This window comes from Lotus japonicus, chromosome 1, assembly GCF_012489685.1.
Source record: "Lotus japonicus ecotype B-129 chromosome 1, LjGifu_v1.2".
Classification (NCBI taxonomy): Eukaryota; Viridiplantae; Streptophyta; class Magnoliopsida; order Fabales; family Fabaceae; genus Lotus; species Lotus japonicus.
The window spans coordinates 123,951,774-124,021,987 of NC_080041.1; the positions used below are offsets into that span (position 1 = coordinate 123,951,774).

The 70,214-nt window shown below is 36.2% G+C and overlaps 8 protein-coding genes, 1 long non-coding RNA gene, 2 other non-coding genes and 1 pseudogene across 21 annotated transcripts; 7 read left to right on the plus strand and 5 right to left on the minus strand.

The window, feature by feature from the left end:
- The first annotated feature begins 7,931 nt into the window (after positions 1–7,931).
- On the plus strand, positions 7,932–9,215 carry LOC130732591 (NAC domain-containing protein 90-like). The gene is made up of 3 exons (XM_057584604.1): positions 7,932–8,253; positions 8,371–8,642; positions 8,727–9,215. The coding sequence occupies exons 1-3, from the start codon at positions 8,100–8,102 to the stop codon at positions 9,057–9,059; spliced, it is 759 nt and encodes a 252-aa protein (XP_057440587.1). The 5' UTR covers positions 7,932–8,099; the 3' UTR covers positions 9,060–9,215.
- Positions 9,216–10,702: 1,487 nt separating this feature from the next.
- Positions 10,703–14,555, minus strand: LOC130730178 (vacuolar protein sorting-associated protein 55 homolog). 2 transcript variants are annotated; one of them, XM_057582121.1, is made up of 5 exons: positions 14,400–14,555; positions 13,814–13,865; positions 11,460–11,499; positions 11,300–11,384; positions 10,703–11,062 (listed from the first exon to the last, which is right to left on the minus strand). In XM_057582121.1, exons 2-5 carry the CDS (start codon positions 13,844–13,846, stop codon positions 10,879–10,881), a joined length of 342 nt encoding a protein of 113 aa, XP_057438104.1. In that variant the 5' UTR covers positions 13,847–13,865; positions 14,400–14,555; the 3' UTR covers positions 10,703–10,878. The 2 variants fall into 2 exon arrangements, with proteins under 2 accessions (XP_057438104.1, XP_057438103.1); XM_057582120.1 differs by lacking the exon at positions 14,400–14,555 and adding an exon at positions 13,954–14,380.
- A 2,796-nt stretch (positions 14,556–17,351) lies between these two features.
- On the minus strand, positions 17,352–17,972 carry LOC130723795 (uncharacterized). The gene has a single exon (XM_057574929.1). The coding sequence runs from the start codon at positions 17,970–17,972 to the stop codon at positions 17,352–17,354; it is 621 nt and encodes a 206-aa protein (XP_057430912.1).
- Positions 17,973–29,151: 11,179 nt separating this feature from the next.
- LOC130732592 (protein FAR1-RELATED SEQUENCE 5-like) lies at positions 29,152–31,790 on the plus strand. The gene is made up of 4 exons (XM_057584605.1): positions 29,152–29,463; positions 29,850–31,292; positions 31,413–31,463; positions 31,587–31,790. Exon 2 carries the CDS (start codon positions 30,162–30,164, stop codon positions 31,137–31,139), a length of 978 nt encoding a protein of 325 aa, XP_057440588.1. The 5' UTR covers positions 29,152–29,463; positions 29,850–30,161; the 3' UTR covers positions 31,140–31,292; positions 31,413–31,463; positions 31,587–31,790.
- A 359-nt stretch (positions 31,791–32,149) lies between these two features.
- Positions 32,150–37,500, minus strand: LOC130730179 (uncharacterized). Of its 10 annotated transcripts, none has more exons than XR_009016260.1 (10): positions 37,212–37,398; positions 36,955–37,063; positions 36,798–36,832; positions 36,621–36,668; positions 36,402–36,443; positions 35,901–36,036; positions 35,369–35,524; positions 35,215–35,268; positions 34,188–34,588; positions 32,150–32,821 (listed from the first exon to the last, which is right to left on the minus strand). It is a non-coding gene; the product is annotated as an uncharacterized LOC130730179 (long non-coding RNA). The 10 variants fall into 10 exon arrangements; XR_009016255.1 differs by lacking the exon at positions 32,150–32,821 and adding an exon at positions 37,482–37,500 and having other exon boundaries at positions 33,927–34,588; positions 37,212–37,315; XR_009016258.1 differs by lacking the exon at positions 32,150–32,821 and adding an exon at positions 33,927–34,088.
- Positions 37,501–40,202: 2,702 nt separating this feature from the next.
- Positions 40,203–40,282, plus strand: TRNAL-UAG (transfer RNA leucine (anticodon UAG)). Its single transcript has one exon. It is a non-coding gene; the product is annotated as a tRNA-Leu (tRNA).
- Positions 40,283–40,349: 67 nt separating this feature from the next.
- On the plus strand, positions 40,350–43,686 carry LOC130730180 (uncharacterized). The gene is made up of 5 exons (XM_057582122.1): positions 40,350–40,674; positions 40,744–40,979; positions 41,814–41,926; positions 42,945–43,085; positions 43,172–43,686. Exons 1-5 carry the CDS (start codon positions 40,437–40,439, stop codon positions 43,419–43,421), a joined length of 978 nt encoding a protein of 325 aa, XP_057438105.1. The 5' UTR covers positions 40,350–40,436; the 3' UTR covers positions 43,422–43,686.
- Positions 43,687–43,769: 83 nt separating this feature from the next.
- On the minus strand, positions 43,770–44,400 carry LOC130732593 (cell wall / vacuolar inhibitor of fructosidase 1-like). The gene has a single exon (XM_057584606.1). It carries the CDS (start codon positions 44,383–44,385, stop codon positions 43,855–43,857), a length of 531 nt encoding a protein of 176 aa, XP_057440589.1. The 5' UTR covers positions 44,386–44,400; the 3' UTR covers positions 43,770–43,854.
- A 1,221-nt stretch (positions 44,401–45,621) lies between these two features.
- LOC130730181 (ubiquitin-60S ribosomal protein L40) lies at positions 45,622–46,943 on the plus strand. The gene is made up of 4 exons (XM_057582123.1): positions 45,622–45,786; positions 45,879–46,068; positions 46,443–46,509; positions 46,601–46,943. The coding sequence occupies exons 1-4, from the start codon at positions 45,684–45,686 to the stop codon at positions 46,625–46,627; spliced, it is 387 nt and encodes a 128-aa protein (XP_057438106.1). The 5' UTR covers positions 45,622–45,683; the 3' UTR covers positions 46,628–46,943.
- LOC130734931 (small nucleolar RNA snoR99) lies at positions 46,152–46,249 on the plus strand. Its single transcript, XR_009018265.1, has one exon. It is a non-coding gene; the product is annotated as a small nucleolar RNA snoR99 (small nucleolar RNA).
- A 6,239-nt stretch (positions 46,944–53,182) lies between the features above and the next one.
- On the plus strand, positions 53,183–53,715 carry LOC130732595 (cell wall / vacuolar inhibitor of fructosidase 1-like; annotated as a pseudogene).
- A 15,466-nt stretch (positions 53,716–69,181) lies between these two features.
- On the minus strand, positions 69,182–69,856 carry LOC130732596 (cell wall / vacuolar inhibitor of fructosidase 1-like). Its single transcript, XM_057584607.1, has one exon. It carries the CDS (start codon positions 69,819–69,821, stop codon positions 69,291–69,293), a length of 531 nt encoding a protein of 176 aa, XP_057440590.1. The 5' UTR covers positions 69,822–69,856; the 3' UTR covers positions 69,182–69,290.
- Positions 69,857–70,214: the final 358 nt, after the last annotated feature.

Genomic DNA, 70,214 nt, shown 5'->3' on the forward strand with positions numbered 1-70,214 from the left:
ACGAGGAATTAGAGAAGAATAAACATATTTAGTCTATATTTATTAATTATATTGTAAAAAGATCCTGCATGAGTATCAGTTTGCATGAAAATACTTTCAAGTTGAAACTAATAGAAAATAATTTAATACAATTTTAGTAAATTTAATTATGAATATAGGGCTCCCACGGGGATTAGAGAAGAATTAACATATTTAGTCTATATTTATTAATTATATAGTACAAAGTTCCTACATGATGAACATTTTGCATGAAAATACTTTAATTTGAAACTAATAGAAAATATTTTAATAAAATTTTAGTACTTTTTCCATACTTTTAAATAATTTTAAGAGTAGATATACAAAACATTTTTAATTTGATTGTGAAAATATAGATTCCACAGGAAAGAACATTTATATTAAAATATTTTCAAGTTGAAAATAGCAAACAATATAATTTTATAATTTTTTCATAAGTTTAAATGTGTATATATATATAAATATGAAATTTTGACGAAAATTGGAATAAATGATATACAACTTATATTTTGTTATGTTTAGGTTTTTCGATGAGAAAGTAAGATAAATTATTGAGCCGCTAAATTCAAGTTTTCTAAGCATCCAATCAGCATAACAATCTCATTACATAGATTAATTTAGCTTCCAAATGAACAAGTTGTTGGAATAACAAGTTTTTTTATATATTATAGAGGGAGGGAGGGAGGGAGAAAGTCTCTTTCTCTTATAGTCTATAAAAAGGGGGGGGGGGAGAGAGAGAGAGAGAGAGAGAGAGAGAGAGAGAGAGAGAGAGAGAGAGAGAGAGAGAGAGAGAGAGAGAGAGAGAGAGAGAGAGAGAGAGAGAGAGAGAGAGAGAGAGAGAGAGAGAGAGAGAGAGAGAGAGAGAGAGAGAGAGAGAGAGAGAGAGAGAGAGAGAGAGAGAGAGAGAGAGAGCAATGTGTCACACGATGATTGAAAATATATAATCAAAATTTGTTGATGTTTAGGTTACATAAAAAAAGGCTGATACGAATAGGAACATTTAGCATGAAGATACCTTCAAGTCGAAACTCACTATTAGTACTGGAACTTGTTGACTCTAATTCATTTCTATTATGAGGTCAATAAAAAATGATAAAATGGTTTTGATCTGACGAGTCTATCCTCCACCTAACCTCTCAGGCAAGGGAGGGAAAAGTGACTCAACTCACAAATCTGCCCAACCCAAACAAACTGTCATGCCAACAACATGCGGGACAGGCCAATTTGGCAGGTCATCTTCTTCTTTCAGTGGATTTTTATGTTTTTAGGTGTTTTGGATTGTGTTGGTGGGCTAATCTAGTAAAAAAACATTTTATTGTTTTTACAAGACATTATTAACTCGTCAACTTGCCCTTAATCAATAATGTTTTATTCACGGATCATTTCCACTTCCACCTTGGGAGGTAGTGAAGGAATGAGAGAGAAATTAGTGATATGATATGTGATGTGACAGGAAATGCAGAGAGAGATAGGAAGAAAAATAGGTGGAAATGAGATGGAAGAGAAAGTGAGGTGTGTATATATCATCACTCGCCCTTAATCGGTTAGCTGAGTCTCAATCCACTCAAGTTGTCATTGGGTGGACTAATTAACCCACATCACATAGAGCGTGATTCTTTTTCATTTGAAAACACGATATAGAATATTACTCCCTCCGTTTCCTATTATAAGTCACATTTTTTGAAAAAAAATTGTTATAAAATATAAGTCACTTTCTAATATCTAGGAAGCATTAAATAATTTTTTCCAAGTTCACCCTCATATTTAATATGAAAGATATGATAAACTTTAGAAGTATTAACTTGGAGAGAGAAAATCATAGGAAAATAAATAAGGGTAATCTAGGAAAGTAAATCATTTTTTTTACAAATTTATTACTAGTAACTATTTTTCTTAATCTAAGAGAATTAGTTATTTGTGACTTATATATAGAAACGGAGGGAGTAGTTTTTTAAGTCATTTTCCCAATTGAGCAAAATTATTGGATTGACAAAAAAAACACGTTCACATACTTCAGGAAAGTTGAAAGTGAAATAGGGAGATCAGGTATAGGTTGACTGACGTTGCCCGAGGATTTAGGAGTAATAATTCATACACATTAAATTTCTATCTCATACAATTTTTACTCACTTTTTATCTTTGCATTTTTTATATAACATTAATTATGTTATCATCTACATATCACTAATTCACAAGACACACGCAACGCAATCGATGGGTTTTGTTTTCTAATATGGAAGTCCGCGTTGTGAATATAACGACTTATTGACTCTGTTTCTGAACTTGAAAGAAGGGTGGTGGTCAAGCATCTGTTGACTCCCAAGAATTATCTTGATCATTTCCCACGAATTATTCACGTCATTCACGCCATGCAACATTTAAACATATAGTTAAAACAATACTTTTCAAGCTCATGCTACATTATCTTTATTTGGTTTAGATTCATGCATCTCAATACAAAGAGAAGAGAAACGAGTGCCAAAAAAAGTGTTTCTCAAGCTAAGAAAATTTGCCTTTTGTCAATTGACAGCATGTAGTAAACTGAATGGACCATATTATTCTTTTCAAATCCATTTTTCAATCTGTTCCTTTCAGTACACACCCTGCAGGTTGTTTAATTAATTTTTTGAAATTCAACAATATAAAAGTGATCGTATTGCAACTTCAGATGCTAATTGAAGTCATTATCATTTCCATTCCACTTTCACAGTAACATACAAGGTAGTCAGGATCGAGATCCTACGTAGGATCAAGAGGGGATAAAAGATTGAAGATCGGAGGATCGGGATTTGAATCGTAAGATCCTACAAGAAACGCTAATATGTATTTAATAAAATACACATATACAAAAAGTCGCATATAGAATAAAATTATTCATGATTAACCATAAGAAACATAAGTTCTTGTGTTTCTTAAAATATGAGTAAAGACATAATGATATATCCATAAGTTAATTAATAGTATAAGCAAGGTTGTCAGACTCGCGAGTTAACTCGGTGACTCGTGAGTCTACATAGGAAAAACGAGTTGACTCGGTGGTAGACTCTTTTCTGCCCAGACTCGGTCTGACTCGGTCTGACTCGGTTGACTCGCGAGTCAAGACCGAGTCACCGAGTCAAGGGTTTTTTTTTTTTAAGTTAATAAATCCCAAATTTAATAAAAATCCCCAAACTAAACCTAATTTCAAACCTTTCCTGAGTTGAGTTTCCTCTATCGCGTTTCGTTCTCCTTCTCTGCGTTCGTTCTCGTTCTTCCACAGTCTCCCACCGCCGCCGTCTCACGCCTCTGTCTCACGCTGCCGTCTCGCGCCGCCGCCCCGCGCCGCTGCTGCGTCTCGCGTCTCCTTCTTCCTCCATCCCTGTTCGTGGGTAAGCAAGCTCCTCTGCGTTTGTTTTCTTTTTTGCGTTTGCGTTTGCTTCTTCCTTCTTCCTGTGCGTTTGCTTTCATCTCCTCTTTCTTTGTTATTGTTTGTTAATTTGCTGCTCTCAATAATGCTTCTGTTCCTTATTTCTGTTTGTTCACTTACATCTCCTACTGTTCGTGACCTTCTATTTCTGTGACTGTCAGTTCTTTTGTTTTTTTTTTTTCATTTTCATGTTCTTTTTATTCTGAGACAGTGAGTTGTGCCTGTGTGAGTGAGTAATTTGCTTACTTGCTATTTTTGTTTTCTGGGTTAGATCGAACAGTGAGTGAGTGCAATGTCAGGGGCTGAAAATTCACAAAACACTGTTAATGCTGCTACTGATTCTTCTAATGTAAGAGGAAGACCGAACTATCCCGGAAGTTGGATTTTGAGTTTATTTGATTAATTGCATTTTGGATGCTCTTATAATTAGATTATATGTTTGTATTATTCTTCATGTGACAGGGTTATACTTAGTAAATTTTCATTTCTGGTAGACTCGAGTTTCGTCGAGTCTACGAGTCGAGTCTACCTACCCAAAACGAGTCTGCTTAGACTCACGAGTCTGACAACCTTGAGTATAAGACATATCCAAAACATTACTCTTGATTCACCATAAGAAATTAAGAACACAATTTTTTTTTGAAAGTCCCAACTAATACATAGTCAATACTTAAAAGCAAAACCCAAAAACATAAAACAAAAGCCCCAATCCCTTTACACAAGAGATTATGAACCCGCTGCAGACACAAAACTATAGCCCCAAAAGCAATTAGTAGTACTTATGCAGCAAGGAACATAAAACAAACCAACCAAAATATATGTTAACCTCATTAAATGGGACATAACGAACATATAAAGGCCTTATGCAGCAAGGAAATTATGCCCTTGAATCACATAACAAACCACAACGCAGCACTAGAGGAGGCACAGGAAAAATTTAAAACATGTCAGCACCAAGCAAAGACACAAGTTACACCACCAAACAACAATGGGAACATAAACAACACTGTTTCAGTTTCACCGTTTCACTGTTTCTAATTCAAAATAGAACTAGGGTTTGGAATGGGTGGGTAAATGGGTATTGAAAATTTGGTAAATTAGTGGGACAAACCATAACAAAATTTTAAAAAGCTCAATTAAAATCTGATCATTAAAAGTAGGATCGGATCGAGATCCGAAGATCCTACCTCAAAGATCCCGATCCTAATACGATCCACTAGATTTACGATCCTAGTCACAATCCAGATCGAAATTGCTCTTACATATCGTAGGATCTTACGATCCAGATCCCGATCCTGACTACCTTGGTCACATATAACTTATAAGCAATAAATAAACTAATAGGGAAACTTCTTCCCAAGCAACCTCTAACACTAACGGAGCTTATATTGTATAACCCCGGGACCTAACCTAATTTATCAAACACTTTCCGACAATATATAACCTAATCAAATAAATTGTAATTAAATTAACTTGGGAAAATAATCTCTTTACACTCATTTTCACCCAAAACTGCAAAGATAATAAGAAAATAAGAGAAAGAAGTGAAATGTGATAGTTAATAAGATAAAAAATAATGTTTGTTTGTGTGGTACTTTAAGCCAAAATTAAGGTGCGATACCCAAAATGAGTTGATTCAATAATAAAAACTCATGTACTGGTTAAAATTTTGATTTTGTATTATCATAGTAATGCAACATTTCATTCTTAGGGACGTGTGATTTGAGAGTTGTTATTTATGAACTTTGTTCATCCATCAATCATGGTCATTTTACGCGCATCTCCATCACCATCGTTCATTCCCACCCCTCGTCAATTTTTATTAAAAAGTGAATTTCATGAGATAAAGTTAATTGACAAGTAAAATAAAATTTAATGATGTAGTATTTAGTATTTGCCTTGAATAACATGTTAATAATTTATTGAATTTCTTAATGCAGATACCACACCCAAAAAAAGTTTAAGGTGCATGTTTACGGTGATTTTTGGTAAACAAACATTCTCCAACTCGAGTGGAAAAAGTTTAAAATTATGGATTCTTTTGGGAAAATGTCTTGTCAAAGTGTTGTGTGCAAAGGGTATGCTTTTTGACAAACGAAGCAATGGAACAAACTTGCAAGGGAAATCAACGATTTACAAGAACTAAAACTTGAATTGCATTAAACTTAGGCAAAGTGGAGAATACAAAAAGGGAATTGAAAATAAAGATTACACTAAGCAAAGAACTCGACAGGAATTCAAACTAAACTTAAACACAAACAATGCTCAGAAACAGGGTGACAACTTGCAAAGCGTCAAAGGCATGAATCATAAATCGTTGGTTCTGCAATATATTCGTTCATCATCATATTAGGCTCTTGAAGTCTCTTTGATGCGGATGTGTGAGCTTTTTAGTGAATCTTTAGAGTCAAGTTAGAACCTTTTTCTGAATGATTTTTACCTATTTATAGTGCTCTATTGCTTCACACGTCCTTGGCAGTTTATCCTCTGCTGAGTGCAGTGGCGGACCTTCAACCAAAATATTAGAGGGGCCAACATAAATTATAAAAATTAAAAATATTTTTTAGTAACAAAAAAAATTTCATAGAGAATAAAAGTAATATATTAATAAAGTACTTTATATACCAATCTTATATACTAAAATCAAAATTACATAAAATTACAACTGAACATAACTAAATTGCATAATTCACTAATCTAAAATAGGATGATGTACCCTATTGTCTATTGGAGCATTCTGTTTCGTTAAAAATAAAATAAAACACATTTTCAAGAAGCACCAAACCCAAACCTTTTCTGTTTCATTTGAAAACACTAGTTTTACTACTTACTAGAAGCACCACACAAACCACTAAAATACCATACCAGTGGACCACTTCAGTTTTCACTTTTCAAAGTTAATCTTGTAGTATAATAACATTCAAAAATGAAAAATCAATAAAAAATACCAGTGCACCACTAACCGTTTAGCTTTGGACAATTGGTCTTGGAGATTGAAGTTGGATAAAGAAATAAAGAAAAGGATACTTGGAGCAGCTGAGGATCAGGAACGTGTCTCACAAAGGGAGAAAGATGAGGGTTTGAGGGGTAAAGTTAAAAGTAGTATTTTTTTAATTGTATTAGATAAGCTTCTTGAGCAAGTTTCTTCTGCTTTCTTACTTATGTCACACTTTTATGGGAATTGAGTTTGGTGCCCCACCCCTTAGGCTTTGCACCCCACTTTATTAAATACGGAATTTAAAGTTCCGTATCAATACGGAAAATAAAATTCCGTATCTGTTTTAGTATATAATGAGTGGTTGAAAATGTGACACGCATGCTTAAATACAGTACGGAATTTTAAGTTCCGTATTCAATAGGGAGAATACGGAATTTTAAATTCCGTATTTGATAAAGTGGGGTGCCAAGCCCCATAGGTGGGGTGCCAAACCCAACTCCCCACTTTTATGTCACTTTTTGTACTAACTTTATTATATATATATATATATTTTTTATAGGCAAATGTTAGTTGTTAGAAATGTTAGTAAATTAATCCCTCCTCCGGGTTCGAATCCGGGACCCTTCACCAAACCCAACCCTTATGTCCCTAGCTCTTACCACTTGAGCTATCCTTCGGAGACTTTATTATATATACTAGTTTCATACAATATATTATATTCTATGTATATGAAAAAAAAAATTGAGAAAGTCTTTGAGGGAGCCAAGGCTCCCCTCTGTGAACCAATAGTTCCGCCACTGGCTGAGTGGGTTAGTGGGCTTGAGAATCGGTGCTATGCTCCATGATCTCTTGCTTATTCTGAAAGCTTCTTGCATCGTGGGGGAAGGCATGCATTCCTAACTGCTCACTTGCATCGTGGGGAAAGACATGCGCTCTTAACCGCTCTTAACTGCCCACTCTTTCTGTAACTGCTTTATGCGTTTAGCTACAATTCCCTTTTGTGGTCGAATTTCAACGTTATGACTCAATCTGTCATTTTGCTTAGCATTTTTCACAGCTACCTCTTTTGTCAAATTTCGACTGGTATCGATAAACCTTCTTTTGATGAAATGGTGTCGATGAGCCTTCTTTTGATGAAATTTTGAGGTAACAGTACCACATAATATTTAAAAAAATATATGAAATATGATCGAAATTGAGATGAAAAGGAATGTGAGCCTAAATATATTAAAATGAAAAATGTCAGTAACACTCAGTTTATTGTTTTCTTTCCACTACTCTCTCACTAATTGATTGAGTTTCACATGAGGTCCACGAAAATATGAGCTTAACGAGTGTTGAAAATATGATGTTTTTTTTTATGGAAGTTGAAAATATGATGTTAAAGTGAATATATAACATTAGTCATATCAAAATTTGTTATTCAAACGTACGGACAATTAAAAAGTGAAAACGATGCGGGGAGCGCGTGGACTAGAAATTTCCAGGCAAACAAGGGGGATTCGAATAATGTTCTGTAGTACCATTTTTCTCATTTCACTCTGCATTTTGTTGCCTAACTTCATTCATTTCTCACTTCTCAGCAATTCACTGATTCCCCTACCTAGTATTACCCCACGCGTGTACATGTTTCTATATAAACGATCCATCAACCGTGCATGAGAAGTGAATTGAATTATATGCAACAGCAACAAAAAGAGAAGAAACAGCTGCAGTGAGTGAGAAGAAGATCAGAATATGGAAAACATGCCACCAGGTTATCGTTTCTACCCCACAGAACAAGAGATTATTACATTCTATCTTCGCAATAAGCTTGAAGGACAAAAGGAGCACATGAATCGGGTTATACCAGTCCTTAATATATATGATTACAACCCATCACAACTCCCACGTACGTTTATATGAATCTTAATTTTATTACTATAGTAACTTGATCTAGCTACTTATATACAATAAGACATATATCATTGATGAATTAACGTTGCTTTTGTTAATTGAATGGTTTCAGAACTTTCAGGAGAAGCGAGTACGAGAGACACGGAGCAATGGTTCTTTTTCATTCCGAGGCAGGAAAGTGAAGCCAGAGGAGGGAGACCGAAGCGTCTCACAACTAGTGGGTACTGGAAGGCTACGGGGTCTCCTAGTCGCGTTTATTCTTCTGACGGTTCTGCAATCGGCATGAAAAGGACCATGGTGTTCTACAATGGAAGGGCTCCCAGAGGAAAGAAAACCGATTGGAAAATGAATGAGTACAAGGCCCTCCAACAGGGTGGACTAGAAGTAAGCATCTCAAAATAATTAGACTAGACACTTTCAAATGTTTTTGATTATAAGTAATTAAGTTAATTGCATTACTCATTGCAGTTAAGGCAGGAATTCAGTTTGTGCCGAGTGTACAAGAAAACAAAGTGCTTGCGAGCATTTGATAGACGACCGTCACCGCCAATTAGGAGGGACATTATAACAGGTAGCAGCAGCAGCAATCCTAATCAAGATGATGAACCTGCACAATCCCAGAAGGGTTCAGGGTCAACACATGTTCAAGTGATGGAGGAGAGAAGTGTAATTATAACAAGCTCACCAGAGAGCTCTCCCTCACAGGATGGAGGAGAAGGAGAAGCTGCCCAAATGCAGATTGATAACGAGCCTCTGTTGGATTGGGAGCAAGTCGATTGGTTCTTGGGATTGGAACCATGACTCCCTTGATTAACTTGTTCAAGTGCAATGAACTAGCTAGACTCACCTAATTAATTGGTAGATATGTAAGTGATTGTGAAAAGTTTAAGCATCGATCCAATCACACTATTTAATTAGTTAACGAACTCAATGATGATAGGTTTAGTTTGGATATAATGGATCTTATTATCAATTTCTGAAACCCTGAGTTGTGATTTTAATTAGCTGTATTGTTTTTATTGATAGATAAATAAATGAACACGTTATTAGACTCGTGGTAAACTTGAAAATTTAACAACGTGCGAAACGTACCCTTCTTTTTCAAGAGTCAATATATCTTGAGGAAAATGGAACCAATATATCTTGAGGAAAATGGAACACTTTCAGATGAGTTAACGCAACCCAAAAGATAGGATTTGAACCTCGTACATAGAGGTAGCATGAGGAGTTACCAACCATTAGACCAGATTAACATTTCAATAATAATCTTGAACATTTATTATTATAACCCGTAATGCAGAACATATTTCTCTTATATTTTAGAAATATTTCTCACAGACACCAGAAATCTAAAACACACCATAAATTATAAACCGAGTTTTGATTCATACACATTTACTTTCTCTTCCATTATCAGTCTCTCTTTCATACTAATTGAGAAGAATTGGTAATATGATCACTTGCATGGTTCATTCTTGGAAACAATAGAGAAAATGCAATTTAAAACTCGACTACAGTACTGATCTTGGCAGGGCTTGAAAAATTGATAGTTAAGATTGGAATTGACTGCACCAAACAAGGGGTAAGATAAATATTAATGTTTTAACGCGGTGCAACCATCACATTGTTGGACTCATTTGGTGTATGTAGAGTAAAAGACAAATCCATAGGTAGAAATCTAAAGCAGTGTTGGTCGCATTAGTTGCTATATATGCTCAATTTGATATTCCCTTATTTATTTGTAGGATTTAATAAAAGTTTAACTAGTTTTGGTTTTAAATGCATGTGTGCGCGTTGTCATATTTTGGACGGATGTAGAAGTCTTCTTGACTAAATGACGTGATGTTTTGAGTACGTGGGTTAGGCAACTCTTGGTTCTTAAGCTTAAATGAAATTTTTGACTTACAAAAAATCAATTAAAAGCCAACTAGTTTAATCGAGGAATTTATCTTTTTTTGTAGTTCATTTAGTTGAGAAATTTCTGAGTAGCTGCATGTAGGCCTGAAGTATGCAGATATTGTTCACAGTTAACAGCACCAGATCACTACTGGACCATATTTGATGTACAAAACTTTGCCATGTTGAGACAAAAAAAACTGAAATAAACTCTTCCAAGCCTTAATACCTGAATTATGATTAAAGATCAATAAGGTTTGATACAATCCCTGAAAGATAAGAATCAATTTAATCTGAATTAAAAAAAAAACATATAATTTTAATTATCATTCGGGGTACTCGTCTTTTAGGAACTTAAGAACAAATCCATATTTTTCAGAGATTGAGACGACTATTCACTCATGCATAAACGTATGTATATATGGAGTTCTGTGTTATACATGGATGGCGCTACAAACCCTATGGAAGTTATGTGCACCTCATGGATGAAAGTTTTCATACATCTTATTAAAACAAGAACCCAAATTGACTATTCTCAAAAAAAGAAATAAACAAAAATACAAATTGACGAAAATACAATAACTGCAGAGCTTTACAGATGTTAGATCATACACTTCTTTAGTTCTTTTCCCATGATTGTCATACATTTCACAATTAGGTTTCATTTTTTAAGGGTAACTAACCCTAATGACTATAGGATGCAGGAACTTTCTGGAATTTGCTATTACCAATCATCATCAAGGCTCGCTTGATGGAAACACATAACAGTACATACAAATATGAAGAACGATACAAGCTCAATGAGCATTGCTCCAGTCTCAATCATTTGAGCATGCCTAAGGATTATAGGAATGGCTATGCTCCCCATGGCTGATGCTCCAGTCATAAATTTTGCTGCATCCATCCATCTGCAACAATGATACCAGATATTATATATTTATATTTACTCGTCTTGAGAACCAGCAAAATTAGTCACTGCACTCATTAATATTGAATGGAAAATTTCATATATATGAATATAAATAATAAGTGGCCCATGGCATGCAATAGAATAGCAGATAACCCAAAAGCTAACTGCATGAAAAATGTTCTGATATAAAACCAGATAACATTTCTCAGATCTAATTGGCAACAGAGACACTTACCCTCCACCATCACGGCTTATCAGAAATTGAGTGGATCCTCCTCCAAAGAATAAGCAAGGCATAGGTACCAGCACATACATTAGAGCTGCAGGTGCAATGTTCTCACTATTAGAATTTTCCAACTAATGAATAAGACTTCCAGCAGAAAAGACTAAATCACCTGACAACATGGGCCACCAATTGTTGTATAGAGCGCATGCCTGCCATAGCAAATGGATACAGTTGTAAATGTGCATTCTAAAGACCAGATAAAAGTCTATGTGCCGCTATATAAGAATTCTGTATTTAATATTTCAACTAGATCATGTATAAACCATATCATCATAAAAAACAAAATCAAAGAAAGTCCTATTCAGATACATCTTCATCTTTCTTATTTTTTTCTATTCAACCCAAATTTGTGGCATAGAACATGGGCTGGCCCCCCATCCCATGGAATCCCACCCAATCCTCTCCCAATGCATTTTGTGCCTGAAATTATTGCTCCAACTTTGAGTACTCATGCTCAGAGTTCAACAATTATTTCCTCCGCTCTTTCTAATACATATAACCCGCAAATTATGCTGAGCCCAATAACATGCTCTCCTCTTCCTATAAACATGAACATTGTAAAATTCAAGACATAAGCAGAGACGTTACCAGCAGCGGTGGTTAAATTCAATGTGTGATCACAGCCTGAGACTCACACATAAGTCATATGATCATAGCACGAATACTAAGACATTTCATTAAATTTCAATTGAAATTGAAAATAAATCAGAAATTTGCATATAATTCAAAAGTTACAAGTCAAAGTTACAGGCAGTAACTCACTAACTCCTCATTTCAAATACATAAAATTTTGACAACACAAGGTATACTAAATTTCAATTCCATTTTTCTGCACTTTCCCTTCCTCACAGGCACACCTATTGCTTCCATCATTCATGCACATCCTTTATCCATCTCCATACATGATCAAAAGAAACAAAATACCATAAAAACAAAATTTACAACCTATGCACAGTCCATTTCGACCTCAAGACCACCACCAACAGTGCCCCACCCACAACTCAAACCAGAACTCACACCTCACCATGGTCAACTCCCACCAATTTTATCAAAATCGAGATCCTACCTAAGATTCGGAATAGAGGTGAAAGATCATTAAAATGTGTTATCGTAACATGGATCGTAAGATCATACAAAAAAAATGAAATTACATATTTATAAAAAGAATTGCATAATAAATTCGTAAGTGCAAAAACATTACTAGAATTAAAGTAAAATTGTTTAAATATTTATTTTGCAGTAATATCTTTTACCTTAATTTATTATTTGATAATAATTATGTAAGATAATAACATAATGATAATAGAATGGAAAAAAAATAACGATACACCACAAAGGCGTATTTCAAATGAAGCTAAAAAATGAGCACAACTTAGGAGTTTTATGGGGGAAAAGAAAGAAGAGTGAGGACACACACGCAGGTTGAGGAATGAACAGAGCGGGGAACTTGAAACACTTGCACGACACAAGAGTGCTGAGGAAAAGAATTACAGAAAGATGAAAGATGGTAAAGATAGTTATGGAAAACCTTTGAACTTGAGCTTCAGGTGACAAGGAGGGAGTGAGAGTGAATGTTGACTGTAAGAGCTTGAGTTAAGGAGTGGGTCTCTGACAAAGCTGGATGGCAACAGACAGGGGGTCAGGGTGAGTGAGGGAATCGGAAGAGGGTCGACATATGTAGAAGAAGAAAGAATGAGCCGTAGCTAACTCAATTCATTAGAGATGCAGGTTGTCAACTCTTGAATATCAACAATTCCCCAATTTCACGTTCTTCCCCAATAATCCCGCACAGTCCTACCAACACGCAGTCTTTTGTCTGAATAGGGTACCACTACGAAAGGCCTGATTGTCCTACGTGTAACTCTCACAATCTGTTCATCCTATATTCATCAAAGATACATTAAGTTTCAAAACATTACAATCCTTCTCATTCCATTTTGTGCCTCATCAAACATCCAAACAATGGAAAGATTCTTCTCTCTACTTCCCACTCCTTCCATTCCCACTTTTTCCTTTATGAACCATTCCTTCATTCCCATCTAAAAATCTTGAATATATTCTGAATGAAATCAATGACTCCTAAGTCCTAAGTTTCATGTAATAGAACAACAAAATTTTCGGCATGATAGACAGCAATCTTGTAGGGTTAAATGACCGGTATATATAGCAATGCTGTACAGGAAGATAATGCGTACAGTTTCACTTGATGAATGTAATACACGAATTTTTCTCCCAATATTTAACAAGAATTTGAACTGTTTATGTGGTAAAAAATATCATGTGATACCTAGTACTCTTCTAGAGTACTTCATAGATGCTTTGATATGTTTTAAAAGCATTCAAAATTAAACAAAATAGTCTACAAAAAAATATAATTGCTTCAAAGTTGGAGCCAACATAATTGCCAACATAACAGACATCACTAGAATATAAGCATTATGAGTCTCATTGTCGAAAGCATACCAGAATCTGCAGCAAAATGCTGGCCGAAAACATAAAGGCGAGCCCAGCAAGGCTACACATTAATAAAAAGAAAAAAAAGTTAATAAGTTTATTTGCTTCATTTTGTAAGATAATAAATCATGTGATATTTTTCAACTTACACTGTAAAGACATGAACATTCCCGTAACGCCAGATTCGTAACATCAGATACAGGACAGAATTAGCAACATGATTAAAACAAAAAAATATATATATATATGCATTGAGGAAAAAATTATAACAAAAAGTAAGCAGCTTGAAATGAAATTAACAGGACTAGTATCAATGAAATGAAATTAACAGGACTAGTATCAATTTCCCTATTCTGTTATGTGGAATTGTATGTTGTTAGAGCAATTTCAATTTCATTGATTTTCGATTCTCTTTGGGAAGTGACCTAACAGGAACATAGAAGTATCAACCATGACCCTAACCCAATAGCGAGGGGAAAATTGCATAACCCTAGTTGCAGTGATGGGTGATGGGTGTGAAAGTAATTGTGACCTAATCGGAATCGGAGTGAGAAGGGAGAAATGGATGGTTTTGAGGGAAAATTGAAGCACGTACCGTGTACTGTCATCGCCATGAGCTGCTACCTCTCCGGCTTCTCCTCCGATTGCAAGCGACGGAGCAAAGTGCGGAACTGTGCCTGAGAGTTGATCCTCCGGAGCAAAGTGCGGAACCCAGTCTTCTTCTTCTTTTCTACTCGCCTTATTAGATTATTAGTTAAGGTTATTTTTTTTGGTTACAAGTTAAGGTTATTTTTTATTTTTATTTTTTTGGTCGAAGGTTCCTGATATATTGAAAGATAGAAAGGGCCAGGCCCATACAAATAGCTAGGAAAGCAGCACCGGATTACACTATAAGAGATACACAAACAGTTGCTCTTTGTGGGGGGTTTGAACAATCAAAAAAATTGTCTGCTAGGGTTTGAACAAAGACAACCAGCCGCCACCCCCTTTGGGGGTTTCTCCTCCTCTATGGAGGTCTCTCCTGCTTTAGGTAGGTAGTTTTCTCCCACAATAGGTGGGTTCTCTTCCACAGTAGGTGGATATGCTACCCAATAAGTGGGTTTTTTCTTTTTTCCTTTAGTTTCCCTTGTTTTGTTGCTACTCTTGTCCCCTCCGCCCACTTCCTCCCACCGGTCGTCGTCGTCGTCACCGTGTTGTAGGCTGTGCCTCCACCGTCTCACCCGCAACTCCACCACCGCATATGCCTCGCCCGCTTCCTCCGCCTCTGCCATATACGTGCTCAGTTGCTGGTTCTGCTTTGAAGACCTATAGCAGCCACCTCTGTCTCTTCAAAGGCTTCTTCACTGCTCCCTCCGGTGCCACGACCATGACTTTTACCCCATCCTTCAACTGTGGTTTCCATTGTTCAAGACGGTACCTCTTAGCCTCATCTATTGTTCTTCCAGATCTTGTCTGCCCTCTAAAAGAGTTGTTGAGCAACTATGTTGAGGATGACCTTGTAGCAAAATTGCTGACGGCAGAGCCGGCAAGGTAGAAGAAGTGACCTCTAAAGTTTTTCAATATCAAATCTTCACTTCCGTTTGCAGCAGATCTTGTTTGAGCTTTGGAGCCTTAGTTGTTCCCCTGTTTTACCACCTCTGTTGGCTAGGGTTTGGAGTCCCTGAAGCTAGGGCTTGGCCTAGTTTTCTTGGGCTCAGTACTATGGGCCTGATCTTTGGGCTTGTACTTGCAAGAGTTCCCTTAAATCTCACTTAGTTCTAACTCAGTTTAGATGTTTCAAAGTAGTCAAATGCTTAAGTGTTAATGAACTGTTGTAAGTTTTTGGGCTTTTGACCCAATTCTCTTCATTCAATATGTATGATGTATCATGATCAGTTATAAGTGTCGTTGGGCTACCTTTGGGTATTGAATGAATTTGAATTTGAACCTTCGACCAAAAAAAAAAAAAGAGATACACAAACAAGATGAAGATACGAGTCCTAGCAGAATAGTAGAGGAAACATACAAGTGGTTAAATAAATATGGGAAAAATTTATTATGGACCACTTTTGGGTGGTGCAAAGTTACACCACCTCCTTTCACAATAACAAGTTTTTTTAAAAAAAAATCAAAAACATATTTTCTTAATCTTTAATTAATTATTAGGTAATTTCACAAAATCAAAAACAACCCCAAATCATAATCTCTCCTCTCTCATTTTCATCTTCTATATCCCAAATTCAGAATTAGATCTGGACCCATTGGCACCAAAACTAACACACCCCACCAAATTTTTCTTTGAATTAAACAAACCCAGAAATCATTCAAGTGGTGGTTTGATACACACCTTCGAATAAGATATGAATGTCTAAAGACCATGTCTGCTGCGGGAGATATACCACCGAGAACCATAGCACCCCCACCAACATCCATTCCACCATAGCACAAAGAGAAACTTATCACCTTTTTATCATTTATTTGATCAATTGATACTAAACCTGTACTCTTAGTTTAATAGAACAAACACTTTAAAAATCGAATTTTTCTACAGTGATCAGGGATTCACAGAACACTTCTCCAACCTCAGTCAAACCATCGCCTCCCTCTTCAACAGAAACCCATCATCTGCATCTTCTCCTCACGAAAACGACAACCGTAACTTTTGACGTGGTGATTGTCGTGGGTTCGACCTTAACCACCGCGTATCCTCTCATATCTGAACCCCAAGCACCGCAACCTCAGATCTGGTTGTTAGGCTCATGAGGCAAGTAGATCGGGTGATTTGAAGATTGGGTTCTAATTCATGAAGGTTGAAGGTAAAAGGGAGAGGAAGATGAAGAGGTTGTTGGTGATGAAGAAGCAAAATAGAGGACCCTTTAACGTCTTCGCCTACGGCCTCAGGCCGACAACGGAGCCACCACGAAACCCTAGCCGCCGCCATCTTCAATCCTCGATCTCCGGCGAATCACTCACCATTTGGAGAAACTAACACCACCATTGCACTCCCCTCACCGTCCGCAACAAAACCCCTCAAGAAATTTTTCGTTCCGCTGGCGAGCCTCCGACCTGCAGTTGGCCATATCTCCCTCTTCCGGCCTCAGCTGGCCACGAAACCACAACCACCATGCTCTACACGAAGAAAGGAACAAGACCCTCTACTACTTTTCTTCTCCGGCTACATCGCCGCCACGGGCCGCCGTCCGCCGCCATCTTCTCCGGCCAACCTCTCCGGAAGAATCTGCAGAACTTGTAAACCTTTCTGGGTTGGGATAATTTATCCACTAACTAATTTACTAATCATACTCTAATATTTTGATTAATAAATATGTATTTTTATTTATTTTTTTAAAACTGGGAAACCTGCAATAGCAAGTCAAAAGGAGAGTGGTGCAACCATGGACCAGAAAAAACTGGTCCATGTTAAACGCCTCCATAAATATGATACCTACTAACCACTGATAACTTTAAAGCTCACAAAAAACAAAAGGAGGAAAGACAGAGTATCTGCTCCCAAAGAGAGATCGAATCTAGACAGTTTGCCTCCCACTAGCAGAGAGGGGGCAATAATTCAATTGTGACCATTCTCCCAAGCTCTCATGGCATCTTGGACTAGAGCTCTTCTTACTGAAGGTGGAGGTTGGAGTAGCCAGTTGGGGGGCAGAAGCCTTCTTTTACAGAGGTCAGCAATATTATGGGCCGTCTCGTTGCACCGCCTGGGAGTCCAGCTGAAGCTCATGAATTGGAGATTCTTGGTCAGTTCCTTGATGTCCATGAGAATATTGTAGATGATCCCAATTCTATTCTTTCCTTTGCAGGCCTCAATTAACATCTGATTGTCTGATTCAAAAATAACATGTGTCCAATGAAGGTTGTGGGCAAGGAGCGCTGCTTCGCGGAGAGCTAAGGCTTCTGCAACCAGAGGGGATGAAGCATTGATGCATTTTGCAGTCCTAGAGAGAGGTTGTCCTTGATCATCCCCTGCGATAACTGCAATACTCTGGCTCTGTCCCTCCCGATCCCACCCTGCATCTGTGTTAATTTTGATTGTATCATGTTGGGGGGGCTTCCAGAAGGTGCTTCTCTGTTCTCTGATTCTTTCACTGTTGAGGTTCAAAATACTCTGTTCTTCATCATTTTTCGTGTTCTGGTACTCTGCGTGGAAAGTTTGTGCCTTCCTCAGAGTGGTCATGGGGTTAAGTTGTGTCCCTTGGTAAATCCAGTCGTTTCTTCCTTTCCATATGTACTAGAGGATGGCACTTAGGTAGGACTTAGGAGAGAGACTGCTGCAAAAGATCTGGATTATCTTGGATGGGGATAAGCTTTCCCAGTAGCCAAACATCAAAACGTGATGTGCAATCAATACTAGGATCCCATTGCAGTTGCGAACCAAACCAAATTGGTCTGGTCCAAGGGCAAGTGAGGAAGGCGTGCTCAGTGGACTCTGGCTCTAGTAGGCAGATTGGGCAGAGGGGGTTGTGAGTGATCTTTCTTTGATACAGATTGCCCTTCAGAGGGAGGGCATTATGACACATCTTCCACATAAACATCTTGACCTTCTGAGCCGTGTTGATATTCCATATCCAGTTCCAGAATTCCTTTGGCAAAGAGAAGGATGAGGAGGGTCCCTGGGAGTTGTGTAGTAATTCTCCTCTAGCTCTATGATAACCTGTCTTGATTGTATAAGACCCATTGCTAGAGAAGGGCCAAAAAAGACGATCACTGCCTTGCATAATGCTCAAAGGCGTTTGTAGGATGTCTCTCACCACCTCGTCCGGGAACAAGGTCTAAATTCTTTGGAGGTTCCAGCAGCTTGACGAGTTGTCTATTAATTCCTCCACTTTATCAAACGAATTGTTCTGGTAAGGTTTGAGAGATGTACCTGAGGAGACCCAGTTGTGGTTCCATATGCTTGCAGCCCTCCCATTTCCTACTGACCATCTCATATTCCTTAGCAGAAAGTCCCTTCCCTGTAGGATACTGGACCAAATCCATGATGACTTCTTCTTGTGTTGCACTTCCAGGAACTCAGAGTTGGGGAAGTAGACAACCTTAAGGATTTTCCCCCATAGTGAATCGGGTTCTTCATATAATCTCCAGGCCTGTTTACCCAAATAGGATAGGTTTTGAGGTGAGAATTCCCTGAACCCGAGGCCACCCTCACACTTACTGGTAGTAATTTTTGCCCAGCTACGCCAGTGAATGCCTCGCTCCTTGGCCTGGCTCTTCCACTAAAATTTAGCAACCGCAGAATTAAGGGTTTTACAAAAGCTTTTAGGAAACAGAACCACAGCCATGGCATAGGAAGGGATGGTTTGGATGACTGCTTTGATGAGAACTTCCTTGCCAGCTTGGTTTAGGTAAGATTCCTTCCAACCTTCCATTTTACCTTTAACTTTGTCTAGGATCCATTCCAAAGCTTTTGTTTTAGACCTCCCCCAAATGGATGGAAGGCCTAGGTATTTTCCAGGATCATTCCAATGGCTCATGTCGAGTGCCCTGCCAAGTTGATCCTTTACTAGTTGAGTGGTACCCTTGCTGCAAGTGAATCCTGATTTTCCGTTGTTGATTGCGCTGCCCGGAAGCTTTGGAGAAGGAATTGAGGACTTGAATAATGTTGTAAGCTTCCGATGGGCAAGCCTTGGCAAAAAGTAATGAATCATCGACAAAGAATAAGTGTGTTAAACTAGGTGCTGTTGGGGCAAGCTTGATACCCTCAATTTTCCCATCCCTTTGAGCTTTGAGTAACATATGAGATAGGACATCAACTGCCAGACAAAGATGTAAGGGGAAAGTGGGTCTCCTTGCCGGAGACCCCTTTCGGGAATTAACTTCCTACTAAGAAATTCATTGACCTTATACCTGTAGGAAACACCTTGGATCAGTTTCATGACCAAAGCAACCCACTCCGATTGGAAACCATATTGAAGGAGGATTTTTTCAATGAAAGGCCATTCGAGCCTATCATAGGCCTTGCTCATGTCCAGTTTAATTGCCATGTGTTTGTAACTGTTGTTGTGAACATTTTTCTGCAGGTAGTGGAACACTTCATGAGCAGCAATGATATTATCCTGGATCAATCTACCTCCGATGAAAGCGCTTTTATTGGGAGAGATCAATGCATTCATAAAGCCCTTCAGTCTAGTGACACAGATTCTGCTAATGATCTTGTAGATAAAGTTGCAGCAACTTATCGGACGATATTGTTGAACACTTTCAGGGGTTGGGACTTTCGGAACAAGGGCCACTACTGCATCGTTTACTTCCTCTGGGAGTTCACCGTAGACAAAGAACCGTTTGATGGCGGAACATACCTCCTCCTTAATTGTATCCCAGTGTGTTCTGTAGAACATGCCATTCAACCCGTCTGGCCCGGGTGCTTTAAGGCTTCCAAGTCCAAGCATGGCTTCTTTAATCTCCTCATCTGTTACTGCACTGGTAAGGATTTCATTCATGTTGGGTGTTACAATCCTTGGTATTGCTGCGATGCAAGTGTCTATGTCACTGGTTGTAGAAGCATTAAAAATCCCCTGGAAGTGAGTTGTTACAGCTTGCATAACTTTGTCCTGTCCCTCAGCCCAGCACCCATTCTCATCTTTGACCCTCTCCATCCTATTCCTCTCACGTCTCTGTAAGGTAGTTGCATGGAAAAACCTGGTGTTTTTATCGCCATATTTGGCCCACTTAATTCGCGATCTTTGCCCCTAGTAAGCTTCCTCTTGTTTCCATAGTTCTCCAAATTTTCTCCTGATCTCCTTCATCTCTAATCCTTGGTCATCCCCGTTGTCACTGTTCTGTAGATTGTTCAATTGGAGCTTTAACTTCGTGATTTCCTTATTTGCAGCTTTGAAGGTTTCCTTGTGCCATTTTGATAAGTTTCTTTTACAAGCTTTCATGCGTTGTAAGGTATCCCTCCAAAGATCCTGTTCTGATTGTGGTTCTTGCCAGCCGGAAGCAACAACATTTTTGCATTCATCATGGTCATTCCAAAAGGCCTCATATTTGAATTGGGAGCAACTCTTGGTCTTAGGGATCGGTTCAAATAGGATGGGGGAATGATCCGAGGAGACAGCTGGTAATGCAATGGCAGAAGCATGGAGGTAAATTGTTTTCCACTCCCAGTTGTATAAGACCCTGTCTAGTTTTTCCTTAGTAGTGAATCCATTCCTGGGATTGCGGTCCATGTGTACTTGCATCCATTTAGAGTCATGTCCACCAGGTTAGATTCATTGACAAAATCCTTAAATCTTTGCAGGCGCCAAGGATGGACTGGTCGTAAACCCACTTTCTCATGTGCGTGGAGGGTCTCATTGAAGTCCCCTATGCAAACCCAAGGTGTACCGGTCTCTAATGAAGCGATGCAATGTAGTTCCAGAGGTTGTGTCGCCTGGTAGGGGATGGCTCCCCATAGATAAATGTACACTCCTAGAATTTAGTTTCCTTTTTGTGTGTGATGACAGTGTGGATGTGATTTTTTTGAATGGTCCTCAACTTCAATTTCAACATCATTGTTCCACATTAGACAAAGGCCACCGGCAGCGCCATGCGGGTCAACGAAGAAGTAAGATTTATATTTCAAACTGAAAGCCATCTGCTGGATTCTATTTCCTTTGGATTTTGTCTCTGTTAGAAATAAAATTGACGGTTTGTACCTCAAGGTCATGTCCTTGAGTTCATATTTTGTCGCGACCACCGTCAACCCGCGACAATTCCAGCTTAGTATCATCATGGCCCCTGTGGGGGCAGATTTTGGCCCGCCTCCTCAGCCTTCAGCTTCTCCGTGTCTAGGTCTGTTGATGTGGTTGATGGTGGTCCCTTCAGCAGGAACTTCCTTGGTGGGCTCTGTGTGTCTTCTGGTGAGTTAGGATCAGTTACCTCAGTGGACCTACACCTCTTTAGCACTAGGGACTTATTGAACCCTGTGGCCAAGTCATTTTCCACCTTCGCTTCAATCTGAGCTTTTCCTCCCGAGCACTCATCTTCATCCTCTGGCATTTCCACTATGTAAGGGGTGCTCTGTCTAGGGAGGGATGTTTGTGGGTATTGCTCCTCGTCTTTATGAGTGACTCTTTTCCATATGCCCCTTCTATCTGACCTGTGTGTGGTCATTATGGTACGTTGAGTGGTAGTTGCTGGGGTATTTCTCCATGTGTTACTCTTTTGGATGGCCTCTTTAGCTTTCAGTATCTCCTTTCGGGTCAGCATTGGTGTAGAGTTATTGTTGTCCCCCAAGCTAATAGGGCTAGGGTAGTCTAGTGTGATGGTGTTTTCCGGCAATCCAATGTCCTCTTTTTCCAGTCCAATGTCCTCTAGGCGCTCTGGCCCCAGACCAGGTTGGGTGCAACCAGTCCTCAAATCAATCCTGGTCAAAGCAATGTTGGGGGGGAACCTGCTAATGAGATTACCCATGGGGTGGTATTTGGCAGGCCTGGTAGATTGAGAGGTAATCTTTGTGGTAGTTGGGCTCGGAGGGGATTCCTGATGATTTGTGAGGCAGGGGCTATCATCTTCAGGGTTCTCTTCCATGTGCTCCTGGTTCACAAGTGCTTCAGGTGTAGGTGTTTGGCTAGCCTCACCCAAGGCTCCCAGGGACTGCAGAATAAGTTGTTTGACTTTCCCCATTTGTTCCATTTTTCCTGTGGTTATGTTGTGCAAATCATGCTGAAACTGACTTATGTGGTTCAGGGTGTCTTGGACCATCTGGGCCGCACTCGTTTCCTCTGTTTGAGTTCCTAGACTTTTTTTCCAGTATTGTACCTCTTCATTTGGCTGATGAGATCTTGCGTTTGTTGTAGGTTGCCTCTCTTGCTCAGGTTGTGGTTGTTCGTTCAAGTTGCTTCTGACTTGATTGTTGGCCGCTATAGACGCTAGGGTCCTTGCCGGAGCTGCTCCCACCAGCGGGCTATACTTAGGCAGGGCTGGGTTGTAGACCGACATGCTTCGATTAGCTTTACATATTTTCTGTTCATGGCCAATAATACCACATTTGTTACACAGATCTTGTAGTTTTTCATATTTAACCATGACCCAGACCTTGGGTAAGTTGTTCTTTGGCACCCAGAAACATGTTACCAGTGGTTTGGTGACGTTGATCTCCACTCTTGCTCTAATGAACGTTCTCAGCAGGCAGCCATTGACCTTGGGGTTTTCCGCTTCCACGATTCTGCCTATCAGATTCACAACTTTTGCAGCATTTGTTGTTGTCATCAGATCAAGTGGCATTCCATGTAGTTGGATCCAGAACGCTACGTGGTCAAAACAAACTTCAAAGTAGGAGATCTGGGGTACCCACACTTGGAGACATAGTAGATGATTCATGATAATCCAAGGGCTACCTTTCAGGACCTTTTCACACTGTTGTGCTTCACTGAAGTTGAAGAGGAATTTGTTTCCTCCTAGTTCCTGGATGTATAAGCCTTGTTGACATCCCCACTCCTTGAGGATGATGTTTTTGATAATGTTCCGGTTAAGGATCTTGTCAGTGAGTACTTTACCCACCAACATTTGGGAAGAATCAGAACCTTCCTCCACTTCTAAGTCAATGGTCAAGCCATCAATCGTAATCTCCACATCTCTTTCCATAGAGCTGGAACTCGTATGGTCCTCTGAGTGTTGTGTCTCCATTGGTAGTCCAAGTGGATGGTAGTGGAACAGAGGTTGAAACCAGTCAATAGCTAACAAGTGGACTTCAAAGACAAGGTCTTCAAGTCAGTAGATACCCTTAAGGTATAAAGAGATCTCCCCATAAACAGAGGAAATAGCTCTTCCTAGGATAAACTGAGGATGATTTTGCTAAACCCTTGCAAAACCCTAGCACAGCAACCTAGAAGAGAAGTAGTATTAGTTACGGTTATTTTGATATAACAAATATTTAAGAAAAAAATATTTTTTTTGGGTCAATAGAAAAAGATTTGTTTAACTTACATCATAGGAACTTTATTTATTGGGCTTTTTTTTTATCAAATTTGATGGATTATAATATGATACCTACTTCAAAAATATTATAACATGTCATCATGAAAAAATCATATATAAGGGATGTATTTTTCAACAAAAAAAAAAACTTAGGGTATGTACAGGCATTCAATATTCAAATTTATGAAAAGTTGAAAGATTTTGTTAGACATGGTATTAGAGCAACTCCAATGGGGGTTGCTTAACCTGATTGCTTAAAATAAGATGCGTTCCTTATTTTTCTGCTCCATTGGAGCTTGCTGAGGTGGCGTTGCTTATTCTTCAAAGTTAAGGAACGTTGCTTATTTAAGCAACGTTGCTTAGCTTCATTTCTTCTACCTTTTTATTATAAAATATCACAACAACTGATTGCAGTTAAAAAAAAAAGAGGGAAACAATGATCAATGGGAAGAGTAGGCAAATTATAGACTTGAATCAGAAAAAAAATTCCAGACATGAATCAATTTTTTTTATTATGAGATGAAATTAGAAACAAATTCCAGAAAAATTAAAAAAAAAAAACCCAGACAGAAACAAATTCCAGAAACGATTTTTTTACACTTCTACAGCAAATCAACTGAAGATAGAAAAAAAAACCCACAAAAATTAAAAGATGAAATTACAGACGTGGAATCTCCGATCGGTGGAAACCACCAATCTTGACCTCTGAACCTCCGATGGCAGTGGAATGGGTTTGGGAAGGTCTGATTGAACCTCCGATCTGGGTTTGGGAAGATCTGATTTGTTGCTGGAAGCGTTGATTTGCTGCATGTGGGAAGCAGAGAGATCAGGGGCTTGAGAGAGACGAAGGGGTGCACGGAAACGACGGCTTGCATGTCGCTTGACAGAGACGGCGACGACGGTGAGGTTGAAAGCCTCAAAAACGGGTGGAAGAAGATAAGGGTTGAAGAGAAAATCCCATTTTCTTTCTCTCTTCTTCTCGTCTATTTCTCTCTGTTGCAGAAAGTCATAAACCTTCTTTGTTTCCAGATACTTCTTGAGATTAGGTTTTATTTTCTAATACCTTTTTAAATATAAACACAAAAGCAGGTGGGCTTGTATTATAATGTTAAAAAAATCAAAGCAAAAAAAATTTAAGTGGTGGGATGAGGATTCGTTTGGGCCTTAAAAAGAAAGAAAAAGTATTTAATTAAGAAATTAGTTGATAAGATGATTAATTAGTGATTAAGTAATCAGTTATATTTTCAAAAAGCAATCAGTTACATTGAATTAATTTTTAAATTTAAATGTGTAAATAAAAATAAAAATATAAGAAGTATAGTGGGACCCTATTAAAAGTAAAATAAGCAACCTTGCATTGGAGCAAAATCAACATGGGTTGCTTATGAGTTGCTTAAATCCTATGTGGCAGTTTGGACCCACAAAAATAGTGTTAAGCAACCCAACTAGCAACTTTGCATTGGAGATGTTCTTAGGGTTTTAATGAGAGCCAAATTTGATTTTTCATAATTTTAGGTGAAACTTTTATTTTTGTTGGTGAGTTTTGAGTTAAAGGGGCTTTACAATAATTTAATCAACTAAATGTATGGAGATTTGACTTAGAAAAAATCAATTTGGAATTTTAAGCATGATAAGATTGATTGGGTGACTTAATTGTAGCGATCTAAAAAATTGAGGGGCTAAATTTTATGAAAAAACCCTATAGGGACCAAAATCACATTGCAATGATATTGGAGTATTTGTTTGTTTGACTCTGCGGGAATGACTTTGGAAGATCATGGTTTTGTCTATTACTTGTGACTTTGGCTTGTAGTTTTAGTCAAGTGCCTTCCCTCACCAAATGTGTCCATTGATGATTTACATCTTGTGACTCGGTTTGCTGCAATGATGTTGTCTTTGGAAAATATGTCTCGTCAAAACTTGAGGTGGATGTATTGGTCAAGGCACGTGACAAGTCGATTTGGGGAAAACACCTTGATCAAAGTATATGGCGACTCGTTTAATAATAAGGGTACAATGGGGCCAAATTTCTCAGGTAGATTCGTTGTTGAGTTGACATGAGAATAATATCTTGATTGTGTGATTTATTGAGTTGGTTTGGGGATAATGACTCGGTCGAGCTTACCAATGGATCAAGACGACCCTCATCAAGTTACTCATGTCATGGGATTTTAGGGAAAGTACAAACCCAACTTTGGCCTATCAGAGTGTGGATGTGTCAAAGATATCCAGAACATTAGTTCCTTAGTTGTGGCTTCTCGGTAAAGCAATTGTTTGGAGCTACACAAAGTGTCTCAATATTGCTTCTCCCTACTTGCTGCTCTGCTAGGGTTTCAACTAAGAAAGTGTCGTTGCAGCCCCTTCCCCTCCCTAGGGTCGGGGCTCACCTTCTCTTTTTTTCCTGTATTCTGCATCTTTTCCCCCTCTGTGGGTCTGCTTTCTCTCCTAAGTGAGAGGTTTTTACCCACTTTGTTAGGGTTTTGTTCTCTCCTAGGTGAGAGTTTTCATCTAATCGGATTTATTTTCTTGTCTTCCTCTGCTAGATCTCTCTTTCTTCTTCCTACAACCTCCACTCGTTCCCCCTTTCCTGCCTCCAACCGTTTTTCTATGTTTCGTCTCCTCATCACCACCATCCTTCCCCTCTCATTTCCCCTGACTACTGCAAACACCAGCAGACCTTGTTTTCCGGCGAGGTTAGGCTGAGCCGACCTCTCTCCATGCCAGAGGCATAGCTGCGGATCCAAGCTTCTAAAGAGTTGAACAAAGCAGCAACAAGTGGAGATCTGAAGAAAGGAGACAACTTTGGTTCTTGCTGATAGTAGATCTTGGGTTTTGAAGTGGGTCATAGGTGTTCCATTCCGCCTCTGTTCTGCCACCTCTGTTGGCTAGGGTTTGTTTGGCTCAGCTTTCATGGGCTCATGCTTTGGGCCTTCTGGGCTTGTACTTGCAAGAGTTCTCTTAATCTCCCTTAGTTCTAACTCAGTTTAGATGTTTCTAAGGAGTCAAATGCTTAATTGTTGATGAACTTTCTTTGTAAGTTAATTTGGGATTATGACCCAATCTTCTTTTTCATTCAATATGTTTGTTGTTCAGTTGTAAGTGCCGTTGGGCTACCTTTGTTATTGAATGAATTTGAACCTTCGACCAAAAAAAAAGATGGATCCGTCAAATATATTTGGAATAGTACCCTAATTATGGTCAATCAACAAAGGTGATGGTCGTAGCTATATAAAGGGTCTAAGAGGTAAATTCACTAAAACTAAGTTTTCAATTTTATTCACACTATTTATAATAACTTTTCAATATTCATGTAAAGAAATTACTCTAATCTTTATTTTTATTTTTTATGTGGATTAAAATCTTATTTTATTTTGACCCCCTCAATTTTTCTTGTCTAGTTCCGCCACTGAGTACACAGGTGAAACTACAATGTGGAAAAAGCCACCCCTAACTACATTTGTCTCAATCAGATGCTATTATAAGAAAGAATCAAGATGCAGTGTCTGAAGGCTTCATTTCTATTATAATGAGAGAAGACAAAGGTACTTCTATACTTGGGTTCACAAAGAAGCTAGATGGACCTGTGATATTTTGAAAGCTGAAGTCATGATCCAATTAGAGGGTTGTAATATTTGTAGGGACTTGGGAGAAAGGAGAGTGGTTGCCTATTATGATATTACTCGTTTAGTAAATGGAACCAATCCAAAGATCCAGGAGAGGTCAAGATTGGTCAAATTTATTAAAGAAATCAAAAAGATTAAAGTAAATAAAGAATATTTTGATGATTTTATTATTGATATTAAAGAATGATGATTCTATAATATTTATTTTAGTTCTTATTGTTATTGATTGCCCAGTAATACTATTTATCATCATACTAGTACTTTTACCCGTGCGATGCACAGGGGATATTCATTTTGTTTTTTGTGTGTATTTCTTTTAAGTCTATGAGTTCTTTTAAAAGATATTTAATGGATTAAAATAACTAAATTTATTTTGGATATATGAAATCATAAATTCGTATGCTTTTTTTGTGTTGAAAGTTTGTTTTTGTTTTTTTGAGTAGCTATTTTATTTTTCTCTTTTGTACTTGTTTTTTTAAATGCTCGATTGATAGTTTTTCGATATCTATTAAATAGTCTATTCCATGGAGTTAAAGTTATGTGCTAAAAATAGCCAGTGAATGTTTTTTTTTCAATTGGAATAATTACATTGTGAATAAAATTAAAAGTGTATCGTTGCACATTTCCTGTAAAAAATCGTATTCGACATTGGGAAAGATTTTTTTATACCATAATATCAATCTTTCAAATTCTCACATTAAAGTGTATTTAACTTTCCTTTTATTTGAAATTATATAAATTTAAAAATGGACAAAACTAAAAAATAGCCATAAAGACCCATTACTTAAAGAACCTTGCCTTCGTGATTCCTTTTATTTCTTATTTTTCATTTTTCACTTTATGCTTTTTATTTAAACATTTATAAATACTACACCTTTTTTTAATTTGGAATTCAACAATATAAATTTGATTTTAAAACAATCAACTTTCACTTTTTAGGATTAATATATTTTATAAATTCTAACTAATTAATCATGTCTTTTGGAATTCCTAACTGATATTAATCACATATTAACCACTAAAATTTTCAATAAACACATATCACAGAAATAATTGTAGTGGAAATATTTTTTTCCTTTAATTAATTGTTAAGGAAGATATTTTTTTGTATCGTCATATTATGAGCATGAATGTGTTGTGTGGTTTTTAAATTATGAAACCAACATTAAAATTTATTTTGTATTGATATCAAATTTTTGTTAAAACTATGAGTTTAATTTCTACGCACCGACGGTGTAAAGTTTTTTTAAACCGTCAACCAATCAGATGTTAAGGATGTACCACGTCAATTAATGAAATTAAAAACTTGATTAATAATTGAAATTCCTAAATGATATTAATCTCATATTAACCACTAAATTTTTCAATAAACACATGTAACTGATAAATTTGTACTGAAAAGATTTTTTTTTTCCCTTCATGGAAAAAAAAAGAATTTTTCCATTAATTAATTATTAAGGATGATATTTTTTTTACTTCCATTATGAGCCTGAATGTGTTGTGTGGTTTTTAAATTATATAACCAACATTAACTCTCTTTTTTTTGCATTGATATCAATTTGTTTTTGAAACTTGTAACAAAAAAATTGTTTTTGAAACTGATTTCAAATTTATGTTAAAACTATCACTTTTTAGGATTAATATATGGGGAAAACTTAGGTGCAGTTGTATACCTGCTGTTGGTGTTGTTTGCTAATAGGAATAAAACACGTGGATTATAATTAAACCTCACCAAAATCTAATTATATTAAATTTCACACTGTTACCCTTCGTTATCTCTTAAAAAGGGTTTCTTTCTCCCCCTTTTCCCTCTGCCTCCCACCACAACAAACATCTTCTGGCTTCTGTACACCAATTACGGCAAACACGCTGGTCGTTGGGCATGTCTTCATTTGTGATTCTGCATTCACGCTGTGTAATTCACTCCCCACGTTTTGCCCTTTTCCCTTTTACTAACCTGCTCCCCACGGTTTTCTTCAACACTTAATCTTCTCTGTTCTTCACGCTGTGGGAATCAAAAGAAACGTTCTGTCTTCTGCAATCACAAAGTTCTCTTTGCTTCACAGAGTTAACACTTAACAACAATGAATACAGGGGCTGTAGCTACAGAGAAAGGGGATGAACCTGTTATTTCTGATTCCAATGGTATGTATTCTTTTCTAATACAATTCTGGGGGTTTTCTTTTAATTGGAATTATTTTCTTGCACCAATTCCAATTACAAAGTATTCATATTTCAGGAGGTCTTTTCTTTTAGTTTTTGCAAAGCACAGATAGCATGAGTATTCATTCACTTTTATGAAAATCAAATACTATTACTCCATGAAAATCAAATAGTATTATATGGAAATGTATGAATTCAATCCATGTGCTTGATCTAAAAACGGAAGCGGAAACCTTTTTTTTTTCAAACCAAAGCCTATGTTTATGCACTATTAACTTTCATTAGTACTACATGTTATTCCTTTGTTTATAAATTGTTGAGCCAAGAATACAATAATTTTATATTTAATATATTATCTGTTTATGTAGTTAAATGGAAGGATAATATTGAGGATGAAGTGACTCAGGAAGATATAACTCCCTATGTTGGCATGGAGTTCGATACGGAAGATCATGCATATAGATTTTATAACATGTATGCTGGATTTGTTGGTTTCAGCGTTAGAAAAGATTGGAGGAATACAAGCAAATTAGATAAGGAGATTGTGATATCTCGAAAATATGTTTGCTTTAAAGAAGGCTTTAAAAGGATCAAAGATGATGAAGGAAAAATTGCCCGCAAAGAGATCAGAACGGGATGTTTAGCACACATGGTTATTTGTCGAGCATCAAGTGGAAAATATGTTGTTACATCTTTGGGCTTTGGTGTATGGGCGGCATACTTTTTCAGCTGGTGCTACAACAACCCAACTAAGTGAGAGCTTCAATGGTCGTTTGAGACTTTACATGAAGTCCACTTTTAATGTGCTTGAATTTTTTCGGAACTTTGAAAGATTGTTGGAGGACATGCGATATAAGGAGATAGAGTCCAACTATGAGATGAGCCAGAAAATGCCATCATTGAATATGAATATCCTATTACTGAAAAATGCTAGAGATGTCTTCACACCGGCGATTTTCTCTTTAGTTCGTGCAGAATATGAAAAATCTTGTAATCTTGTTCTGAAAGTTTGCAACCAATTCTTGGATGTATATGAATATGAAGTGTGTCTATTTGGGATTACAAGGCCACACAAATTTACTTTCAATCCTAAAGATCAAAGTGTTGACTGTAGTTGTCAACTTTTCCAGTTTATTGGTATCCTTTGCAGCCATGCTCTTCGAATACTTAATCATTTGAATATAATTGTTATTCCTGCAAAGTATATCCTCAAGAGGTGGACTAAGGATGCACGAAGCGGGTGTGTTATAGACAACAAGGGACAAGTTGTCAAAGAAGATCCAAAATTGATCGTCTCAAATCGCAAAATGGATTTGTGTCGTGTTGCAGTAGAAATATCAAGTAAAGCTGCTGAGTGTGAGGATGCTTCAGCCTTCTTTGCAAGAAAAATGGTGGAAGTTGGCATTGGAGTTGATGATATCTTAAGTAAAAGATCTTCCACACCAAATGCAGAATTAGATGATTTGAATGGGCAAACTAATGAAGTAGATGAACTGTATGAAGCAAAGGGTATAAAAAAGAAGGATAATGCATCTCGGGTAAAAGGTAGGCCAAAGAGTTGCTTGGAGAAGAAAAAAAGAAGAAAAAGCACTTTTAAGTTAAGTCCATTGCTAAAAAAATACTCTTCCAGCATACCAGATCCATCTGTTCAGATATAACTAGACAATTGCTAGTCTTTTAAATTTTGTCCAAGTTAAAAATATATGCTGCATTTTATGAGTTAAATTTGCTTTTGACTATTGTGTATGCAGAATGTGCCATTTTTACATGAAGGTCTAGATCCTACATCACTTGATATTAATATGATACAGGTTAGATTAATATGACACAAGTTTTCTATGTTTTCCCTATAGATGCATGCTGTTTATGGTTAAAACTAATTCCTCTTTTGTTTGTGCTATAGATTGACAATCCTTTTTTTTCCTATATAGGAATTCAATTCAGGTCTAGGTCCTACATCACTTGATATTAATATGACACAGGTTCGATTAATATGACACAAGTTTTCTACATTTTCCCGATAGATGCATGTTGTTTTTGCTTAAAACTAATTACTGTTTTGTTTGTGCTTTAGATTGACACTTCTTTTTTTTTTTCCTATATAGGAATTCAATTCACAGGATACCTTCATTCCCAGTCAAAGAGAAAATGAACGTGGTCCTTCACTTCTTCTTTTACCGCGATGGGAAGACATTTGAGTGCATGTTAAAAACATTTGAGTGCTTGGTTCTGTTTTGTTTAAGTTTTAGAGATTCAGTCATTTGTTTCTGGTGTAGCACTGACATGAATGGCTTTCTAATATATTTCTATCATTGGTTTCTCAGATTTCAAGATTTGCTGCTATAACAAAGTAATTTAGTGTTAATGTGTTATCGTAACAACAAAGTTTTCACTGAATTTGGAATACAACTTAACTAAGGGGAAAATGCTCTGACTACCCCTCACGTTCACAAACATTGTTGTGTCCTACTATGAACTTATTTTTAAGAGGAAGATATTGGAATGCTATTGCTAATTCAGTCCTGTACATGAAGGATTATACTTAGCTTTTTACTAGACATGCTATTGGAATACTCATGTTAACTCTAACAAAGCATTTTGCTTGGCTTTGTCTCATGTAATTGGAAGTTAACAAATAAAGGCTTACAATGAACCACTTTGCTGGATATAAATCAATTTCCATTCTCATTCATCATAGAAAATAAAAATCATTTCATTACATGCTAATGATATAGCCATATCACTTGCCATTTGGTACAAAAGAGCCTACATTACATAGAACATACACTACCATAGTTCATTCTAACTAATAAAAAGAGAAAAAAATCTACGGCCAATGAAAAAAACTACAGCCAATTAAACCAGCAAAAAATAGGAAGAGGTCCATAATTGTGATAATTGCAGCCGCACACTTAAAGAGGTTTCTAACACTACCATACACTTTGCTAACCACTGCCACCTTCTTTGTGTGATTTTCAACTTCAAAGTGCCACAAGCTGCATTTGGACACACCCTTCTGCTCAATAATAGACTTGCAACACATTCAAGTGCCATTGCCCAGCTCAGGTACCATCACAGCGGCCAAGGTCCAAATTCACTCTCAAAGCTTTTAATATCAGAAGCTTATAGGCCTTCAACTACCACCTTCCTTGTGTGATTTTCCTCTTCAGTACCCCAGCTGCATTTGAATTTTAGTTTCAAATTTTACTCTGCTCTGTCACAGACCTTCAAATTGAAGGGGTTCTGACTTCTGACGCCAAACACCGGCAACAGAAATCTAAAACCTTCCCTTTAATCATGGATTCCAATTCTTCCATAAACCTTTCTTCCACCCACAGATCTGCTCAAACAATAACATAATGCTCAAGTACCCACATTCCGTTTCCAATTACAAACCCTTCCAGGCAAACAAATTATAACTTTTCCACATAAAACAATAAATGGGTCTGCTGCATAACCTCAATATGAAATGGGTCTGCTGCATAACTTGAAGTTAGAGAGAGAGAGAGTGAATGGAAGGCTTGGAAGAAGGGGAAGGAAAGAAGCAGCGTGAATGCAGAATCACAAATGAAGACATGCCCAACGACCAACGTGTTTGCCGTAATCGGTGTACAGAAGCCAGAAGGTGTTTGTTGTGGTGGGAGGCAGAGTGAAAAGGGGGAGAAAGAAACCCTTTTTAAGAGATAACGGAGGGTAACAGTGTGAAATTTAATATAATTAGATTTTGGTGAGGTTTAATTATAATCCACGTGTTTTATTCCTATTAGCAAACAGTACCAACAGCAGGTATACAACTGCACCTAAGTTTTTCCCTTAATATATTCTATAAATTCTAACTAATTAACATGTTCATTGGAAGTTTCAAAAAAAAAATCATGTTCTTTGGAGTTCCTAACTGATATTAACCACTAATATTTTTCATGAACATAAATTAACCATATGGAATAGAAATAGTTATAGTGCAAAGGGATTTTTCCATTAATTAGGGAAGATAATTTCTTAAATCGGCATTATGGCCATGAATGAGCGTGTGATATTTTTTCGATGAATTTACTCTTTATCAAAAGGGAGATGTATGTATTTTTTGGTGCATCGAAAAGATAAATTGCACCCGCCAGGAATCAATCTCTGAATTTACTATTTTTTTTTACAATAATACCAATTTTTCAAATTCTCACATTAATTGGCTTAGCATGTATTTAATTTTCCTCTTTAATAGAATTTGCAATATAAGATTTAACTTTTACATGAACAAAAAACCGACAACAAAGATTCAGTTAAGAGGGCCTAAAATTGTTATAATAACCATGATTTTGTGCTTCTAAATAGTGCTTTGATTGCAGTTAGACCAAATGACAATTTTGTCCACTTCTTTTAAGCAAGGACCCGCACATAAAGCAGTAGTTACCTATCTTCATTAAAAATAAACCGATGACACAACATGCTACAAAACTAAAACTCTTAGCAAGATCACATAAAATATAGTCTAAAGTGTGAAGACAACATAGGACATACATGCTTTGACCTGTGCGATACACGGAGGACCTCAAGAGAGACCCACAACATCAGTAGCAAAACATAATTTCAGAACTGTTGAGAGATCAAACCTTCAACAATAGTAACATAATTTCACTCAATGCAGAATACAAAATGAAACGAAAGGAGAAAAAATGTTGAACAAAATGTAGTGGAAGAGTTAGACTCACCCTAAAATTGCAGAGAAAAAAGCACTCTCATAAAGAAGGAACTTTTGAGCAGCCAAAACCTATTAACATTGACCTCATGGGGGGTGATTCACCGCCATAATCAATATGCTGCGGTGTTGAACACCAAAAAAACACCACATAATCGAGGTTAGGAACGCGACACATGGAAAATGGAGCAGCATCAAAACTATGACACTCATTCAAAGGGTTCACCACTCGGCGTTCAATGGCGCTTGCTGCTTCACTCGCCCTCACCGCTGTGCTCCTCTTCACCCTGAATCCATGCTGGTATCGAAGACAGAGAAGCCACCAGAGGTGGAGAATCAGCTTGCTCATTGATCCTGTCGCGATTCTCGGCAAGGGCGTCATTTTCATTGTTGTGTTGCTTACCTTCCCCTCTTCTGCTAGAAAAAAGCAGCCAAACAAAATTAAGTTGGATCACAACATGATTTGTAAAAAGAAAGAAGAATTAGAATGAAAAGTTGCAGTTAAGGGTGAGATATGAAAGAGACGGGGCAGCGGATGGGGCTTCGTTCGTCCTGCCGAATTGCTGCCATCCAAATTGCAGTGGCAGTAATAAAAAAGAAGGCATTCCTCATTGAACCACTGCCATTCGAATTGACGATCGAGAAGAATTAGCCTTGGATCCATCTCCAAGGGATAAAGAACATGTGTCCATGTCGAGAAACTTGTACTTCAGATGGAAAAGCTAAGGTTTGCTTACAGGAAAAGGAAGTTAAAACGCCCATTTTAATGTCTCTTTTAACAACTTGGTCAAATATTTTCTCACTGCATTTTAACCCATAATATCAATAATTTTGACATCTTCAACATACTAAAATATTTTAAAACCCAAAATTGGTGTTTTCAATTAAATCAATTGTTGTTCAACATGTTATCAAAAGTTAGACTATAATCAACTGATAAGCTTTCAAAACACAAGTATTGAAGGTAGGTAATCGCCATAATCAAGGAGACTGGCTCGTCATGAAGCTTAATATAATAACCAAAGCCTAAAAAATCCTACCTTCTTGGATTTCTCCTTCTCAATAGCATCTCTGCGCTTATCCTTGTCAGATCCCTTGACAGAAATTAAAGGTGTAAAGACATATTTATAGGCATCAGTTCACTAATATAATATAAACTAAAAGTTAGAATGGTGAAAGGGAGAAAATTCTTACCAATTTAGCAAAGATCTCATCATTGTCTTTCTTGTGGGAAAGTGGCTGCATGGATTCAAACTCCTTTGCATCCACCTTTCTCACTTCAGTCTTGAGTGCTTGCAGGGCTTTTCTTTTCTCTTCCAACACCTTCTCATATTCTTCCAGTGTCATCTCCTATCACAGTTTAGATTGCATTTAGAGAAGGACAAACAGAAGCCAATAGAATATAAATTCAACATGTAACACTTAATTCAGAAACTATATGAGCAAAAATAATACATTCAGATCAAGGCTCTAACACTTTCAAAAGGTAAACCAACACTGGATGAAAACATCGTTTCATAATCAAGAAAACAATGTTGAGCAAGAGTTTCTTTCTAGTAAAGAATCACATGCAATTCATAAGATGAACTTATGACCCAAACTGAACTTGAATGATTTATCATTCAATCACAAGACACAACTCTCCTGTTAGTCTCTGGATAATGAAATGCATAAAATTCAGAAGAAGCAAAATCAAGATCAATGGAGAAAGCTTTAAGATATTAACCTTATCCTCAGGCTCCTTTTCTTCACTTTCATAAACAGGGCTTTCCTTGTTTCCATCTGCTGCCTCTTTTTCCTCACGTGCAGGCTTCCCATCACCCAAATTCTTTTCAGCATCACTCACCACTTCCCCAGTCACCCTAAAATACAATAAAAAGGAAAGAGCGTGTAAACAATTGACTACCAATTGAAAGCCAAACAATATCACATACATGTGCTATAAAATCAAAAGCAGTTTCTCCTATTAAGACATTCAACACCATCCCATATCACAACTAATTGATTAATATTTAGCTTGGCCCAGATCACCTTCTCTGTGTTCACCACTCCGTTTTCACATAACTATTCAAAAGTGTGTGGTATACAAAGTTGTTACAAACTATTTTATGTTAGTCACCACTCACCAATACCTATCATCGTACCAATCTTCCTACAAATGGCCCTTTATTTTTTTCTTAAACTTTCAGGGCAACATGAAGTTTTCAACTAATAGAGAAAATGTTACCTTGCTTCAATTCATCCAATGGCTCTAGTGCTTCACGAACAACTGGAAAATAAAAGCTTTCAGTCACCAGTACAATAAGAAAAATTAGCAGAGAATGTAATATTATTTTCCTTTCACTCACCGACAACATAAGTAAGCTTAAAAAATCTACACATATAAAAACACCCACAAATTAACGTATGAGGAAATCCAAAAGCTTTCAAATTTCGGAATCACCACCTTAGTCCTTAAAGAACCCCCCAACGGCGATTTCACGGGCAACTCTCCCTGTAAAGGAAAATTACATGGCAGACAGAGGTAAAGTCCTAATTGCTGGACAAAATCAAAACTTAGGCAAAGATAACTCTAAAATCAAAACAGAAATCAAACTTAAGGCGCAGAGTGAAGGATTCTTACCGAAATTTGACGAAAATTCCGGAAATCGTCGGCCCCTGTGAAAGAAGTGAAACAAACTTATATAATGATGAATTCATAAAACAAATCAAAACCAAGAAATCAAATGGAAGCGTATGCAAGCCGCAGGAAAAAAAGTGGCGAACAAATAGAAGCGCACCTGCTGAGGACTTCATGGGAGCCCTTTTGTGGCCGCACGTTGTCGTCTCCTAGTATTCGCAAAACCTGGACGATGATGATGGAAATGACATGCTCTGGTTCAGATTAATCTGAAACAATAAAGATGGATAATCGAATGAGTTAAAACGTTGAAAGATTAGGGATTCAGATGACAGAAAAACAAAACATGCAATGGTAGTGGGTGAAAGCTGAAATTAGCAAAACGAAAACAATAAACATGGAAAGAGAAGTGAGAACCTTGGAAGGAAGGTTGTCCAGACCAAATCCTGATGATCGAAAGAGCGGCATAAACCCTAAACCCCATATCGTTCCACCAATTTATGCAGGAAGCAAAGAACCCCCTAAAAAAAAGCAACAATCAGAAAGTGAGAACGTGCGACGCGATTGAAATCCCAGAAAGACGAAAGAAAAGAAAAGAAGATTGAAATTCGCCTTCAATCTCATTTGCTTCTCCTCGTTCGCACTCAGCCTCGCCTCGCTCGTGCTCTATTCCGGTTTTGTACTCACACGATCGAAGAAAAACGGAAGGCATGAAACGTGCGACGTGAATGTGATTAAAAGCGCTGGAAGATAAAAACGGATGAAAAGGAGAATCCAAAACATCAGTGAAACAAGGAAGGAGATCAAGATTAATGGAGGATTTCAACGGCCAAGATTTGATCCATAAATAATAACTTATTGTGAATCAATGGTTGAGATTCAATCCAAGTGAAATAAAAGAGATCTTTACCAAAATGACCATGGTCAAGCTTTATTGTCTTTGAAATTATTTGTTGATTGACAGATTTACCCTCAAGGCTGCAAAAACTCTCCATTTATATAGTTTCTAGATTTAACGAAATATAATCATTGGCTTATTTTATGTTCAGTGATATTATATACTCCCTCTGTTCCTAATTATAAGACCTAGTTTTAAATTTTTCATGTTCCTAAATATAAGACATTTAACAAAAATATATCAAAAAGTATTCTACTCTTCCATAATACCCCTCACATTAATTGTGTACTTTCAATTCCAAAGTTTTAATTACCACATACCATTAATTAGTGAGAGAAAATGACAAATGGTAAATATAGAGGAATGTATGCATTTTTAAAAAGAGCGGTGCTATATGGTACGAGAGCCAAAGCACGAAGACGCACGAGGGTAGTGAAACACACCGTCTTGGCCTTCTTTCTCCTCTCTGCACTTCCCTCTACTTTCTCTCCACACTGTTGAATCCTCTCCTTCAAGCGGCGAAGACATCGTCGAACCGAACCGGCGCCACCGCGAGCCAGAACCCTCTAAAGAGAAACCACCAACCTCCAAATCTAACGCCGCTGCCGCGCGTTCAAACCTTCACCGTCGCACTGTTCCTCCTCTTCCACCTACGATTTCCACTACGCAGAACCACCACTGCGTCATCAAAATCAACACATGCACCGCACATCAAAACAGGGGAGACATAAGCTAGAATCGGTTTCCCACTTTGGAGATTGAGATTATCTTTGGTTGAACTTGAATCCTCTATGAAATACCCGGTTGGTGCCAAACCCAACAGCAAAGAGGTGGTTGGATAAGTTCCCAATGTTGGTTTGAGATCCTTAGAAGGTGCAATGGTGGAAGTCATGCAATGCCCACCTAGATTTGGATACTCAATAACTCAGGGACAATAACCAAAGCAAAAGAGGAAGAAAAGGGAGAAAGTTTTACTATTTCCGTTCTTAAATTGAAAAGGGGTTGGGTGAAAAGCATGACCTTACTTTTCTCATTTTTCATCCATGGTCAATTGACGGGGAAGGGCAAGAGGAAGACACCTGTTTCGGGTTATACAGCTTTTTTTCATTTTTTTTTTAAATTAAACATGGTTTTTGATACTCGTGCTGGCTCGTGCACTAAAACTCTCGTGCCTTTAAGCATTATTCTTTTAAAAAACCAATACACTAATTAGACACATTTAATGTTTTCTTAATAAGCGCAATTTTTTGTATTAGATCTTATAATTAGAAACGGAGGGAGTATTGTGGTAATTATTGTTTAGTCAGTATAATTTAATAAAAAATAGTGAAAAAAGTTTGACACACGTGACAAATGATGACATGTACTTGTCTTTTGATTAAAGGTTTTTGTACCGAATATTAACGGAAGGAACTAAAATCACATACTTTTTTATATTAAAGACTTAAATCGAAGAAATGAAAATGGAAGGACCATATTCAAAGGACCCATATTTTATTAGGACTTCGAAAATATTAAAGACTTAATCATTTTATAACTTTTTTTGTGAGTAAGCATGTCAACCTAACCAAATATGGGTTGAGACTGCTAACCAAATATTAAAAGTAAGTTAGTTAAACCCGTTCAGGCCAAATATTAAAAGTAAGTTAGTTAAACCCGTTCAGGCCTAACCGGACCTAACTCATTCCCAAAAACCACTTTGCCGCACCTACATACATATTCTTTTTTTTCCTAGTAGAAAGAGTGATTTATTAATCAACAATTTGAAGATCAGAACCTAGAACACGACCCATAGCAGGTGGGTATTCTTCAGTCCCTACAAAACAATAATTCAAAAGAACAAACTTGGCTAGAAAGTCTGCATCCAAATTGTGATTCCTACTAACCCTCAAAAGAGCAATACAATCTGAAATAACAATAGACAAATAAGAATACTGGTGTGAATGCCTCTTCCAAGCATTAACCCCACAGCCAGGTTATCAGTTTCCACCCACACATTTTGGAAACCTTCATACATATTCTTAAAACAAAAAATTAATCACAAAATTATCATTTTTATGATTTTTAAAACTAGGCTGACATGGTTTAAATATTGAGTAAAAATCATTTAAGTTCCACTTCATTTGAGTTTTATTTTTAGTGGAACACTTTTTTTGTTTTAAAACTTACATTCAAAAACCAACCAGCCATGTCCTCCCACCTTAAGCATGTACTAATTTTCTTATGGCTGTCCTTGTAATAAGTCATTTAAGATCACAATGATGCGGAAACACGAAATTGAAATATTTAGGAAAAAAGTTTTGTTCACATGATATAATCACACTTCCACATTGATCAAATATGAAGAGAAGATAAAATAATTAATGATACGATAAAAAAATGTAAAAAGATATCTAAAAAATGAGTAGAATTTAGGCGAAAGCGAAAATGAAATGTGATGTATTAAAACTCGATTTAGCTGCTGATGAAAGTAGTAAACTAAATAATTAGTTTGCTGCATCTAACAAGAAGACAGTTTGGCCGAGTGGTCTAAGGCGCCAGATTTAGGCTCTGGTCCGAAAGGGCGTGGGTTCAAATCCCACAGCTGTCAAATTCTTTTTCATTGTTTTTTATAATATTTTCCAATCCCTTTTTTTTCACAACTAAAAAGAAGTAAATGGGCCTGGGCCAAGGTGTCACTTAACTCAGATTGATAACCGTCACACCACGGCGGAAAAAGCCCAGTAGAAGCGGAGGAGCAAAAAATGGCGGCGGCTCTGAGAAACAGAAGCAATTCCCACCTGCACCACCTAACTCGCTTCCTCAACTCACCGAGTCGACGGTGGCTACAAACCGTCGCATACGAAGAATTGCGAGCACATCCGGACAAACCCTACACTTCCACGGCCTTCATCATCCATGGCTTCTTGGGATCCGCCAGAAACTGGAGATCGTTCTCTCGCAATCTCTTGCCCACTCTCTCCAATTCCTCTCCCTCTTCAAGTATGGCTTCTCATTCTTTCTGTTTAAATTTTGTGAGAATTTGAACTGAATCGTGAATTTTCTGTGTAGATTGGAGGATGGTGATGTTGGATATGAGGAATCATGGGCAATCAGCGGAGAGGAAGCTGAATCCGCCTCATGATTTGGATAATGCGGCTAAGGATTTGGCCGATTTGGTAAAGACTGAAGGTTGGTCTTGGCCTGAGGTTGTTATAGGCCACTCCATGGGTGGGAAAGTGGCTCTGCAGTTTGCTCAGAGTTGTAGCCGTGGTGACTATGGTGATTCTGCTGTGTTGCCCAAACAGGTTTTTCATTGCTCACTCTGGTAGAATTTTGCATTTTGGAGATTTCCCTGTCTTTTGTGCGCATTTTCGAAAAATTCAAGTAGTTTGTTTCTGTTCTGATGTTATTATGGATTATGAGAATTTTATTCTACACATTTGAAGTTTTAGGTTGCGTTTGGATAAACAACTTAATCAATAAACGCTTATCCCATAGACACTTATTCATAAGCTACTTTGAGGAACTTGTTGAAATAAGTTATAATATGTAAAACAGTATAGGTGCTTATTCATAAGGCATAAGCTAATATGAGCAGCTTAAGAAAATAAGCTTAAAACAGCTTATAGAGAGGTCATATACTATTTACATAAGCTTTTCTAAACATTTGCATAACGCTTATGCTATAAGATAACTATTCCAAACGGGCCTTAGATTGTTCATATTGCTTTTACTTTGAATATATGACCAGAGTAAATAAACTATAACAAAGTTGTTCTTTATATAGCACTCTGAGTCACTGACCATGTATCCTCATGAATGGAAGTGGAACAAATTGATGACATATGATTAACAAATTTATCATTATCCTCCTAATTGACTTTTGACATCCCTGGTATACGTTTCATTTTCTCTCCTCTTTTTCGGTTTTTCATGCTATAGGAGTTTTTCTGTAGAATCATTTTATTTATAGTTTTTAATTTGAAGCATTTGTAATGTAGGCCTGATGTCCTTTGTATTTTGCTAACTAAAACTGTCAAGTGGTCTGCAAAAACTCACTTAAGTTCTTAGACTTTTCACTGCTGGATACTACAGTTGTTTATAAGATGTCTCTCCTTTGTTTCCCTGCTGAAGAACAGCTCTGGGTATTGGACTCTGTCCCTGGAGAAGTGAACTCTGAAAATAGTAATGAAGAAATCCGGGATATTTTAGCGACCTTGCAAAGTTTACCATCACAAATCCCATCTCGGAAGTGAGACTCTATCCCTGAACTTATTCTCTTCCATGTTTCTACAAAGTTTATCAATAGGCCGATAATAATTTTGTAGTACTCTCGACATTGAGTGTGATGTACAGTGGGAGTCTACAAATGCTTAATTGACATTTTTATTGAAAAAACTGAAGTTATAGGTTCTTTCTTCATTTTCTTGTAATGGGGCTGTCATCTAATTGGTTGTTCAATGTCAGCCGTAAATATCTAAAAAAATTGATGTCTTGAGGCTTGTAAAACTTAAAAGTTTACTTTATTAGTCTATTTACCTTGTGATTGTGCTAAACTATAAGTATCAGAGATAGTTTTTCTGTTACGTGGCAGTCTGTTAATTAGTTCATAGGTAACTAAGTTAGTTATTAGTAACTGATTATATACACGCAGTCTCTTGATCGCAAGTGTGTACGCTCTGTTATCTCGATATAAATAGATTTAAGTTACTAATAAAGATGAATGGTTCATTTCTCTTCAGTCCAAATTCCAGTCACCGATTTGGTATCAAGAGTGTAGATACTGCCCTTGTTTCTTTTTCATTTCCTCCAGAGTCTTTAGTTATGTGTCTTCCCAGTCTGCAACTTGCAGCTATGAATGTTCCTTCTTCATCACTCTGAAACAGATTATTTCCTCTTGTTCCTTGATTAGAAATAAAAATGACTCTTGGGTGTGGATTCTTGAGGGAGAGGGTAGCTTTTCTGTGAAATCAGCTTATGACCTTATATCTGGCAGAGACTCTACAATGGATAATCCTATTTTTATCAACCTGTGGAAGACGCATGCGCCCTCAAGTGCAGTGGCATTAGGTTGGCGGGTATTGTTGAACAGGATTCAAACGAAGGAGAATCTGATTCGAAGCCTGCTTTGCCAATTTTTGCAGCTGAATATTTACAAACTGCCATGTAACTGAATAACTATCTCTAGTAATAAGGGAACAATATTCAAATCTTCCTTAAGCCCATCTATATTCTTGTTAGACTGAAATATATGTTACACCTATTTTCAGGTGGCTTGTGAGTCATCTGATGGGACTTGGTTACTCTAAGGCATTGTCAGATTGGATAGGAACCAACCTGAAGAAAGTTGGTGATCATGAGACATGGATATTTGATCTTCAAAATGCTAAGGAGATGTTCGATTCTTTCTGGTAATTAGAGCAAATTAACTTCTTGGTTTTTTGTGATCCTCCTCCCTGAGGCAAAACTAACAACCCTGAATGTTACAATTCTGCAGCAAAAAGTCTTACTGGAATCTACTGGAGAACCCTCCCAAAGGAATGGAAATAGTAATTGTGCGTGCTGAAAAAAGTGACAGATGGGACCAAGAGGCTATTGATCGGATCCAAAAACTAGCCAGTCAGCGAGGAAGTGATTCTGCTGGAAAGGTTTCCTGTTGTGTTCTCCCAAATGCTGGTCATTGGGTTCATGTGGACAACCCGAAGGGACTTCTTGAGATTGTGGCTTCCAAGATGGTATCTCTTTAGTTCCCAGTTTTAGTTGGAGGTACCTTCATTGAAGATTGTGTGACCTGTGTTGAAATTTTTAACAATGAGCAAAAGAGATCTGTCAGTTTTAACATTATTAATTCTTCAAAATTATCTATTTCCCAAATACTATATGTTATTGTATAAATTTGATTGTGCACTCATTCATCAATTCATACCCCAACCTGCAATTGAATAAAACTCCAGGAATGTTCATAATTGTAATCTCCACTTATACAAGGTTTATTTTTGGTATGTTGTTTAATTATGTTTCAACTCAACATATGTTTATATATTCTATGAACCTTCTTTAACAAATTATCATAAAAATAATTTTAAGTTGGGATACATTACTGGGTTTAAAAATACATGATCCATTCCCTAATCGATAATAGTTGAATTAAATTTTTTTAATGCGATTTAACTCAATTGCTCAAATCAATAACAAATGCCTGATGATATGTCTTGTCACCTCTGCTGCAACATGCATACCATTATTCTCAATGGTGAGTGGTGATTTCCCATGGAAGATGACCTCACAATATTGGGCCTCATCACTAGTAGCCGCTGCCATATCTTCTGCTATTGTAATTTTTCCAGCTTTCAGAGTTAGAATAGCTTCTGGGACATTAATTTCCACAACTCCTTTGTATCTGTCAAGACATATATTCAATGGTTTCTTTTCTCCGGTACTTCCCTTAAGAAGTTGTTTGATTTTGTTTACCGTATTAGTGCCTTTGGCTTTGATTACATCCACCATGATCAATGCTAGGCCTTTGACATCTGCACCGGAGCTTCGAGGGTCCTGTCGGAGGAATTGAACGCAGTCACTAGGATAAGGTGTCTGCTTGCAGATTTCGTCTACAAATCTGGCATCGTTTGGTTGCAAAACTTCACAATCAACGACTAACATTGAAACTATAGCTAGAAAAAGAAAAAGAGATAGGCTCTTCAAGTTTCCCATTTTTCAAAACTATGGTTCTTTGAAAATCAAAATTGAAAGGTGAGGAAATAACTAAAATTGTTGCATTTTATAGATTGTAAAAGTCACACCAACTTTCTTTCATTAATTACATCATTAAATATAGGGAGATGTCATGACAAAATAATTAGGTTATATGCAGAAATTAATGATAGAGCTAACTTGGGTTGACACAAATAGTCATATGTTTCGAGTTTAACTCCCACCTTCCATAGGTTCTTCCATAGGTTGAAGGTTTGAATTCTCATGCGTCAAGTAAAATCTGAGTTAGTGGGAAACCCTTCTTAAGGAGATCCCTTGACACTCCTGGTAGTTTGAAGAATGTATCTTGTCACCGTTCAACCATTTTAAAGAAAAAGAAATAAATGATAGGAATTTAGTTTGACTTTCTTTATCATTAATTACATTATTAATTAGTTTATAGGTAGAATTTAATATTACAACTGCATTGAATCGTCCGTTGCACGGTTAAATAACAAATCTATAATTTAATAATATTTGTTTAGTAAAATTGTTGAATGCATAATTTGAACACCTACCCACATAACGTAATTTCAAAGCCTCGGAGATTTTGTGGTGAGGATACCTTGGTTCGGTTGAGTTTGATCGGGTTCGCGAATTAGACAATACCCGCTCACACCTCTAGTATAAATAGCTCTGTTGCATGGGTACGGCTGTTTTGGCCACGTACCCGTACCGGGTACGTACCCGTACCTATCCGTTCCAAAAAAAAAATGGTTCCTGGGCTCAAAATGACGACGTTTTGCCTTTTTTTTTTTCTGGCTCAAAACGACGTCGTTTTGGCCTTTATATTTTTTTCCTGGCTCAAAACGACGATGTTTTGCCTTTTTTTTGCATAATTTATTTATATTTAAATATTATGTATATTTTATTATATATTATATATTATATTTAAAAAAATATACATATATCTAACATACCCGTACTCCTATTTTTTCATAAATCGCGTACCGCGTACCCAATACCGTACCCGTACCCGTGCAACACAGATAAATAGTAATTTTGGGGTGTTTTTTTGTCATAAGCAGAATCTTGGGTGGTTTTTTATTTATTTATAAGCATAATCCTCTCAACCTCACACCACTACCAATGAGGCCAATGCAAATTATAGCCCTATGAAATACAGCCCAATACAGCCCAACACTTAAAAAAAACCAAAGTAATAAATACAAAACCCTAGAACCTGGAGTATAAGAAGGTTGCTTGGCATCGTTGATATTCACTTCAGACTGTGAAGTGAAGAAGCCGAAGCTGCAAAGATGCAGATATTCGTGAAAACCCTAACTGGGAAGACCATAACCCTTGAGGTCGAGAGCAGCGACACCATTGACAATGTCAAAGCTAAGATTCAAGACAAAGAAGGTAACCAATCAACCCTAATTTCATTTCGTCATTGATTCATTCATTGATTTGTTTTTACTGAATGTGCAATTGATTGAATGAATGAATTGCAGGCATTCCACCGGATCAGCAGCGTTTGATCTTCGCCGGAAAGCAGCTGGAAGATGGGCGAACCCTAGCGGATTACAACATCCAGAAGGAATCAACTCTTCATCTTGTCCTCAGGCTTCGCGGTGGTATCATTGAACCTTCATTGATGGCTCTTGCTCGCAAATACAATCAAGACAAGATGATTTGCCGCAAGTATGATCCATTTCCCTTCACTATATCACTGTTTCGTTTTCATGTTTTATGGGACAATTACTTAGCCCCTTTTGCTTTTCTATGTGCGAAATGGGTTATACTTGTTCCCTACATTGATCTCCAACCTTAACTTTGTCAACTGTGTAATTTTTTACAGTTGATTTTCTTGGTTGGTACATTCCCATTTCTTTGTGCTATGTATTTGTTTGCTTCACATTATGTACATTCCCAACTTTTACTAATTCTATGTTTATGCTTTTGTACTGAGTAGCTTCATTGTCAATTTTCATTGCATTATATGTTCATTTTATTGTTTCCATTGCAATTTTTGGCTGCCATGTTCCATAATGTGTTGATGTTTTTTTATTTGTTAGATGCTATGCTCGTTTACATCCGAGAGCCGTGAACTGCCGCAAAAAGAAGTGTGGTCATAGTAATCAGGTTAGTCTTTGTGATAACTCTGCCATCATGGACTTCTTATTGGGGCATTTTCCTTTCTGTGATGCTTACTCATTGTTGTTTCCTCTTGCAGTTGAGGCCAAAGAAGAAGATCAAGTAAATTCTGTTATTGTTGTTGGACCTTGATACTCAGATTATTGTTCTAATGGTTTTACATGAATCAATTCTCATATGTTTTTTACATGATGATAAATGTTTTAGAATTTATCTTTTGTAACAATGGATTATATTATGCGATGATGACTTAATGGTCTATTTTGAGTTGTTTTGGTTCTATTGTGCAAGAACAACACCTTATTTCTTGTATGATTGATGCAGCTTTGGTAACACGAAATGGGAATGTAAGGGTTAACTATGTTTAACCAAGGACCAGATTATTGCTCTAATAGTTTTATTTGATGTTTAATGTTTTAGAATTTATCTTTTGTAGCATGGAATTGTAATATTTGTGTCCTAAAATGGCTTTACATGATGTTAAATGTTTTAGAATTTATCTTCTGTAATAATGGTGGACCTGGGCTGAGACTAATTCACAACTTCATGCACCAAATTAAACCCACATTTCAATTAATGGACATGAACAGAAATAGATAATTTGGACCACTGTGATTGAAGGCTTACAAGTTCAGAGTCTTCGGGATTTATTTTGAAAGTATATGGATGGAAGTGATTGATGTTCACAACTTCAGAAACCAAAATGACAATTCACTGTTTCACTCAAAAATATAATTTCCCCACATTCTACCCATACCTGACCTAGAATTTGTGTCTCTAGAACTTGGTCTCTTTTGGATTAGGGATTAAAAGTTAGATTAATATAAGGATTAGGATTTGAGTTTTTTATGTTTTTTTTAGGGTTAAGCATCATATTGGTTTCTGTTTTTGTCTCGTTTTCTGATCTAAGTCCTTCGCTGGAAAATTTATTGCATTTGGTCCTCGTCTTTGAAATATTTTTGGGGTGGATCCTCGCCGGAGGGCGGTACTCCGACGAGTACTGATTTGGATTGTTGAAGGGGATGAAAATGCTTACGTGGATTATAGAAATTAAAAAAAAATAACACATCAAAAAATTAAATTAATAAAATTAAATTAAAAACTCAAATTACCCCGAAAAGGGTTTAGGGTTTAAATTTTTTTTGAACAAATTAAGAATTCATTTCATTAATCTGGCAAATCATGTGCCTATTTTGTGAAATCTGTCAATCTCTCAATTGCATTCCAAATTGTACAGGCATGACCACGAAACAATATGACCTTCCAATTTTCAAGAGAGCATCATTTCAAGGCTCTAGATAAATTAAATTAACAGCTCAGAGGCCCTAGACAAAGTGAAACAATCATCAATCTTCAAACCCAGAACCCCACCACCCATAACCCAGAAATCATCTTCCTCCTTAATCCAACTTAGAAACCCAGAAACCAACTTCTTCAACTCGATTTCTCCCCACCCCCCTCAACACTCACTCTTGTTCACGCTCTCATCATCCCAAATCTGAGAAAGTTAACAACTTTTCTCTCCCATTTTTTCATCCAAGATCCAACAAGGAAAAATATGAGCAAAGGAAACATTTTTCTTCCACATCCAGTAAAGGTGAACTCCAAATCATCATCATCGAGTCATTTCTCTTCCGATCTACCCCCTCTTCACTCTGATTCGCACCTGGGCGATCTCTTCATCTCTCTTTCTCTTCCTCTTTTGCAGGTTAGGGTTGCAAGTGGGTTGGTGGATGGGGGTGAGGTTGCAGGTTAGGGTTTCGATTGGGGTGATTGGGGTGAGGTTGGGGTTAAGGGTGGTGGTGGAGTTGAGGTTAACGGTGGCGGTGGGGAGTATGTGGGTATGGTGGCAGTGGGGTTGAGGTGGTTGTCGAATGGTGGAGGTGGGCTAATGGGGAAACAAGGAGAAGCGAGGGAACAGAGAGGGAGACCGTGAGGGTGGGAAGGAGAAGTTTTTGGAAGAAGAGCAAGATGATGATGATGAAGATGAAGAAGAAGAGAAAAATAGAAGAGATGATTGTGGATTAATTTTTTAAATTTGGGGGAATTTGATTTTGTTAATTAATTTCAAATTAGATTTGTTAATTTGTTTTATTTTCTTAACTAAATTTAAGAACCTAACTTGTTATTTAATTTTATTTTAGAAAAAAAATTGAATCCATGTCAACAAATTTAATCCAGTCAGACTGTCATTTCATCACTCACCGGAGCTCCGCTCTCCGGCGATGACCTACTCCAAACATTTTACAAAGAAGAGGACCATTAACAATTAATTTTTCGGATCAGACGGCGACTCAAAGACAGGGATAGATATTTTCTTTTAATTTTTGAATTAATTAAATTATAGTATAAATTAATAATTAAACATGTGAATCATGAATATTAATAAAAAAATGTTTTTGTCATGTCACATAGGACTAGATCCGACACATGACAAGTTAGCTGAGGGTTAAACTGCACGAGAAGTAAAAGTTGATTTTTATTTTTTTTTGAAAATTATTTTTTTTTTGAAAATGAATATTTCTTTTAGGGTTAAGCATCATATTAGTCCCTGTTTTTGTGTCTCCGTCTGACCTAGGTCCCTCCCCGAAAAAATTATTGAAAAAGGTCATCTTCTTTATAAAACGTTTAGAGCAAGTCCTCGCCGGAGCTCCAGGCTCCCGACGATTGATGAACTGGATCGCTGACTGGGTTAATGTTGCTTATGTGGAATAAATAATTTTTTTAAATAAAAAACACATCAGAAAATAAAAAAATTAAAGCCCAAAACTTTTCCTAACTCATAAATTAACCCTCAAATCAAAGAAACCCTTACCCAGCAACACTAAACCTAAAATCCCAAATTCAGATCAGACCCAGCAACACTCAAACAAGCCTCCACCAGTCTCCACACCATTCTTTCCATTCTTCAGTCTCCACAAAATCTCAAACCCAACAACTCCACACCACTCACTCCAGTCTTCACCGATTCCCCACTCTCCCACAACCTCCATGCCCTCAAGTCCCTTTGCTCCTTCCCCACTAAAGAGCGACGAGATCGAGATTGACAGAAGAGGAAGAAATCGAGAAAGAGGTAAGAGCGGTAGGAGGAGGAGGAGCGTTGAACCAGATCTGTGTCGCCTTCGTTCGCGCTGTTCATCATCACCGTCATATTCGTCACCGTCGGAGATGACTGTCTGAGACGCCAGGACGCGAGCAAGGCACTGCGCGGCGGCTGGCGGTCATGTGGGGCAAAACGACGTCGTTGTAATGGGTTCACAGGAGGGAAGACTGAAGGTCGAAGGTTTTCTTTTTCATCTCCTCCCTGTTGGAATTGCTGTTTGGGGTTGTGTTGTGGGTGGTTAACAGGGAGGATAATAATTCTGATTTGTGGGTTTGTGCCCCTTTTATTAATTCTATTTTTACTCAAACGAAATTGGGGCTTCCCCTTTACTTCTTCGATGTTCCCTTGAAGGTAGTATACCTTTACTAGTGAATCCAAGTCCCAATTTTTTTTTGATTCAATTTCGTTTGAGTTTGTCTAAATTTGATTTGCTTGAAAGATGCTTTATTGGGTAAAATTTGATGTGGGTATGTAAGAATTGGTGATTTTGATGAGGCTTTGACATTGTCTCTCTGAAGTTTCTTTTACCGTGACTTGGCTTGTGGTTGTTTTTGTGATTTTCATTTGATGACATGATGAATGTGAGTGCTCTTGCCCAAGTTATAATTATTACCCAGATCTGGTACGATGAATGATGAGGGTGAAGAGGTAGGAAATGGTTTTTGGGTTTTGGGGGTTTGATTTTTCTGGGGTTTTTTTATTTTTGGGTTTGGTGAGGATAAGCATGAAGAACATGGTGAAGATGAAGATGAATGACTGGGGATGAGCAAGAACATGTTTCTGGATAGTGTGTTACTTTGGGGATGATTTTCTGAATTTAGGGATTAGGAGAATTGGGAAAGTTGGGGTAAGGGTCATTCCGGAATTAGAAAAAAATTTGGGGTTTTTTAATTAAATTATTTTCCTATGTGTAAAAGTTTTTTTTTTTAAATCCATGTCAGCTCACTTGTCTCAGTCAGTGATCCAGTTCATCACTCGCCGGAGCGTGGAGCTCCGACGAGGACTTGCTCCAAACGTTTTACAAAGAAGATGACCTTTTCCAATAATTTTTCCGAGGAGGGACCTAGGTCAGACGACGACACAAAGACATGGACTAATATGATACGGGAATGGTTTCCATACTTCACGCGAGTTAGAATCAAAAATCAAATATCACTTATTTTATATGGAGTATATGGACTAGAAAACTAAGTTATCCCTGATATAAATTAGAGTCCTCATTTGTTCTCCGTTGTGCAAAATCTAGAGTCCCCCTTGATTATGAAGAATGAGACTTCAGTTACACATAAAATTCAAATCTGATTTGTGCAGTGATCGTGAGGGGGAGGTGAAAAAATTCGTGTAGGATTTAATGAAATCCATGTAGTATTGCAACTAGACAAAAATTTAGCTATTTAAGCACTAAATAGTGTTTTGGACTCATATGAATTAAAAAAAGAATTTAATGGTATACACTGTCAGTGTAAACTTTGTTTACACAGTCGCCCAATTGAATTTCGCCACATCAGCAAATATATTCTTGTTTTAATTAAAATTTAAGATGAAAGATATTATTTCACTTATATGGCATGTTGTGACTGACAGTGCATATCCATTAAACTCTTAAAAAAAATATTGTTAAAAGCCTAATTTTATAAAAAAGTAATTTAGACACATATTTGAATTTGGCCCAATAAGTCAGGAACCTATAACATATTTAACCCTTTTATCATCATTCTTTGAGCAATAATGATATACTCACACCTTATTTTTTCTTCACTTCATTTTCACATATTTTTATTTTTATCTCTCTCATTTTATCATTTATCACATCTTATATTTTCTCTCTCTTACTTTTTCTTTTCTTCCTATCTCTCTCCCACACCACCCCTTTCCACCTCAAAAATGAGGTGTGAAAGAATAATTATTCTTCTATGAGTAATGCCTTGCTTTTTTTTTATAGACCAATGTTAGTTGTTAATTGTTAGTAAATTAGTTCATTCACCAGGATTCGAACCGTAACCCTTCATCCTGCAAATCTCTTCATTCCCTTAACTCACCAAGTGAGCTACCCTTCACCTTCGCCTTGCTTTCCCATCAATTCATGTTTGATGATGAATTTGTGTATCAACAGTAGTTAATGAATTCATTCCGTATATGAACTCAAAAGTAGTGTAATACGAAAAGGTACAAAATTATAATATAATTTTTTTTAAACGTAATATAAAAATACACATATAAGCAAAAAAAAAGAAGTAAGTTTCATTCAAATTCTAGTAAAACCATTTCTATATACTACATTTGTTCTTGTTAATGATATGGTTATGAATTAAAAGAAATTTTCAATTTAAAAATTTAATAATATCTAAATTTTTATGAAAAAATTAAGTATTAAGAAATTAATAATGACCGCATTTTATTTACAAAAATAAGTATTTCATTATTTAGTTTAAATTAACTATAACCCAATTTTTAGTCAAATTAAGTAATAATTTAATTATTCAGAACCATAGCCAACAACCTCAATCAACACACCTGATGAAGACCATAATCGCCAACGACAGCCCAAAACACACCAAAAAGGCTGAATAAGAGCGCCCAAAAACTATATATTTTATATCAATTTTCTTATGTCATATTTGTATCATTTTGAACGTAAGATATTACATTCATTTTTTTAATTTAGTTATATAAAAATAACTACAATCATTAAAAAAAATTGTCAACATACATCTTAGTGTTAGAAAAGTCGTAGTTTACTTTTATTAATTATTCTAGTGTCATTAAAAACCATTATACGTTAAATTAATACAGTAGTGTTTTTTTGAAAAAAGTCACAATTGGTTTTTACTAATAATTATAATGTAATTAATAACTATTAAATGTAATATTAATACATTCTTTATTTTTAAAATATGAAATTATTTAATATCTAAATGAAAAAAAGGATGATGCACCGATGGTGTAAAGTTTTTTTTACATCGTCAACCAATCAGATTTCAAGGATGTGTCACGTCAATTAATGAAATTCAATAAAAAGTGAGATTTTCTCATGTTGGTTGACGGTGTAATTTCTTTTTACACAGTCGATGCATAGAAATTAAACTCTATTTAAATTACTAAAAAAATCAGAAAATATAAATCTGACCTACTAATTATAGTTGAGAGAGAAAGCTTATGAAGAAAGACATAGAATGATGGAGTGTCACTTATCGCCGGAGTTGCCACTTTTTTATTTCGAAAATAATATATAGTATAAGATAGGATAGGATAAGATAAGATAGTATATGATATATTTTAGATGAAAACAGACTAATTTAATTTCTACTATCAATAATTTCCGCATGTAGCCTATTTAATGATTTAGTTAATAATAAAATAAATGTTGACTAATTTTCTATCAGTAATTTCTGCATATGACATAATTACTACCATCTAACGAAATCTTCCGATAGTCAATGATCTAATTAATGACAGAGAATTCGTCTGAATATTTTCACTTATAAAATGCAATACCCATTTTATTAGTTCTTTCCTCACATTTCAAATTCATTTTCAAGGCACTACAGTTTTGAAAAGATGGAAAACTTGAAGAACTTATCTCTTTTTCTTGTTTTAGCTTCAATTTCAATGTCACTCGGTCATTGCAAAGTTTTACAACCAAATGATGCTAAGTTTATAAGGGAACTCTGCAAGCAAACACCTTATCCTAATAACTGCATTCAATTCCTTCAACAGGACCCTCGAAGCTCCAGTGCAGATGTCAAAGGCCTAGCATATTGATCATGGTGGATGTACTCAAAGCCAAAACAAATGATGCGGTGAACAAAATCAATCAACTTCTTAAGAGAAGTACTCCTACAAAAGAAAAGGAATTATTGAATTCATGTCTTTCCGACTATAAAATAATTTTGAGTGATATTTTCCCTTCAGTGTATCAAGCTTTGAAAACTTTAAATATCAAGTTCGCAGAGGATGGGGTAGCTAGTACTAGTATTGAGGCCACTTATTGTGAGAATAGCTTCTCTGGGAAATCACCAATCACCAATGAGAATAATGCTATGCATGTTGCAGGAGAGGTGGGAAGGTCTATTATTAGACATTTGTTGTAGTACTAATTAGACAACTAATAATTCAATAAAGAATGTTATTAATGTTGTCTTTATCCTATAAAAGTGCTACTATCAAATAAAAAATTTGCTAAAAAATAAAAAATAAAAAATTTGCTAAAAAAAACATAGGTATTTTGGTGAAAACATAGGTTGTGCTTCTTCATTATCTCTCTCTTTTCTCTTAAAGAAAAAGTCAATAATTTTCTTCTCCTTCATTTTTCAAGCTAATAAGATAAAGTAAAAAAAAACCATTTGAGTAAAACAATAGAATGTGCAACAAAAAAAAATATCATATAGTAAAGCTATCACTAGTGGAACAAAATTGTTAGTGGCTGGAGTTTAATACTTCTTGATAAAGTTTTCATTATTTTAATGTTTTGCTAGCCCTATATAATGGACCCCGTTGTACTTGGAAAAAAAAGGGAGGAGGAGGGAGAATTCACTTGAGTTATAAATTGAAAATTTTCCTCTTCTTGACAGTGTGCGTGAGTGTGTGTCTTAGTTAATAGTGTCCCACTGATATCAGAAGAATAAAACGAAAACAGGAGGAGAGTGTTGAGAATTCAAGTGCGGAGTTGGAGTCCCACATTGGTTAAGTTTGGGTGATGAGAAGACTTTATAAGAGATGTGACCCATAAACCTAATGCCTTAAGGTTTTGAGTTAAGATGTGGCGTCGATATCTCTTGGTGTCTTGCTCCTCGACCCATGAGCTCCCCTATCTCCCCCAACAAGTGGTATCAGAGCCGATGGTTGATGTAACCATGGTTACGACTCCTTGTGTCGAAAGTCTTCCTAGCAGTGTGGCTAGGCGGCGGGTTCCGTTGACGCGGTGAAGCGAACAGCGGTGCAAGGGTGTATATGCTGGCCATGATAATGTGGCGGTTACTCGCACTTGAGGGGGAGATTGTTGAGAATTCAAGTGCGGAGTTGGAGTCCCACATTGGTTAAGTTTGGGTGATGAGAAGATTTTATAAGAGATGTGACCCATAAACCTAATGCCATAAGGTTTTGGGTTAAGATGTGGCGTCGATATCTCTTAGTGTCTTGCTCCTCGGCCCATGGGCTCCCCTATCTCCCCCAACAGAGATGACTGGTGAGAAAACAGAGTGCAGAAATAGCAACTAGAACAGAATAGAAGAAGACAATTTTCCTCCTCAATTTCAATAACCCTTTCATCTCCATCACACTTTTTTCAGCAACCTTCAACCATGGCAGCATCAACATATGATCCACCATAGCTACAAACCTCCTTCAACACCATTCACGACCAAGGTCGGGGTCCAGATCTACTACACTGCCTTCACCATCACCGACCATAATTGCCTTACCATAGCTACTGCCGGGAACTACAACACAGTGGCGGAACTTAAAGATAAAATTTAGGGGGGCCAGGTTGTGGGCAGGACTTGAACTCGGTACGTCCAAGGGATTGCATAAGCAGAACAACCACTGAGCCACGACCGAGTGCTAGTAGTCTGTACATCATTGATTTTATATGACGTTTCGGCTCTATACAAAATTATTTAGGTATTATTAATTCTATAAAAAATTTCTAAATTTTGAGGGAGCCATGGCTCCTCCCTGTCATCACCTATTTTCGCCTCTGAATTTTCGTCCACGCCGATGGGCCCAACCACCCAATCGAATTTTAGTGACCACCGAACCAATCCCTATTCTCCAATCCTTTCACGGTTCTCTCTGCCTCTCCCTTTTCTCTCTTTATTTCTTCTCTGTTTTAAATCAACTTAAATCATGTTAGAACTACGTAGCCTTGATGTCTCCTCACAGAGAATACGTAGGCCGGAATTTAATTTCCGACATGCACTAAAAAATAAAAAACCCTAGGGTTCCATGTAAATAATCATTTTCTCTCATTTGTAATAAATCATAGGATATCAAAATTTAAATCTTCTTTTTAGGGGTAAAATGAACAATTTTAAAGTTATCAGAGGTAACCGTTTTTACGGACGTCGTGGGGTGCTAATACCTTCCCCATACGTAAATGACTCCCGAACCGAGAACCTCTTTCGCGGACTAGCTTTCTATTTGTTTTGAGGGTTTGAATTTCCCTTAATAAATTGGTGGCGACTCTTATGATTTTTAAAACTTTTATGCGCCGTCCCGCCACGACCCCGGTTGCGACAGTGAGTGTTTTGCCCAAGTTAGGGATGGTGTAAGAGGCAAAGAAAGTAGTTGTTAAACCAGCCAGATACAAGGACAATGTTAACAATTGCAACTCTTGATTATTGTATTTATAGTAACTATTACTCTCAAAATATTTCTCTTCCATTGATGCCATGTTAGTTGTTTCCTTTCTGTAAGTTTAGCGCAAAAATTTTCTAGTGTTATAGCATGTATCTATTGTATATTTATAAAGCACGGACACTAACACAACACCAACACTCGTACGATAATGACATAACACGTGTCAGTCGCTCCTTTGCAGTGTTTGAACAAAATATTATTTTTTTACGGACATTTAATACCAACACCCTGACACAGTTAATCTTCAAAATGTATGACACTAGAATACTGCTTACAAACATAAATGTGCATGCTGCGTGCGTGTATACATGTTGTGTGTGTGCGTGCATGTGTGTAGATAAACAAATAGATATATTGACATTCTCAAAGCCAATATAAGTTAGTCTCTTTTACAAAACATGAAACCAATTTCCTAAACTCTATGTGAGCTTCATAAAAATACTAAGAGAAATCATTTTACAAAGTAACATCTTTGCCTAAAATAAAAAAGAGTTAATCTATCGAATAGTTTTCACCGCATTCTTGATAATCACCAGCGAAAAATATAATTTCATCAAGTGAAAAATGTAAATTCTGATGACAACTCCCGATGTAGCCATTAGTTATAGTGAACTTCTAGTTTGAACTTGGTAACAATATATAACAGTGAACCATGAATATGAGTTGGTAGATAATAACTCTATCAACCTTTCATTTCATACAAGCAAATTTTCGCTACGGCCATTATCCAGAATTGGCTTTCAGTCTGCTGCCAATAATATTCCTCTCAATCCATTTGAAGGAAATATTAGCAATCTCACATGATGTTTGGTTGATGCTATTAAATGTTAAATTCACATTTTTGCTTAAAATTGAACTTGGTAATTTATTTGTATTTATTTTGATATTGAATTAAGAATCTAACCTGGGCAGCAGTGATTCCATCTATTCCAACATGATCTCCCTTCTCAAGCTTGTGATTTGATCAGATAAACATCTTCCACTCTAAGACTCCTCAACTCATCAACAAGCCACATTACCAATTGTTTCCCATTAGAATCAAGCCACATAGATCTTGGAATTTCCGAACACTTTTATAATATCATCTACAGGGAAATCAGACTCGTTTTCCCAACCCTACACGATCCTGTGCTTCGTGCTAGGGTCAAAAAATGACTTGGAGGCATAGAAATTACCATAGTCATATCTAAGCCCACCCCAACCATCCTCTGAAGAATTATCAAGAACATACTTATCCTTGCTTGTCAAATACTTCCACACTGTGTAGTACTCAAACCTAGTCTCATCAAGGTTGTTCTTCAACACATGTTTAACATTAGTCCCTTCCTCTGAAGTGTCCAACCCTTCCTTTCCTCTCAAAGAAACCGGGTAAAAATTCAGGCACCCCCACATACCCGTTTTTGCTGAATGGATCGGGTGCTTGGCCCGAACCAACTTGAGAAAATCCCTGCTCCTATACAAATAGGTCTTCCCTCTATGCTTCCTTCTACTACCAACCAATATCCTCCAATGCCCGTCCTTTCTCCACCACGCGGTTGTCGAGTCACAAAACGCGCCGTCGTTGACTCCTTTCTCAACTACCACAATCGGGTTAAACTCATTCGGTTTCACCCATTTTCTAAAAAACGAGTTTGATGGGTCTTCTGGTTTGGCATAACACTGCACCTGGGTGTTGAACTCATCAATGATTCCGGTGTAGAGAATCACGGGTCCCCCAAGAGCAAAATCTTCACTTAGGGTGGCCACCACTCCTCCATTTCTTGAGCCAAGCCGTGAATTGCTGCCTCGTCCCCCTCAAACGTACATTCCACAAGCTTGCCAACCATCCACGCCTTCGTGACTCTCGTAACATTATTGACCTTAGATACGATTTGAAAAATTTTAATTTTGAAAAAATTCTTTCAGCAGTAACAACTATTACATGGATTGACAATAAAATTATACAGACAACACACACGCACAACGCACACCACACACACACACACACATATATATGGAAAAAAAGCTACAGTTTTAATGTAGTTCGATATCTCTATCATATTGTTAATTTCTTTTGTCAACACTTCTCTTAATTATTTTAATACTGGAAATAAATCAAAACCCGTAATGATGTATATTTGTCGTAAGGATGGGTTGAAATTGTAGGATTTCTTATATGTTGATGAGGTTAAACGACTATTATTTTAGTGCGACAATTATATTTGAATCAACTCTACTTTCTATCTATTTTATACATTCATATTGTATTGGGTTAAAGTATCTATTGTACCTCCAAATCATAAATTTTGGTTTGTAAAAAATATACATAATTTTTCATTGTTCTATTATCTCTCTTAAATCTCAGTAGTATATATTATATAAGTACTAATTTGAGGCATAAGACTATTGCCTAAATAGCCTTGCATTGTCCACAACTCTGCCATTAGTTAGACTTCCAGTTTGAACTTGGTAACAATATATAACAATGAACCATGAATATGAGTTGGTAGATAATAACTCTATAAACCTTTCATTTTATACAAGCAAATTAAAATTTACTCTGCTTTTCTCCAAATAGAACCTACATTGAGGCTATAGTCTTAGCTGTAAGAACCTTTATGATTTTCTTATGTGGGAAACTGTCTATCTCATAAGTGATTTTGCTTGGAGTATAGAATAGGAATGCTATACTCCAAGAAATATCAATAACAGACATGGGTATTTAATTTCCAGCACCAAAGTTTCGCTACTACCATTATCCAAAATTGGCTTTCAGTCTGCTGCCAATAATATTCCTCTTGATCCATTTGAAGGAAATATTGGCAACCGCGCATGATGTTTGGTTGATGCTATTAAATGTTAAATTCACATTTTTGCTGAAAAATTGAACTTGGTAATTTATTTGTATTTATGTGCAAGGAGGTGACGTGTTGGTCTAATGGTAGACAAACTAGAATCTCGTAAACGTGGGGGCACAAGATCGTACATTGGAAGAATCATAAGCTGGAAGAGACAATTATAGTTTCCCAAACAAGTTGAAACATGTTAAAGATCAGAAAAAGAATTTGGAACGAGGTGAATAATTTTACATTGATGGAAAAAAAAAAAAAACTCATATTGCTTAGTTAGGGACAAATTGAATGGTTTATAAGCTAGAGAGTTACATCTCCGATTGTTGTTTTGGTCTAAGCTTCTCCTGCAGCATCCTTGAGCCACTCTCTTGAACTTGTTGCCGTATATTGGACCCGCACACATCTAAGCCCAACAAGTGGTATCAGAGCCAGCTTTCCTAACAATTGACGATTAGAAAAAGCCTGAAAAACAAAACTAAAAAAAAAATAAAAAAATAAAGAGGCACATAAGAAAAAAAATAAACTAAAAAAAATTTGAAAAACAGCCATGAGCCTCAAAGACTCTGGTACACAAAAAGAGCAAAAGTCCAACGACGGTCTCTGAGGTTCCGCTTTTTAGTACAAGCCTTAAGTAAAGCAAAGCCAACTCGACCACTCAAGTTAAACATTAGGGTATGTTTGGATTGATGGAACATAATGGAACAGAGCGGGAATGAAACACGACGGAACGGAATGGAGTGGAATGGAACAGTGTAAAATTCTTATTCCATTGTTTGGGTATTTTACGATGGAGCGGAAGAAAATTACCACTCTATTATTTGGGTGATGAACATAGTGGTATGAGTTATTTTTTTCCCTATATTACCCTTACTTTTAAAAAAGTTATCATTATCCTGCAGAACATGACTTGTACTGTTGTACACGAGAGCGCACCCGATGTGGTACCTTAGACAACCAATGCTTCACAGAGCACACCCCTTTACTAAACTACAAAAGCACAACTTTGCTTCTCCAACCAGCGCATAACGAGAAGCATACAACACTAATGAAAAAGAAAACGACAGGCTAAAACCAAAGAAACTGTGTACTTAGAAGTAGCATAAGCCCTAAGTCTTTGAAGTTAAATCAAAAGGCCCTGATATCCTCCACCTTCCTGGCTTACGAGTAAATCAAAAGGCCATGATATCCTCCACCTTCCAAGCTTATGAGTAATATCAAGGTAAAGGTGGGAAGTGTTTTTCACCAAATTATTTCCAACGTGTAGGGAGAAAATTAGGGCCACAACTTGGAGAAGTTATAGATGGAGGTTACCATGGGTAAAATAGTATTTTCATAATTTAATTAAATGTTTAGTTTTTCTTTCCATTCTTTTTCATCCAATTTTGGGGGAGCAAATATGAAGGAAAGTAATGAAGCATGATGATTGTTGAACCACTACTTACCACTCCTTTCCATCGGATTTTAAATAAAACAAACAATGGATCACTCCCTCCTTCCCCACCACTCCACTCCACTCCACTCCATCCCCCTCCCACAATCCAAACAAAGCCTAAGTAAAGCAAAGTCAACTCGACCACTCAAGTTAAACTTTAGGTAGTGATGAAAATATAAAAATAAAAAACATCACACATTACTCCGTTAAGGACAAATTGAATTGTTTACAAGCTGGGGAGTTTCAACCCCAACTGCTTTAAGGACTTTGGTTAAGCTTCTGTCGAGCATCCTCTGGCCACTCTCCTAGACATGTTCAGTATATTGGCCTATTGGGTCTGCACACATGTTAACCCAACATACATTAATGATGATTAATTATGTTTTAGTTATTTATAGTTATTTGTAACTATTTATACAATGTTACTGTCAGATTTTAGGAAATAAAAACTATAAGCGCATAAAATCTAATTCAAAAGCTGATCAAAATATTCAAGATAATCTTTCACACTAAGCTCTGCGGTTTTAAGTTTTACTAGTGTTCTTTTCCCGTGCGTTGCACGGCGATTAAATTTATTGTAAAGATGAATCAGTAATAATGTATTTTAACTTAGTTTAGGCTTTTTTCAATAAGTATAAAAGATATGAAACTGAACATATGTTACAAACATGTACATGAATGGACCACAGTAAATGTATTAATTTGATGAGGTTGTAGATACCTCACAGTGTCAACACTTGAATAGTAATAAAAGCCAAGTTTTTAAGTAATGCATTACATTGAAATTGAAATAAGATAAACATAACAATGACAGCAACATAAACCCTTATTCGAAATTGTAGTCCATGATTAATGATAAAGACTTCATAACCGAGCTTGTTGTCAATCAAGCATATTTGAGCTATAGAACCTAGAAAGGAAAAAAAAAATATCAGTGCCAATACAAATATAAATTGTGTATAATTTGAAAGTGTTAAACTAACCTTATAGAAACGTCAATACACCTTCAAATTAGATAATCAATAAATTGCTTGTTATCTTTTTTATGCTGTCAACAATAAAGAGAATAACCAACGACTTCAGCAACATACTTTCCAAAAATGCGCATTCAACCCGAACCCTATTAAGAAAATTGAGAAATTATAAACCTTACTCATAATAATCAAAGAAGGAAAAAATATGAATACGCATTAAACATAGAATGTACCCATCTTGGTCAAGTTCAACAGTAATTTTTTTCTGCTTTGTTCCATCTTTCTCAAACTCAGTTTCAGCACTTGCACCAGTGAGAATTCCAATCACATCTGCAAAATCATAGAAACATTAATACAAAACCCAGAACTGTAATTTAAAAATCAAAAGACTAAAAAAGCGTATATACCTATAAGAAAAGACGTATAAAGGTCCTTAAACATTATATCAGATATTGGCACAAAATTGTAAGGGCTTAAGTTGATGGCATTGTTGGGAACCAAGCGCACAAATGTATGAATATCAAAGTTGATCTTGAATGGGTGCGAGGTTGGACGAAAATCACGACCGCTTTCACAAACACAAAAAACAAAATTTGATATACACGTCCTTCACTCAGCAAATATTGGAATCGGTATATAAGAGTCTTCTAACCGTAGCATGAATCTTACAACCCTGAAATTCAATAAAATGAGGAAATTTGAGATTTATAGTTTTAAAAAAAAAAAGAACGTAATACATGGTTATTATGTGAAAAAAGTGATTTACCTTGTCATCGATAAGAATCATGTCCATGGAAAATGGAAGCTTGGAGCCATATAAGCTCGGACTAAGCCACAACCGGTTCACCTTTGCAACAACAGACCAGTTCTCCTTTGAGGCATCGATGGTGGCGAGATCGTCGATAGCCATTAGAACAAAGTATATTTCAAAGCTAATAGTTGGTGGGAATGGATGATGAAGTTAAAGAATAGCATGAGATGATTTATATAGGAATTTGAGAATTAGGGTTACTGATCAAAGAATGTTAAAAAAGGAAAGAAAAAAAAAAGGTTGGACGGTAATACAAATCTGATTGCAAGGAGGTAATTTTTTTTTTCAGGTCAATTTTCACTATTGGAATTAATTATTATGGATCAAATATCATGCGTTACACGTGAATTACTCATTCTGATGAGTAATTAAAGGAAAATAGGAATTAACATGGTGTTATTACAGTATTTAAGGTTTAACTTTTATTGCAAATCATATTAATTTCTTTCAAGAATTAATTTCTTTATTTTTGCACAAAAAAAAAGTGCGTATTTCTTTCAATAACGGGTTATTAATATGGTTCTCAAAATTAAGTTTTTAAGGTTTGACTTGTAAAGCAGCATTAACATGGTGTGAATGCTTGAAAGAAATTAACCCGTGACTTGCTCAGCAGAATTAGCACCCTTTTAATTCTTGACTTCTTTTCCTTAACAGAATTAACACCATTAATTCTTCATTCAGTGCAGGTGTTGAATCTCAAATTCAAGGCTGTGAATATCCGTTTTAAAAATAGTTTGAAGATTCAGATTCAAACAAAAAAGTTTATGCAGCCTAAACGTTGAATTTGAGAATGTTTTCACCTTACTAAATTACCTTTTTCATGCCTACCGAAAATTCGAATTTTTTAAAAAAATGATAATCAATGGTATAATGGTATATGTATACAACTTTTATGTTAACAATTAATTAAGGGTTATAAAACAATAAAAACAAAATCATCATTCAAATGACTTTGAATAATGGGCCTCCATAAAAAAAATTAAAATTAAAATGGGTTTCTACTATTTTGGTCCAAAACAATCAGAAGGTGACACTGGTCATGCAAAGAGGGGGGTGGGCGAGAGTCATTATTGGAGTGTCAACCCATGAAGGTGGGGCTCACAACCTTCATCTTTTCTAAAGTATATAAATGAATCTTCTAGTATTAATTTATTTTTAAAGTCATTTAATGCTTTCATTGATCTATAAGTTTGAAAAATATTTGATAATGGAGAGAATGATGCTACTCATAATAAATAATTAATGCTCATAACTTCATTTAAAAATGTATGGAATAAAACTATATTTTTTTAACGAAATTAAAACTGAAAATTAATAGCATTTATTAGTTCATGCAGTGATTAATTTGAGAATAATTTAATAATGATTAGAAATATACACTCTATATTTCACATAATTTTTTTAAAAAAAATATTGAGTGTTGGGTTAAAATATACACTATTAACTGAAACAACGAAATTAAATGAAATAAGGCAAATAAATTAAATAAGAAAATTAAATTAAATGAGAAATATTAATTTTTTTATATTTTCATTTTGAGAAAGAAAATGCATTTACTCAACTTTAATTTTTCCTTTTAATCAGACTCACTAAATTTTGACAATGCCAAATTTGGAATATTTTTAAAAAATGCTAGTATTTTTAATGTGATACTCAGGTATAAAACTTTTTTTAAAAAAACTTTACACATTGATTTTCCTTAGTGAAGCTCTGATGTAGATTTCTTTTGATTTTTTTTTAACCTGAAACAGATAATAGTGAGATTTGTAGGTGAATCTTTGTTTTTTTTACTGGGAAAACTAATTATAGATGAATTAGAGTATAAGAAAAAAATATTTGTATAAAAATTAGAAAATAGATATGGTATGTAATTATGATATAGTAGCTGTCAAAAAAATTATGATACTACTTCTCTTAGGTTGTGCCAGATTAATATGATTTAAATACGGTTAATATTTATTTTTTTGAACGGAAAAAACAGAGAGGTCAAATAAATGATTTTCATTGGTAAACCTTTGCAGTAAAAAGTAAAGGCAAACTAATTCATAAGGGAGAAAAAAAATACGAAACTATAAATTTCTGGCATATCTTGCATTCTTGCTTTAATTTAGAAAGGGTTAATTCATAAGGGAGATTTGATTTTAAAAATCAATTATTAATGAAATTTATAATGATCATTAAATGAGTTGTCAATGATGGACCTCAAAATAAAAGTCCAAGAAAAATGGGCTTCAATGAGGTGGTCTGAATGAAGGAGAGGTTGACACTTGTCATCTAATGAAGGAGGTTTGGTGAGAATAAGTCATGGAATGTCAAGTGTTCTAAGTGGGTCTCACAATGTTATTCTTTTCTATAGTATGGCCTCGTTTGGAAACACAGCTTAATTAAGCGCTTATGGTCATAAGCACTTATGACATAAGCGCTTATTCATAAGCTATTTTAAAATTTTAATTGAAATAAATTGAAAACAACCTATATATAAGCATAAGCTCTTTTTCATAAGCTATCCTGAGTAGCTTATGAAAATAAGCTCAAAACAGCTTATGTAAGGCCATAAGCTGGTTGGATAAGCTCTCCCAAACACTGACATAAGAGCTTATGCTATCAGATAAGCTCAAATAAGCTCTTCCAAACGGGGCCTATATAGATTTTGAAAGTGTTAGGGTGTGAGGTGTAATTGTTGTTTGTTATCAGAATGGGCCGGTGTCACAATTTTTGGGCAGGATCCAAGTGTTTGAGTGTTTATTGGTGGTTGGGCCTGGCCCGTTTGAATGAAACCAGCTTTCTTTGATAAAAGAAGTTTTATTAGAGGGGGAATTCAATTACTTTAAAAAGGGGCAACATGGTGTTTTTTTTGTTGTTGAGTGATTTTCTTATTTTGCAGATGCATATATATTTATTGAGAAAATTTGTTTCTTAAGGGGCAATGTGGTGCATAGTTATCGTATTCCATCGCAAACTGGGGAATCCATGTGAATGACAATTCATATTGATTCAAATTTGTATAGGTATAGTTTGCTTAGCACTAGATCAATTGCGATAATTTTGTTTACCATTTTGTTTTATTTTTTTTATTTAGATTGCAAAAGTTCAGTTGCAAAAAAAAAATTATCTATCTACTACTTTAAAATTCTGAGTTCCATTTCACCTTTTTTTTGGCAAGCTCTTTTCCTTTGTTTGGGCTGGGCTTGGTTCACTAGCCCATTTTCATGAAGTGGCAATTTGCTGGTGCTAGGGTTAGCTAGAGGAAGGAGGGCTGATGTTTTGTTTGATCAACAAAAAAGTATAAAACCCACCCTGATAAACATGGTCCCTTCTCCAGTTATATATTGCCAGCAAGGTGAAGTGTCTGAATGTTAAGCTATAATTAATATTGATATCTATAGCATAGCATTATGAAAGGGAGAAATAATTGTAGAAACAATTTTCTTGTTTTTCCTCAAGAAAGTTTTGTGAATTCTTCTATAGATGAGAATATATTTTGTGGTAGATGAAAATAAAGGAGATTTTGAATTTGGCATGGGAAAGTCCCCACCCAGGAGGAGGGAGGGAATAGAGGAAGCGGAGCCCTGTTCACCATTCGATCCCGTGGTTGATTTAGATGAAATTAGGTTGATTCGTTCCTAAACCTAGCTCCAAGGTATGCATTTCCGTCATTTTCCTGTATCTATGTAGCTTTCCGCATACCCTCTCCTCTCGCTTACGGAGGAGTTGAAGGAGCATGTGGTGGAAAACGAAGTCACGACTTACGATGAGGACGATGTAGTTGAGGAGGAGAATGGAGCTTGCGGTGGTGATCCTGACGACAATGACCACGATAATCCTGACCACAGAACCTCTAGCCGCAAAATCTAATTGATCAGAATTCTTCTAATTAATGGTCAGCCTGCTTTGCCAATTTCTGCAGCTTAATTAATACTAATAAACTGTCATGTAACTGAATAACTATCGATGATAATAACTAATAAGGTAACAATATACAAAAAAATAAAATGAAACAAAAAGTAAAAAGACATTTTTAGCTGGGATATATTACTGGGTTTAAAAATACATGATCTATGACCCAATTGATAATGGTTGAATTAAACTTGTTTAATTCGATTTAACTCAACTGCTCAAATATAACACTTTTATTGGATAAAGACAATACAAATCAGTTGAGTTATTTTGGTAACAATGGCAGTGAAGAATTTGGGCTCTTGAGATTATTGTTTGTCAATGTAGGAAATATGTTTTTATGCCTTGAAGATGTCAAGTCTCTTTATTTCCGAATTGATTCATTTTACTCCATTGCTAGCATTGCTGAGATGATGGTGATTGAGCTGAAGTCTGTGCTGGATATTTTTCATTATGTCTTTATAAGATATTCAAGGAAATAGAATGGAAGAAAATCACTCTCAAGACAACATCCATATTTCTTGCTATTGCTTTTAAAGTATTCTTTGTGCTAAATGCTCTTATTTGAGGCCCGATATCTTCTAGGGCAGGGCCCTTTGATGTAGTGATTGCTCATATTTTCTGATGGTTTGACAACTCAATTCTACTTGTATTTGTTGATGGTGAAGAAGGTTCCAGCCTTCTAACTGGTTACTTTCTTACTATTTTACTATTGTTCAATACCAAATTTGTCAATCTTGTAGATGTTGGGAAACATATGTTCCACAGTAAAGATTATATACCTCCATTCCATTCCTTTTAATTAATGTAATGGACAATACAATGCAATAAAATAAAATAAAATAAAATAAAATAAAATAAAATAAAATAAAATAAAATAAAATAAAATAAAATAAAATAAAATAATATAATATAATATAATATAATATAATATAATATAATATAATATAATATAATATAATAAAGACTTGTATGTCGTGGATAAGAAAAATTGAATCACAAGTAAAAAGAGTTTCTCTGTAAATTTTTTTTAGCACATAAGAAATATATTGTAACTAATGTGTGCTAAATGCTAATAGTAAAAACATGATGTGTAAGTTTTTTTTTTTTGATAGGAAAATGTTAGTTGTTAGAAATGTTAGTAAATTAGTCTCTCCTCCAGGTTCGAACTCGGGTCCCTTCACCCCAGTGGCGGACCTTAGTGGAGACAGGGAGGAGCTGTAGCTCCCCCAAAAAATTTAGAAAAAGCTTAAATAATAAGGTTTATATAAATTTTTTAGTCATTGTAATGTTATATTAATGATAATATGCACAATATACAACGTAGAGCTCGGCGGCTTATTGGTAGCACACTTTTCCTATCTCCACGAGAGACAGGGTTTGAACCCGCCAGACCCCCAATTCACGTTTTTCATTAATATTACGTTTTTTTCTTTTTTGCGGGCATAATACGTTACGTTTAATTTCTAAACCTTGTTTTATGTGCCTCTTCGAATAGTGTATACTTTGTGAGTTGTTTTATGTACCTATCTGCATATGTATAGATTTCTTTACTTTTTTTAAAACTTTTTTGATACAGGCTGCTAAAACTATTTTTTCAACTTAATCCTTACTTACTATTTGTTCACGAATGAATTTTCAGTCAGTAGACCGGTGAAAAGACTAAGTATATTGCTCAAGTGAGAAAAAGATGGTTTGATACATACAGAAGACCCCCTTTTATAGTAGGTGAGTCTTCAACCCTAGCTCTCATTCCTATTACACAGTCCATTGACTAAAACGGTCGGATCGCACTAATGGAGGTGGACTTCTTGATTTTCTCGTCGGTCATGATGTGATTGCGAGTCATCCGTGCTGTGATTGCGAGTCGTCCGTATTGAAGTTATGAGTCATCCGTAATTGAGGTTGTGAGTAATCTGTAGTTGAGGTTGTGAGTTATTTGTAGTTGAGGTTGTGAGTCATCCATAATTTAGGTTGTGAGTCATCCGTAGTTGAGGCTGTGAGTCATCCGTAATTGAGGGGGACCTGACTGTAGCATTGACTCTGCCGTCATTCGCGGTTGAGTGAGTCTATGGTCTGGTCAAAGCACCATGCCCGTGTTGGCCCTACGGTATTTTTGGATGGATGGGCCTCTTGAAGTAACAATACCAGCTCGGTGTCAATGCTATATATGTTCGCGCGGCCCAGCCTTGAGACGACCCGGATGTGTCCCCTGAAATGGTCTGTCCAGCCTAATAATGATGTCTTATCCGGTCTAAATCACAGAGCGGTCCACTATTCTTTAAATATTTTTAATGCACACATTTTTTTTATTTAAAACGCTATATACATCTATATAAATATATGTGTTTTGATGATTAAAATATTTTAATTTATGTATCAAATTTTATTTTAGTTCCCCCAATTTTTGTAACCAAGGTCCGCCACTGCTTCACCCCACCCAACCCTTATGTCCCTAACTCTTACCGCTTGAGCTATCCTTCGGGAACACATGATGTATAAGTGGACCAATTTTTAGCATGATCCACCGTAAAACGATTCATATATGTTTAATATCAATTTTTACACTTGTTCTTCAACTGCTAAGGAATTATGCATAGGATGATAGGATTATTCAGGCCATTATCAACTTCCACTTAAATCTAACGTAAAATCAAAACTTGCTTAATAGCACATTTGATTTCTCACAAATGCTATATCTTTTTTTTTGTTATATTGAAAAGATAAATTGCACCCACCATGAATTGATTAATCTTGAACTTCCCCCAACCTAACTCATATGTTTCCCAGCTCCTACCACTTAAGATATCATATGAGGAACCTCACAAATGCTATATGTGTACATAAATGAGGTTTGTAAAATTTTAAAAATATCATACTCCGATCCTACCCAACGTTACCTTCTGTCAATGATACGTTCAAAAAAAAAATACCTTCGGTCAATGGTTTTAATTAAAAATAAACCTAGAAAAACATGATCTTCATCTTTTTCCTCTATCACCTCAAACCCATAACCCCAAAAGAAGAAAAAACCCAAAAAACAGTAAACTTGGATTTCTCTCTTGTTCTCCTTGCAAAAAAACTAAAGAATATTAATCCACTTCATCTGAAAATCCCCTAGATAACCAAAAACATTCATCTTTATCTCAACATATGTTTCTGGTCTGTTTAATTATTTTTCAACTCAACATATGTTTTATACTATATTTTATGAACCATTCTAAACAAAATATCATAAAAATAAAAGAAATTAAATTAAAGACATTTTAAGTTGGGATACATTACTGGGTTTAAAAATACATGATCCATTCCCTAATCGATAATAGTTGAATTAAATTTTTTTAATGCGATTTAACTCAATTGCTCAAATCAATAACAAATGCCTGATGATATGTCTTGTCACCTCTGCTGCAACATGCATACCATTATTCTCAATGGTGAGTGGTGATTTCCCATGGAAGATGACCTCACAATATTGGGCCTCATCACTAGTAGCCGCTGCCATATCTTCTGCTATTGTAATTTTTCCAGCTTTCAGAGTTAGAATAGCTTCTGGGACATTAATTTCCACAACTCCTTTGTATCTGTCAAGACATATATTCAATGGTTTCTTTTCTCCGGTACTTCCCTTAAGAAGTTGTTTGATTTTGTTTACCGTATTAGTGCCTTTGGCTTTGATTACATCCACCATGATCAATGCTAGGCCTTTGACATCTGCACCGGAGCTTCGAGGGTCCTGTCGGAGGAATTGAACGCAGTCACTAGGATAAGGTGTCTGCTTGCAGATTTCGTCTACAAATCTGGCATCGTTTGGTTGCAAAACTTCACAATCAACGACTAACATTGAAACTATAGCTAGAAAAAGAAAAAGAGATAGGCTCTTCAAGTTTCCCATTTTTCAAAACTATGGTTCTTTGAAAATCAAAATTGAAAGGTGAGGAAATAACTAAAATTGTTGCATTTTATAGATTGTAAAAGTCACACCAACTTTCTTTCATTAATTACATCATTAAATATAGGGAGATGTCATCCTATCCTATACTACTTTTTCATTCCCATGTTTTTTTTTCTTTTTTTTTCTCTTTTTCTTTTTGTATTAAGAGTTGGAGCACCCCTATAGTTCCTTTCTAATACATTCTATTGGCCTATAAAAAAACAAATAGTAGGTAGATGATGTCATATTTATATTTTTTGATATTTTTAGTAATTTAAATATTAAATAATTCTATATTTTCAAAAATAATTAATTTATTAATATTTCATTGAATAGTTATTAATGATATTAAAA

Bases quoted from the DNA above. Each gene is read 5' to 3' on its own strand.
- LOC130723795 (XM_057574929.1), bottom strand. From the start codon at position 17,972: ATGACCACTCTGAGGAAGGCACAAACTTTCCACGCAGAGTACCAGAAC.
- LOC130732592 (XM_057584605.1), top strand. From the start codon at position 30,162: ATGTTGTTACATCTTTGGGCTTTGGTGTATGGGCGGCATACTTTTTCA.
- LOC130730178 (XM_057582120.1), bottom strand. From the start codon at position 13,997: ATGTTACGAATCTGGCGTTACGGGAATGTTCATGTCTTTACAGT. The intron at 13,866-13,953 runs GTAAGTTGAAAA...ATTAATGTGTAG, and splicing joins AATGTTCATGTCTTTACAGT to CCTTGCTGGGCTCGCCTTTA. The intron at 11,500-13,813 runs GTATGCTTTCGA...TTGCTATGGCAG, and splicing joins GCATTTTGCTGCAGATTCTG to GCATGCGCTCTATACAACAA.
- LOC130732591 (XM_057584604.1), top strand. From the start codon at position 8,100: ATGGAAAACATGCCACCAGGTTATCGTTTCTACCCCACAGAACAAGAG. The intron at 8,254-8,370 runs GTACGTTTATAT...GAATGGTTTCAG, and splicing joins CAACCCATCACAACTCCCAC to AACTTTCAGGAGAAGCGAGT. The intron at 8,643-8,726 runs GTAAGCATCTCA...TACTCATTGCAG, and splicing joins TCCAACAGGGTGGACTAGAA to TTAAGGCAGGAATTCAGTTT.
- LOC130730181 (XM_057582123.1), top strand. From the start codon at position 45,684: ATGCAGATATTCGTGAAAACCCTAACTGGGAAGACCATAACCCTTGAG. The intron at 46,069-46,442 runs GTATGATCCATT...TTTATTTGTTAG, and splicing joins GACAAGATGATTTGCCGCAA to ATGCTATGCTCGTTTACATC. The intron at 46,510-46,600 runs GTTAGTCTTTGT...TTCCTCTTGCAG, and splicing joins AGTGTGGTCATAGTAATCAG to TTGAGGCCAAAGAAGAAGAT.
- LOC130730180 (XM_057582122.1), top strand. From the start codon at position 40,437: ATGGCGGCGGCTCTGAGAAACAGAAGCAATTCCCACCTGCACCACCTA. The intron at 40,675-40,743 runs GTATGGCTTCTC...TTTTCTGTGTAG, and splicing joins CAATTCCTCTCCCTCTTCAA to ATTGGAGGATGGTGATGTTG. The intron at 40,980-41,813 runs GTTTTTCATTGC...GCTGAAGAACAG, and splicing joins CTGCTGTGTTGCCCAAACAG to CTCTGGGTATTGGACTCTGT.
- LOC130732593 (XM_057584606.1), bottom strand. From the start codon at position 44,385: ATGGGAAACTTGAAGAGCCTATCTCTTTTTCTTTTTCTAGCTATAGTT.
- LOC130732596 (XM_057584607.1), bottom strand. From the start codon at position 69,821: ATGGGAAACTTGAAGAGCCTATCTCTTTTTCTTTTTCTAGCTATAGTT.